Source organism: Clytia hemisphaerica, unplaced genomic scaffold, assembly GCF_902728285.1.
Source record: "Clytia hemisphaerica strain Z4C2 unplaced genomic scaffold, Clytia hemisphaerica genome assembly, whole genome shotgun sequence".
Taxonomy (NCBI): domain Eukaryota; kingdom Metazoa; phylum Cnidaria; class Hydrozoa; order Leptothecata; family Clytiidae; genus Clytia; species Clytia hemisphaerica.
Window position 1 is genome coordinate 43,546 of NW_027104076.1, and position 61,069 is coordinate 104,614.

At 36.3% G+C, this 61,069-nt stretch overlaps 2 protein-coding genes and 1 long non-coding RNA gene across 3 annotated transcripts; 1 reads left to right on the top strand and 2 right to left on the bottom strand.

The window, feature by feature from the left end:
- Window positions 1-1,310: 1,310 nt before the first annotated feature.
- LOC136812532 (integrase/recombinase xerD homolog) lies at window positions 1,311-1,814 on the top strand. The gene has a single exon (XM_067069060.1). The coding sequence runs from the start codon at window positions 1,311-1,313 to the stop codon at window positions 1,812-1,814; it is 504 nt and encodes a 167-aa protein (XP_066925161.1).
- A 12,231-nt stretch (window positions 1,815-14,045) lies between these two features.
- Window positions 14,046-18,958, bottom strand: LOC136812554 (uncharacterized). The gene is made up of 6 exons (XR_010847364.1): window positions 18,830-18,958; window positions 17,707-17,817; window positions 17,035-17,192; window positions 16,156-16,214; window positions 15,735-15,856; window positions 14,046-14,131 (listed from the first exon to the last, which is right to left on the bottom strand). It is a non-coding gene; the product is annotated as an uncharacterized lncRNA (long non-coding RNA).
- Window positions 18,959-54,069: 35,111 nt separating this feature from the next.
- On the bottom strand, window positions 54,070-57,972 carry LOC136812534 (uncharacterized). The gene is made up of 4 exons (XM_067069061.1): window positions 57,723-57,972; window positions 56,527-56,976; window positions 55,204-56,191; window positions 54,070-54,634 (listed from the first exon to the last, which is right to left on the bottom strand). Exons 1-4 carry the CDS (start codon window positions 57,970-57,972, stop codon window positions 54,070-54,072), a joined length of 2,253 nt encoding a protein of 750 aa, XP_066925162.1.
- Between the last annotated feature and the right edge of the window lie 3,097 nt (window positions 57,973-61,069).

Consider the following 61,069-nt stretch of genomic DNA (forward strand, 5'->3'; position numbering starts at 1 on the left):
GAGGCAAAAACAAAAACTTTTACCTATCTGCTAGGCATCTGTCTAGGATTGCTGGTAAGATTATTTCGATGAAAATTGTAATTGGAAACATAGCCCAACTAATGACCAGAAAAAATTTACAAAGAAATTGATAACAGAATTAATTGGGACTCGTGCGAATTTTTAACACCAATGGTCATTTCCGAATTGGAATTTTGGCATAAAAATTTAGATTGTCTAAACAAAAAATCTATTTTCGTCATTCAAAGTCCAGAAGTATTTTCATTTTCCGATGCCTCCAGCGTGGCTGCGGGGGATTTATTCTCAGAGATTCCGAAACAAACATTGCTCAGAAAAATTGGAGCGAGACAGAACAAAGTAAAAGCTCAACATGGAGGGAACTAACAGCCATCGAATTTTGTCTAAAATCATTTTCGCATTTTCTAAAATCGAAAACAGTTTTTTGAAACACTGACAATCAAGCTGCATCAATTATCGTTGAAAAAGGCAGCAGGATTAATGAGCTACATAGTATTGCATTAAACATATTTGAGGTTTCTTTGTCCAACCTAATTAATCGTAAAATCAACTGGATCCCTAGAGAAGAAAATATCAGAGCTGATTTTATTAGCAAAATAATTGATTACTATGACTGGTCAGTCTCTATGAAATTTTTTCAATACATTGATAGCCGTTGGGGTCCACATACAATAGATAGGTTTGCAAATTATTACAACACAAAAATCACAAGATTCAATTCGAGATTTTGCAATCCAAACTCAGAAGCAGTAGATGCATTCTCACAAAACTGGAAATCGGAAAATAACTGGCTTGTTCCTCCAATAAGTTTGATTTCAAAAACTATAAAACATTTAGAGTTTTTCAAGTGCAGCGCCTCCCTCATTATTCCGCTATGGAAAAGTGCACCGTTTTGGCCACTTCTTATCTCAAACAGATACCAATTTAAACCATTTATAAAAGAAAATTTAGTCTTCTCAAAACCCAATGGATTTTTAAAACTGGGACTGTATAAAAAATCTCTGCTAGGATCTGAAAAATTTAAATCAAAAATCATTGCTCTAAAAATAAGATTTTGAAATTGGCAGGCTCTTATAGCCCAGTGGCAGGCTCTTATAGCCCAGTAGCAGGCTCTTATAGCCCAGTAGCAGGCTCTTATAGCCCAATGGCAGGCTCTTATAGCCCAGTGGCAGGCTCTTATAGCCCAGTGGCAGGCTCTTATAGCCTAGTGGCAGGCTCTTATAGCCTAGTGGCAGGCTCTTATAGCCTAGTGGCAGGCTCTTATAGCCGAGTGGCAGGCTCTTATAGCCGAAATGGAAGGCTCTTATGGCCGAAATGGAAGGCTCTCAATACTCACCAAATCCCGTGCCGATGCTACAGTTAAGACGTACCGTAATGGTTTCGAACAATGGTCGAGGTGGACACAAAACTACGAAGAAGTAAAAGCAATACCAGCTGACCCGTTATACGTGGCAATATATTTGACATGTTTGATACAACAAAATGACTCTTATAATAAAATCAAAAACTCATTTTACGCAATCAGTTGGTTCCACAAAATATGCAATCATGAAGATCCATGTAAAAACAACATTGTCAAATGCCTTCTGGAAGCAGCAAAACGTATTCTATCGAGACCCAAAATCAAGAAGCTGCCACTCTCACCCTACCATTTGATTCAGATCGTGCGTAAGAATGACGATACAGACTGCGTAAAACAACTTCGACTGGTAACTATGTTTTTAATCGGTTTCTCGGGATTTTTGAGGTACCAAGAACTTGCAAACATTCGAAAAGGAGACATCAGTTTTTTATAAACATTTTATGAGAATTTTCATTGAGAAAAGCAAATGTGATCAATATCGTACAGGAAAATGGGTATTTATTGCTAGAACTGATAACATAACATGTCCATTTCGCTCTCTCAAAAGATACATCAGAAAAATTAAGGCTTCCGAGTCAGAGTTTATCTTTCGTGGTTTGACATACTTGCTTAAAAAGAAAAACACGCCAATCTATTACTCTTCAGCTCGGGATATAATCTTAAATGCTATCGAAAGTATAGGAGTGAACAAAAGGTTTTTCGGAACCCACAGTCTCAGATCTGGGGGAGCAACGGCAGCAGCAAATTTTGGTGTTTCTGATAGACTTTTTAAACAACATGGGAGATGGAGTTCGGAAAAGGCTAAGGATGGTTATATACAAAGCAATTTGAGTGAATTATTATCTGTAACTAAGAACTTCGGAATTTGATTATTTCTGTCTACTACCCTATTACCCTTTCTTTATGATAGTGCTTTCGAAATACACGCGGCAATCCATATTGAATACTTTGATTCCCTAGTTTGATCAAAAAGAAAATAAGTTATATCCGTTTGAGCGAAGCGAATTAGGATATAAATGTATTTTCTTTTATGAATACACTAGGGAATAGTTACAAACATTTTAGCTAATTGGCTGCGTTTAGACCAGCCTGGCATTTGTAATTGCTTGCAGTATTCTTTTGAATTCTATTGTTCCGCGCAATTGTTCGGTTTGTCAAATGCCTAATGATGCCAGCGTGTTGGCATTTCGTTGGCATTTGAAATGCCATTTTGAGCAAAGGAATCCCCTTTTCTGGCATTTCAAATCAAACAAAGGAACCAAAACAAAGAGAAAAAATGACAATTTTGATTTTTTAAAGTATTTGCACGTTTTTTATTCAGTTCTTTCTATAGATTGTAAAATTTGTAAGATTTGCCATTGCCTAGCCCTACGGCAAAAAGTTTCAGTCTTAATGACTGCAGTTTTTGAGAAATTCCATGTTTTTCGTTGTTTGATCTGTCAAAGTTGAATTTGAGGGAATTACCTTTTCAGTAATGACTCTAAAAAGACGATTCCTTAAATGCCATGACAGAAAATACAATGGAAAAGCTATTAAAATCGAATCCCTCATGAGCAAATGCCAAATTACAAATGCCAGTTGGTCTAAACGCAGCCATTCTCTCTAACATTACTCCCGTATGAATAGAAGCTTTATGGCTAACAGATAATAATATATATTCTCCAAGGAACCTTAATAACTATATGATCTCACGATTTCTCAATACAGTAGTCCCATATGGATATAAGTTATATTGATTTATAGATATATATATATATAGTCTAGAAGTATAAAACCTTCAACTACTCAAAATGGAAACAAAAAGACAATACAAATACAACAAAAATCTAGAATGAACATTCACAGAAAATCAATCAGGTTGGAGTAGAAAAGGAAAATATGATGACATAGAAATCCGTCAATGTAAAACTAGTGATCTAAAATGACTTTAAGGAAGAAAGTAACTCAATATGAGTTAAGATGGAAAGAAGTAACTCAATATGAGTCAAAAAATATTTCAAAAAAACACATTATCTGTTCCTCAGTTTTCGACCTACACAGGATTTCGGCCATTTGTGAAAATATCCTCCTATATGATGGAAATAGGGTTGTGTAGGTAGGCCAAGCAGTGTTAGCTAGACACCACCACAGATAAAAAGATGTAAAAAGATGTGTTTAGTGAAAGTATGAAACGCGCGCAAATATAAAATAAACTAAAACTTAAACTCCACGGAACCAGCCGAAGAAACTAAAATAACAATGAAAAAAAGAAGTGTACTTTCTACTAGACAAAGTTGCCACACCTTTGACACGTTTCTGCCACAACGTTGTAGAAAGCATACTAGATGGGAAGGAACTGGGATTGGATCGCCACTATCCAACCCTGTGGCTCTCACACACATTTTACAGTTCAAAGAAAAAGATGGAAAGAGTGGGAAAAGAATGAGAATTTAAAAAAGTCGGACTATAACCCGGTTCGAAGCCCCGTACACCGTGACCGCTCACCGCAAGAGCTGGCGAACGAGTGAATCTTGAGAGAGTTGAAATCTTGAAAATTCTGAAAAATGACGAACTATAACCCGTCGAAGACTGCAATCTAACTTTGCGTTTTCAGCACCTTGACATCGCATTCTTTGTATAAAAACTTTGGCTTTAACTTTCAAGTCCTCGAAAAGTAACGTAGAACGAGCAATCCTGAGAAGTTCACCAACAAAATATATATAATTCCCAGAGGTACCTTAACAGCTATTTTTCATCGTATCAAATCAGTGAACCGTATCCTCATACAAGATAAATGACCAACAAAAAATTAGATTATCAGTGCGTGTATTAGTTCACTGACACACCCTAATCTCTAGTCTTAAACGAAAGTAGCTTCTGATAATCAGCAAAATATTTAACATGTTATATTTTTCTTCAGTTGAAACACTTGTACTATTTGAATAGGAATATTTAACAGGGCGTTAGCAAACTTACGGTTTTCCCCTGTCAAAATAGCTCAAAATGAGAACTGAGGTTTTTCATCCGGGGTGAAGACGGTCTATTAGCAAAAAGATCTATTCAGCTAACGACGCCTGTAGGATTGTAAAATTTTACAGACATTTGATTTCTCTTTCATCGCGTCGAATGGGGTTTCCTAATTTTGACGTTCGAATCATAAACGTCAAAAAGACGGGGGTAAAATTGGCGCAAAATAGAACGCGCGCGAAAAAACAATGCAATGACTTCTTCTCTGAGATAACAAAAATCGCAACACCAATTTGGCGCGATGTATATCAGGAAAGGTTTTGCTTCCAATATACTAGTTATTTGTATACTCTATTATTTCTAGTCACTTATAATTACTCGTGTTCAGTGCTTTCGAAATACACGGCAATCCATATTGAATACTTTGATTCCCTAGTTTGTTCAAAAAGAAAATAAGTTATATCCGTTTGAGCGAAGCGAATTAGGATATAATTGGAGACGTTCGGAAATTCAACATTACAATTCCAAGAAAAGCATCCAGTCATACTCGGAACAGACAGTGTATTTAAGGAGAAAACGCACCATTTTCACGAATTTAGGAGTGACAAAAATCAAACTTATTTTATACTATTAATTCTTGCATCAAAATGAAAAAGTTTTAAGACTTAAATTTGGCTGAAACGTAAGAACAACATTTAAACCTTTAAAATCGGTTCTCATAAAAAGGCGTGTATTACAACAATATAAAATATGCTAATTTTCTTTAAGGCTGCAATGTACAAAAGGGCAGAAAGGGGTTAGGAAATACATTTTCCCCGCAGTAAATTTCATTATTATTTATTTATATATGCGTGCGGTCTATAAAAGCTTTAAACTTAAAACGAAAAACAATTTCATTCACTGCGAGAGTAGAAGTCGTGGAGAAAAGATGAACAACTCCACTAGTGAAATTTCTATGTTCACCACTATCAGCACAGGCATCAATGATGACTTTATTAAACTTTGCATCGTTATCTTTGTTATAACACTGTTTCTCCATTTCATTGTCCAACTTTGCATCTGGAAGGCCCATTTATTGCGACATAATAATTACTATCTAATCTCAGTATTGTCATTAGCTGATACATTGGCCATACTATTAACAATTTTAAAATGTGCTGTAATGCTGTCTGGCGGTCGAATTCAAATGAACCTGATTCTCAACATGTTATTTTCGTTATCAACACACATCTTTTATTCCATCTCCTTATTGATCACCACTCTAATTGCGTTGGACCGTTGGATAGCTATGAAGTTTGCACTGACCTATCATACAATTGTCACCAGAAAGAAAATTAATTACACCATTGGTATCACTACCATGGCCTTGATTTTCATCTGTATTGCTTTGCTATTCGGTTCGCAACGAAGGATTTTCTTAGTGAACGGGAAAAAGGTTATTATAGTAACCAGTCAAAATGTTTTGGTCTTATTAAACGTGTTAAGGATGTGTACATGTGCGCTTGTCATCTTGTTTGGATATAAGACACTTGAAATTCGCCGCGAAAATGAACGCAATCTTCGAAGCAGGAATAACTCTTTTGGTATTGAAGCAGAGAGGATAAATGTTATACATAACCTATTAAGCAGCTTCAAAGACGTTTTAAAATTGAACATTTGGACTTGTATTTTTCTTTGTCCATTAACAATCGGCTCCCTTATTCAAGCTTTCTATCCTAGCCCACCATCTTGGTCGCTAATGGCGATAGGATTGGCTAATCTATGTTATCTTGTTTCTAACCCCATCATTTATTTAAGTTGTTTCAGTAAAATACGAGAATATCTGCTTCAATTTATGTGCTGGAAGAATGAAATTGACAACGCTGGCGACCAACATACGGAACAAGTAAATCAGAGAGACTCCTCGGTTTAGTATCTTTTTGACCAGAATTGAAACCAAAGACATTATATATTAAATATATAGACTTATTGTTGAAAGTCCCAAGCGAATAACAATTTTCTGTATACGAAAAGAAAAATTCTCGAATGTTATCGTAATTTTAAGTAACTTTCTTTTCTTTCTTCTTTCCCCGTCGTTTGTGGACACTTTAACAGCAGAAAAATTAACTAAATAGCATTTTTTATGAAAAATAATTTTTAGAGTTCTTACCAGGCAGATAATGTAAAGGGAAAAAAATCATCTATTCGATGAGATGCTCTCTCCTTGAAAGAACCAGTTATTCCAATATTTTCCACAATATTTTTGAACTTTTGAACCGACATTGCTGTTGAACCCACTATAGTGGTGTTTTTGCAACTAAAAAATAAGGATTTCAAAATCTTCTATAATACACCCATGTGTAATAAACCCAATTGGAAATCTGACCATAATTTCACCCTTGGTGAAAAGAAATACGCTACAACTAAACTGGCACTGAAAATTGACTTTGATTTCTTTATTCAAAGTTCAATGTAAAATTTTCACTCCAAAACCACCCCCACTTAACTTTTTGAGATTGAAATAATAGAATTTCCATCTCCATCAGCATTTTGACACTTTCGATGTGAGGAAAAGTCCAAGCAGGCCTGCAAAACCAAAAGCCAACTTAAGGCTTGATCAATAAGACTTGCAAAGTATACCCGGCCGAACAACTGTAAGAGTGGGGAGGCTGAAGGCTCGATTAATTAGATAAAATTCGATAGGAATTTGAGAAAAAAATCTCATTTGCGCAAAAGTGGGGAGGCTGGAGTCTGAAGTATAATATAAAGATTTTCAGTTCAATTCAATACAGCCCAATAAATACAATTTTAGAACCTCTTGAGCAAGCTATGAAAATAAATGCCTTTAAAACTACAAAAATATATCTATAATATAAAATCATAGTAGAACGTGTGAACTGCACTGGGCTCAACTTCAGATATTTTGTTATTCGAAAGCCCAATTGTAACATTTCAAATATTTAGTATTAGGTAGCAAATATTATAACTTTGTCCGTTTTGTCAATGGGCTTTTCCAGAAAAAAAATCTTGCACCCCCTGTTGAGGAGGTCCATTTCCGTTCCAAGGGGGTAAGGTTTGAAATGCAGTGGAATTCCATAAGGGTAGACGAAAATCCGTCAAAAATAAGCGGAATTCCAAGTGGGTAATGTTTGAAAATTTGTAAAAATTCGGAATTCCAGAGGGGTATGATCCTAAAATTGCCTGGAATTCCAAAGGGGTAGGTCACAAAAGGTTGGACCTCCTCAACAGGGGGTGTACGGTTTTTTCTGGAAAAGCCCAATTTTTGAAGTTTCCAGGCAGCCCCAAGTTTTAGCCTCGCTTTGGCGAAAAACTCGTCCCCAGGCCCCAAAAATCAAAATTTTTGTAAAATGAAAAAACACCCCTAGATATTCACCCAAGGAACAAGTGTGCAAAATCTCAGCCAAATCAACAATTTTTGAAGTCACCAGGCTGCCCCAAAGTTTTCGGACGGACATACAGACATACAGACATTGTCAGATTCTAGTTCAACTGAAGTTGAGGATTGTAAGTTAGATCTTGATATTTCTTGATGTTTTGCTCGAATTTTCTTGAGCACTTTGTGATCTATTTATTTCACTGTACCTATATCATGTCGAGTCTGGAATCTTGGTATTACAGTATTTGTTTCAGCAAATGAAAAGTCCATTATTAAAATAGATTTAAATCTGTTTTGAATTGATACTACGATATGGAAAATTTTGAAAGGTCATCTAGTTTATACTGTTCACCAACAGATTCTTCACCGGTTAAACAGTCGGGCGGTTCGCGAACTGCTTTAATTCGAGACTGCTTAGAGGGACTGTTGTTGTTAAAACAAGACGACTCAGAGTCGAAAATTTCGCAAAGTATTTGATTATTCACAGATGAAATAATCATATTAAAAACAAATTGCTATTAGATAAAAAAACTGTTTCAAGGCTCGAAACTCAAATCCATTGTACAGTCAGTATTCAATCAAAGTTGATACACATTTTAAAGTAAGATTTTAATAAATAATCAATGGATTGGATATCGTTTGATTTCGATAATTGATAGACAATCGATAATCAAGATTTTACGGTAAGCTCGACAGCCAGTCAATTCAAATCAATTGTAATTGTGATCGATTTTCCATCGATTTATTATAAAGATGTTCGATTGATCACAATTGACAGCCAATCGAGTCCAATCGATTAAAAAACTAATCTATTATCAGTTAGAATAGTCTCGATTATCGAAATCGATTGAAATCCAATCAATCGGTTGGTTATAAATTAGTCATCGATTATTGACATTGAGTCTGGAAAATGACAATTAACACATCGCACCTACCTAGTTAACAAAAGGTAACTTCTATCACTTATCAGCTTATAGATTGACACCCCCTGCTATGAATTCTTCTGTGAAATACTAAGTAAACGATAATCTTTCTTACAACACAACCTAAATCAAATATCAACAAATAATTCTACCTGTAAAAATGAAGATCATACCTGTCTGTTGTTGTGTTTGTCTGTATTTGTTGTTGTGTGTAGTGATGTTCAAGAGCAACTCGTTAATTGAAGATTCCCATCACTTTATTGGTGCATATTTACTAACTACACAAACATATAATACTATGCTAAAAGAAATATAAGCCTCTTTAAGTACTCTAAAAACACCAAAAACATGATAAAAATACAAATATCCAGAGCAAGTCTGACAGCATGATATAATCCGCCATTTAAAAAAAACGAGCAATGTTTACGAATGCTTGGTTCCACCTACCTAGCACTTGCGGACTGGAATCATTAAATTTTATCTTAGCGAGCGAGTCCATATTTGAGAATCTTTGAGAATGTTCTAGAAGTTTCAACTACGTTTTCTAAATTTTTCATTACACCTTTGAATTATGCAATGTAATGCAGCTTTTATATTTTTAGCACTTTTTAGGGTAATCATCCGAATAATGAGAAAAATAAGAGCATTTCAACATACATGTGAACTTTTCTTACTCTGTTTTTATCTCATGAAATACACGTTTTTTTATAAGAACATCCAAAAGTTTTAAAGTCTTCAAATGTTTTTATAATTTTTTGGATTTTAAGCTTCTTCTTCTTCTTCTTCTTATTTTCACCATTATGAAATGGTCCTTATACCTATAAGATAATTAAGGTATGTCATCAGTTTAAAACTATTTTGGCCAATAATGCTCCAAACTTTCTTTTCGTCTAAAAACGGAATTAAAATCCCAATTAGTTCCCAAGATAATTAGCATTTAAAATTTAGAAGAAATTTGAACTTGTAATTGGCTGTTTGCATAAGACAAAGAGAAACGATAGAATTTCTTTTCGCACCTTTTGAAAATCAATGTCTCCGCAATTATTAATCAAACAGCCAATTATCTCTCTCAAAATTTCAAATCACTGTAGAAAAAAATCAGATTTTGCCACACTATGGTAACTTCAAAAGACTTAAAGAAACCCATAGCTTTGAGCTACCGACTTCATTATTTTTTTAATGTAAAACCATATCTTAGGATTTTCCTTCTCATAGCCTCGGTATTTTTTAATTTGCAAATTAGCAGAAAAAAGAGAAAATTATAGTAATTTTCCGGATTTTTTTATGTTTTGAATAAGTCGGGAACCGACCAATTAGAAAAAAAATCCTAAGATTCTTCTGATTCTCTGAATCATATAAAAAAAGATTTATCTCGATAGCTAAAAGCTATGGGTGAATTCATCCCTTTTGATTGTAACTAGGTCAAACTTGGGTCATTTTATAATTACTCAAAATTTGGTCTTTTTAATAATTATTCTTATTCAGTATAAGATAATATGATTTTAATGAACACAATAATTTAGGAAATTTTATGGACTTTCAGAAAATATATACTTTTATTTCTTAAAAATTTCTTTTTTGAAAGTTATTAACAAAAGAAGAGAAGGTGTCAATAAGGTTATAACATAATTTAAAAGTAAATAAATATAGAATATCTGAAAAAATATTTTAACATGTGTGAAATTACGGGACTAGCTGGAGTTTTTACAAGATAGAGAAATGCTGAACTTTGCAGTATGGCGCGCCGAATTACTTTTTATTACCAACTTTTTTTTCGGCACCAACTATTTTTTTCAACACCAATTTTTTTTTTTCGACACCAACTTTTTTTTTTCGACACCAACTTTTTTCCCCGATACTAACTCTTGTCTCGATTACCTTCTAACGTTGATTACTCAAAGTGTAAAAAGGCCTTTACGTTTATATAGCGGGCATCCGATCACAGATTTCTGTAAAGCCCGAAGGGCTAGATGGAGTGCTTTAAGCTTTTCCAAGGAAACAAAAATGAACATCGGAAAAAATATTTCTGCTACTGTTTCCGAAAATCTGCAAAACTTCCGATTGGTCAAGCGCTGAAATTCTATTATAATGTCACGTGACTTATTCGACACACTTTTCAGCAAAAGCACGCCATCTAGCTAGCACTTCGGCTTTGGGCTTTACTACATCATTGCCGATCATCCATTCTGCTCTAAAAAGGCGGCGTGATTGGGCGTGATGACCATTGAGTTTCAAGCCCGAAGGGCTAGAGGCGAATCTTTAACCCTTCTCAGGTAAGAGAGAAGTTGAAGCTACTTATTTCCCAGCTACTTATTTTCCAAAAGCGCATAGAACGCACCGCAATCATGGCGATGGATTGTATCTAGTGATTCTTTTGTTTTGGAGGACTACATTTTGTGAAATCTAGCGATAGGAAAAAACAACAGAAAAAAAAAACAGAAAGTTCACAAACCAAATTTGAAGTAAAACACAAAGTACTTAACTATAAGGAATGACTTCAAGTTCAACCAAAACAAACTTCCAGACTTCGTCCTAGTCAGTATTCGTGCTGGTGTTTCAGCTTTTTATTTTTTCAATTCCATCTGGAAAAGTTTCACATGGCGGGCAATTTGTTAAAGCCCCAGACACACATTATATTAATCAGGTTGGATGGACGAGACAATAACCAAAAAGGTTGACTTCGTAAGAAAGAAGTTTCGTATCCGGGTCTCGAAAAAAAGTTGGTATCGGAAAAAAAGTTGTTGTCGGAAAAATTCGGCGCGCCATATTGCAGAACACCATTTATATTTTTTCTCCTTATTATAGCGTTTAAAATTTAAAAAAATCCCCAAACCCGAGGCCCAAAGTCCCCAAAAGAATTTACACCAACCTAAAGTCCCAAGATGATGAGGTCCCGAAGTCCCAAATTGAAATATATCACATTTGTGAGAAAAAAAATTACACAAACCTTAAGTCCCGAAAGTCTCGAATTGAAATATATCAAAATTCTATCACAAAAAAAATTACACCAACCTAAAGTTCCGAGATCCCCAAGTCCCGAATTGAAATATATCCAATTTCTGAGAAAAAAATTACACCAACCTAAAGTCCCGAGGTCCCAAAGTCCCGAATTGAAGTATGTCAAAATTGAATTTTCTTTTCAGATAGAATATTGAGATTAAAAATATCTCAACTTATTCTGTGTTTGCGTTCTGTGAAATACACATGAAAAATCATGGCCGACGTTGTAAAAACTCCAGCTCATCCGGAAATTACATTTGTACATACATTGATTTTAAAATTAGAGTTGCAAAAACACACGTAGGTTTTTTCTATTTTCGGGGTCTAAAACAGCACTCCCACATGTATGGGTATTTTGAATTTCGGGGTGTAAAAATCGAGGAAATTTTTACATATCCCTACAGAGTGGTATTAACGGTAGCAGAAGATAAGAATGAAAACACGTAGGTTTTTTCTATTTTCGGGGTCTAAAACAGCACTCCCACATGTATGGGTATTTTGAATTTCGGGGTATTAACGGTAGCAGAAGATAAGAATGAAAACACGACTGCTCATATGAGGGGGCTCATAAAATGAAAGGGCTGACTCTACACATATGCAAAATAATAATTCACACTCACAATCATGGACAAAAAGGTCTGTAAGAAATTCCCTACAGAGGACACTTGCTAGCAGTACTTGTGATTTTTGAACTTCCAAAGACTTCAGATTGACTGAAAATAGGTGAATTTCAGCCACACAGGTTGTGGATGCACCGGAGAACTCTGAAAAGTTGTTTATAATTGATTAATCCATCTCAAAATACGATGGGATTTCATTTCGAAATAGTTGAAGAGCAAAACTCATTGAAGCTTCAATCTTCATACTTCAATCTGAGACAAAAAAAAAGCCTGGAGATTTTGCAAAAATGTCGAGTGGATTTGACTTCTGGACACGTCACCTAAACTCTCCAAATCCAATAAAAACGACATTGGCTCTGGTAAAACGGGATTTCGGAGCTTAATTTGAAATTGTTCTTGCATTTTTGAAAAGTCTACAACCTTTTGTCTGTGATTGCATATTTTACCCCTTTTCCTCTGCATAGTGTCCAGAAAAAAATACGTCTCAGAATGATTGCCAGATCATTTCTATAATTAGCAAAGTGTTATAGTTTCTTTTCGTCATGTACAATATTTTAAACATTATTATTATTACAAATCACATAATGGTTTTTTTTATGAGAATAAACTATATGCGAACATAAGGCTTCGATGGCCAAAATTTTAAGAACAAGTTAGGAACATTTTAAGGCTCTGCGGACTCTGAAACACCCGATTTCTTAAGAAAATAGTCATAAATTCTCATAAAGTGAAAATAAGAACATGATACGAACATTTTTAGGCTTAAAATCCAAAAAGTTAAGAGAATCCAAAGGCTTGAAATTTTTTGGATATTCTTGTAAAAAAAACGTGTAATGCAACATTAAAACACGAAATGCGAAAAACTACAAAGATACAAAAGATTTGATACTATGAACATCATTTTCTCGAACATCATTTCGTAATGGAAAAAAGTACAGTTGAGATACACGTTTTTTTTCATTAGAACACCTAAAATTTGGCTGAGCCTGGATGTGCTTATTTTTTTTGAAATTTTCAGCCTAAAATGTTCCTAAATGCGTTCTTAATTTTTCAGACTACTCTAAATCGACAATATCATGCAAAATAAAGAGCACTTAAAATTGGTAAAATTTGGACAATATTTGACTCGATTTTAGAAAATCCATCCCTAAGTTCAGTTAAAACTGCTTGAAAAGAGGAAACAATTGTAGTTTCTTGTATTTTTTTCCAAACTGAGGCTGGGCATGTTCTTACGATGTTCTTAATTTTTTGACGAATTTCAGCCTCAATGTTCTTATAAACTGGGTTCTAATAAAAAAACGTGCAATGTGATGTAAACAATCACACCCCTCCCCTGTGTCACAGGACCCCACTGGAATTGAAACCCAAAACCACAAAACCATCTCCAAAACCATCCCCACCGGATTCGTTAACCTTGAAATAATAGAATTTCTATCCTCAATAGTTCCACATGGGCTGTGAGACAGGGAGGTACAATTTTGTTCTACTGATAAAAGTACACCCCTGCCTAGTGACCCGGTGAAGTTTTGAAATCCACCAGGATGGCTATAAATAAATTAATTTCATTGGGTTTGAATTCAAGATCTCAAAAACTCACTCATTCTTTTTTCAATTTTCACGCATTCAAGCAACCGAAAAAGCCAATCCACGTATTCACACTAACCGCTGGGGCCAAGAATTATTCGCTGAAAATTTCTATTTTGGTCTGCAGCTCTAACACACGCTAGCTGAGAAAGATAGGTAGCTCAGCTTTGTAATTTCATGTGAAAACAAAGCATCATACTACATCTTACTAACCTGTTTCCCACAATTCCGTGGCAGGGTTTCGCAATGAATCAATGCCACGTTGTGAGGCACAAACAGCTTTAGATATGTTATAGCCGATCTAATGATAAAAATAAGAACAGAAACTAATAGACGAGTACATGTTTTTTTCTATAAGCATAACCTTTATAAGCATATACAGACTCAGTTTTTGGTACCTAACAACAATCTTGAAAAATAACAAAGTTTTCGACATACTATAAATTTTAACATTTGTAGTCAATAACCATTACAAAAACAGAAAGGCTGTGTAGTCCAGCAAGACTGCTCGTTTGTCCCACCTTAAGATACGGGCCGAAAATGATCGGATGAATAATGAAATGAAACCTGAAGTCGGTTCAAGATAAGTGTGTCTCCTTGACATTTCTCATAACATATATCGCAATTAAGAATCAAAAGCTCCTCATAAAACGTACAGTCAACTCTCTCTAATAGACCTTATCGGAGTTTTTGATTTTTCTAAAAAAGCGATGCATTGTGGGATTGTTTCGAGTGTATTACAATAGAATTCCCTCGAAGAATTCCTAAGAGATTTCTATTGTAATACACTCGAAACAATCCCACAATGCATCGCTTTTTTAGAAAAATCAAAAACTCCGATAAGGTCTATTAGAGAGAGTTGACTGTAGATATTTTTGAGCTCGCCGATCTTTCAGCTTCCCAATGGTGTAAAAATACATGCCATGATTGTTGTATTCAAAGGCTAATTTCTTAATCTTCGTTTTTCTTCACCTTAGCTTAGACAAACACTAATGCAGAATAATGTGCTTTTGAATATCTTTCCAAAGGTATTAAATTCATAACAATTTATAAAGACTTCCTTGAAAACAGTGAGTTAGCGGACAATTCCTGCATTAATAACACGCATGCGTAATTTGTCACTTTATTAAACCACATGTAGTTGATTCCCGTCATAAACAAAGAGGAATGAATATGTAGGGGTGCTACATTCACTTTCGGTCGGGGTTGTGGAGGGCAAAATTTGTCGTTCTTTATGAAATTTAGCGTTCTTTTTTGTAATGCAGCATTTGTTAGATAAACCCCCTCAAAGGTATAAACATAAAAAGAAAAATGAATTCACACTTGTCCTGAACAGACTTCAGAAGAACATTTTGCATTTCATTTATCGTATTACTTCGAATAAAATGCCCTGGGCGTTAGTTAGTTTTTTGGATTTTAGGAGGGGTGTTTAAAAGAAGGGGGCGTTCATTAAATAGTCTCTAACCGAGGTCACTTTAATAAAGTGAATGGGAACCTTATTTTGCCTTTTCGTCGTCTTTCAGTTCAAATATGTCATTTTTAAGATGTAAAAAACGGGTCAAAATTAATTTGAATACTGAAAGACTATAATACTTAATTTTTCCTCGATATGATTCTCCCTTACAGCTACTTGTTTCAAATGAACGTCCCTCCTAGAGGGGAGGCGTTTATACGAAGGGGGCGTTTATTTGAGGGGGCGTTTATTTGAAGTAATACGGTATACCACAAACAATAGCGAGGTTAAGCAAGTGTTTATTTAGACCGTTCAATGCGATATCGTAGGCTTGTACATAAGACTTCACTTGCATGGTTTGCTTTGGCAAGTTATGTACAAGCCTTTGATAGCGCACTTTACGGTCAAAATAAACCCGTGCTTAACCTCGTTAATAGGAATCCATATATACCTGTTGAAACTCAATGATGTTGAGATCGAAATTAGCGCAAGTGTCCACTAGGAATTGATTTTCCCGATTGTTTAAGAGGTAAGCCACAATGGAAAGGTAGACGTGAGGTTGAGGTGGCGGGTCTGATAAAGAGGAAAATTTTCAACTTGTGTTATCTGTTTAGGTTACAATTTCAATGGCATTCAAAGAAATAATTCATAAAAATTGTTAACTTTTCTGCGAGACTTTTACTCGCCCAGCTGGCACACAACGTTTTTGCAACGTTCATCTAAAACGTTATATTGACTTTGTGAACATAAGATAAACGTTGAAAGAACGTTGTGGGGGGAGCTTTCTAATTCTGCCATAATTCTGAGCATAATCCACTCCACCGCCAACAGTGAACCCCATTGTCATAACAGTATGATTAGGGATATTTTACTTTGATTACTATGCTGTATGCAAGCTTTTGATCGTCGCATCGTCTCTGATGTATTAGCTCTATGGATGAAAATTCAGGGAAATACATACGAAATATTCACGAGGATAACAGGCTTTCTTTCTCTTTAGCTGTCTATCCGAAGGTAGGAAAGGATCACCCCTTTCTCTAGATTTCTCCACTTACCTTAAAGTGTCTTTTGACTGCTGAACTTCAAGCAGAGAGGAATCAAGTACCGAAGTGGTTTGAAACCAAAAAATTGAGCACGGTAATTGGATGGTCTAGCTTCGTGCTACGGCCGCTTCGATTATATAAAGATCAATTAGCCATTCCAAAATTGATAGCACAGTTCATTTCGAAATGATTGGAAAACCGTGAAAGCCATTACCTTTCTTTTGTTGTGTAATTAATTAACGTGAAAGAGAAATTAACGCAGATGAGGATGGAATCGCTTTAGATTCGGTGCGTTGTGCTTTTGAAGGTCTATAAAGTCAAACTTTTCGCTATGTGGACAATCCAAAACAAACGCTCTCAAAAAGTGGAGATACATCTTTTAAACAGAGTATTGTTTTTGACGATAGATAAAAAAACAAAGTAAGCGCGTCTCTGATGCTGATAAAGCAGAATTAACAAACTCTTTCTTTCACCTTTACTTCATTTTTTATCTAAGAAAAAGTCTAGAGAATGTAAACCCTTTAATTATCAGGGTCTTCTTCAGTGAATTTTAATTTGGTCCAAAAAAGAAGGCACATCCTCTTATCTTAACAAATCTCCCCGATACTTCTAGAAAATTAGAAGAAATACAATCCTCGCCAACTCTTCCCTTTAACGCCTCGTTGTAGAAAAAGCCGTCTGTTATAAGAAAGCAAATAGATCCTTTACTTATCAGGGTCTTATTCAGCAAATTTCAATTCGGTCCACAAGAGTTCATGATGCATGGTATTTTCACCCTAGATGTTGAGCAACCAGGACTCGCTCGTACCGTATGACGTCAGAATCTTGAGACACGTGTTTAAAATGTTCAAAGCTCTCGTGAATTGCTGCAATACGAGAAAGAGAGCGAGGTAAGATGCCTAAGGCGCTAGCTCCAGACTGTCTTAAAGTCTTAGATAACTAAGCTATCCGTGTAAAACATTGACACTATCAAGTTATGAATAGGTTTTCAATCGATAATCGATTTCAATTATTTTTACTCGCTAAACAAAGCGTAACTTTAGGTCTTAAAACTTAGAGGATTTGCTGTTCACACACCATTGCATCGGCCAAAATGTCCTATGAAAGCGACCCCTTACTTCTTGCACTCAAAGAAAAGTTAAAATATTAGATGGGGAAAAGTCTCCCTACGTGACTAAATTGTGCCTAGACGAAGTATTCTTCTACTACCTAAATTTTCGACATCTCCCATAAGATACAGGTCTCATAGTATCAGCCGGAATGACTTATAAAACGCTGAGACCTATTATTGAAAACTTAAAGGTAAATAGCAACAGCTCGAAGTGGGCTGAACAGTTATTACAATTAATGAAAAAAAAATGACAAGAAAGAAATGTTCACCTTTTGAGAAGTAAGTTGTTTAGATTTTGCGATGAAAATATGCACTGTGTCCCTCATCAAGGAATCATGGATTTCGTTGAAAATCTCTTTGTAATACTTCATCTCGAATGCCTAAAAGTAATTGACTTGAAATTGAAAGTAATCAACAAACAAAGAAATGGAATTCGCCGTTTTCTTCAAAAGAAAACTTGAATAATGACCTTGAAGTCAAACATAATGGCTGCGTTTAGACCAACTGGCATTTGTAATTTGGCATTTGCTCATGAGGGATTCGATTTTAATAGCTTTTCCATTGTATTTTCTGTCATGGCATTTAAGGAATCGTCTTTTTAGAGTCATTACTGAAAAGGTGATTCCCTCAAGTTCAACTTTGACATATCAAACAATGGAAAGCATGGAATTTCTCAAAAACTGCAGTCATTAAGACTGAAACTTTTTGCCGTAGGGCTAGGCTATGGCAAATCTTGCAAATTTTACAATCTATAGAAAGAACTGAATAAAAAACGTGCAAATACTTTAAAAAATCAAAAATGTCATTTTTTCTCTTTGTTTTGGTTCCTTTGTTTGATTTGAAATGCCAGAAAAGGGGATTCCTTTGCTCAAAATGGCATTTCAAATGCCAACGAAATGCCAACACGCTGGCATCTTTAGGCATTTGACAAACCGAACAATTGCGTGGAACAATAGAATTCAAAAGAATATTGCAAGCAATTACAAATGCCAGGCTGGTCTAAACGCAGCCAGTATAGAGAAGAACAGTAAGAAAAATAGAACAATAGTATGATACATCTATCAATAGGCTTTTTCATAAATTATTTTAAGTGCAACGACTGCCTCGTTTTGAAACTAATAACAAGGTGATTAAATCCTTTGAGTGTTCAAGTGTTACTTGTATAAAGAGTTAACTTCTTATGAACTCCTCTGGGAATAAATTACCATAGCAATATTTTTAAAAATGAGATAAGCGTTGGTCGTGACGTAATTTATGAAAAGTCTGTCGAATTCATTTATTTGAGCATTTTAATGCAGCAGCTTCAGATATAATTCAGTTTCTGTCATTTTAGGAGCTCAACTCCCTTCCATAAATCTTTAGGTGTAAAAGCTAAAGATGTATTAAACTAACCACGGCGTGACTTTGTTCAGGCGGAATTTCATGTAATTCGAACAAGATATCTTTGAGAGTTTCAGGTTCGAAGCACGTGATCAGTTGCGCTTTTAATTTGCACAGTTTGCTGACTCGCTCGTCGTTGTCGATGTCTGAAACGAAAGTGAAAGTGACCATCTCAGATACAACCTCTATTCGAGTGTCTCCTTGACTTGAACAAGTTTTAGGTTCTTTCAGTTAACAATGCCTTATAAACGTTACTTCATAAGTTGAAATTTCATTAACTCCAACAAATTTGCGTTTCCCGTGCGTATTCCAGCTTAGAGACTCCACCGAACCTCTTCTACACTAGCCTGAATATCCAGCCAGTTAACTATTTTCTATCACAATGCTTCTTATTTACAGTCTAGTTTACCAGAATTGCTTTCACCCAAGTTCAGAACGCAATGCATTCGTACTTTGCCAGCTAAATGATTGCGCTCATCTACAAATCTATTATCCCTTTGTTTACCAATATCTAGATACATCACGTAATTATCACGAAAAAATCTCAATTAAAATAGCAATAAAGTTATATTATAGTTATTAAAATAGGAAAATCCCAGTTTCTTTCCCAACGAAAGGCTAAATCTCTGCCAAAAGTCCCGACGATAAAGGTTATTCCTCCGCGCCATCCCTAGACTGTGCATATCCCCTCTGATATATTTTGACCATAGGGGATGCTCATCGTGTATAAAAAAACCACAACCCAAAAACTAAATAAACCTCGGAGATATACGGAGGTAAACCCTCTAAAGTTTTAAGAAACATACCCCTACTGAAATGACCTCCTGTTGAATCTTCCATTTCATAATCCAATTGTTGATTGAAAGAAGTCTGTATCTTCTCTCTCTTTATCTTCGGCTCCAGTAACTGGAAATGGACGAACAACTATTCAAATGTCTTACTTACCTTACCCTGAAATGTTCCACCTTGGAAAGCAGGAGATTAGACAAAATCTAAGAAGTCTACACGCAATAGTTGTTAGCCGACGAGCCGGTGAATACTTGAACAGAAAATTTTGAAACAGAAATCTTTTTGTTTTTCAGTACATTTTTGGAACCTACAAATGATTTCAAATACCACCTCGTTTGATAAGTCTTTGAAGCAAAATTCAAACAACTTGTTAGTAAATGTATTAAAACGAGATATGATTTACCAAAACATCTGGGAAAAGCTTAGGTACTTACTTAACTTTTCATTGTTCGAGAAGAGTGAATTGAAAAATTGACTTTCTTTCAGCCTTTCTTTATTTTCTTCTGAAAATTCCTCCATATATATCCTAATGTTAAACGAAAATTGAATTGTAATTCAAGAGTCAGCTCCGGTTAGCAGTCTGTACAACTACGAATATACTCTATAACAAGAACACGCGCGGGGAGCACAAATTTGTTCGAGTTAAGGAAATTTCGATTTATGGAGTAAGGCTTATAAGGTATTTTTTAACTGAAGGAACCACTTAACTTAAGACATTCGAGTTATATAGGTTTGAGTTTTAAAAGTGTTCAAATTACTGGGCTATCCGCATGCTACTAATATATAGACTAGATCGATCTATCTGAGTCGATTGATAGATATAACTCAAATTTAAAGTCACCCTCCCGCGAGGGTGAGGGTTCACGCAATTGCGAGCTTCATGCATTCAAAATCTTTTCCGAAATTCATGCAAATCCGATTGTTACAAAAATCGGAGAATCGCATTCGCGCAAACGTCGAGAGGGTTCCATTATCTAGGCCAAAAATTCCTAGGGGTCCGAATAACACAAAGTGTTTCTATGGCAACCACGGTAAAACTTTATTGTTGACGTCAAATTACTAAAAATGTTTCCATAATCTGACGTCATTACGAAACAACCACACTCGGGTGCTCTTTAAATAATAGAGTTGACATCGAAAAGCATCGATCATTTTAAACGAGTCTCCGACCAGTACACAACTAGCGGAATAGTAACCACATCAACGTTATATCAACGAAAAATATTTGACATCACAAATAGTTTGAATCAACAACATAGTCTTAAGTAAGTTTCAGTACTGTATCTAAAAATAAAATATTTGACGTCAAAACATCTATAAATAAAATGATCTAATCTTTTTTTAATCACAAAAGAGCTATTTTTACACTCACAAAATTAACGCAGACGGCAGGCAGGAGTATATTCTCAACTTCAGTTGAGCTATAATCTGAGAATGTCTGTATGTATGTATGTATGTATGTCCGTCCGAAAACTTTAGGGCAGGCTGGACACTTCAAAAAAGGTCGGATTTGGCTGAAATTTGGCACACTTGTTCCTTGGGTGAATATCTGGGGGTGTTTTTCATTTTTTGAAAATTTGAATTTTTGGGGCCTGGGGACGAGTTTTTCGCCAAAACGAGGCTGGCAGCCTGGACACTTCAAAAAAGGTCGGATTTGGCTGAAATTTGGCACACTTGTTCCTTGGGTGAATATCTGGGGGTGTTTTTTTCATTTTTTGAAAATTTTGATTTTTGGGGCCTGGGGACGAGTTTTTCACCAAAACGAGGCTGGCAGCCTGGAGACTTTAAAAACGGTCCGATTTGGCTGAAATTTGACACACTTGTTCCTGGGAACGAGTTTTTTGCCAAAACGAGGCTAAAGCTTTGGAGCAGTCTACAGGCCTCCAAAATGATCGGATTTGGTTGAAATTTGGCACACTTGTTCATTGGGTGAATATCTGGGGTTCTACAATTGGACCTATGAATGATTTGAAGCCACTGAAGTTGAGCCCAGTGCGTTGCGCACGTTCGACTATTCTTTAAACTTTTGTTTCAATCTTTAATCTTTATAATCACACAGTGAAGGTAAGTGTTTGTCATTTTTCTTAGTTTGAAATAAGTTTTGCGACTTTTGATGTTCTCCAATCTATTCCAATTAGAACCTAGTTTAAAAAAAGGCTTTTCGGACCTTGGGTCTCGGTACTAAACCTTATATTTTGACACCTGTTCTTTTCGCTTCTTTGAAAACTCCAGCATTTTGGGACTAAGTCTTTGACTTTCTAGCGATTCCACAATTTGTAAACTTGTTATACGAGACTCCAGGGTTTCGGTACCTGGTCTTTGGCACTCCAGCTTTGATACTTAGTATTTTACACTCCTGTGTTTTAGTTTGCTTTTTCGGACTTCAGTGTTTTCGTATTTGTTCTTTGAGACTATATTATTTTAGTACTTAGTCTTTGCTTTGGGACTCAAGAGTTTTGGAACTTGGTCTTTGACACAATCATTTGGAATTTGCTCTGGTCTTTGGCTTTCCGGTGTTTAAGTAATTGGTCTTTAGCTTTCCGGTGTTTAAGTACTTGGTCTTTGGCACTACAGGGTTTCGGTACTTGGTCTTTGGGATATTAGGGTTTTAGAACTTGGTCTTTGGGACTCCAGGGTTTCCGTACTTGGTCTTTGGGACTCAAGGGTTTCGGTACTTGGTCTTTGGGACTCCAGGGTTTCGGTACTTGGTCTTTGGGACACAAGGGTTTAAGTACTTGGTCTTTGACTTTCCGGTGTTTAAGTACTTGGTCTTTGGGACTCAAGAGTTTTAGTACTTGGTCTTCGGGACTCAAGGGGGGGGGGGGTTTCAGGGGTTTTAAATACCGTCATACCGACAAAGTTTTGAGTCAAATACCGTAATACCGTCGGTGAAGGAAGCCTAATACCGATACCGATATTATATTTATGTTTTTTTTCGAAAATAATGAATTTTCAGTTATCATATCTATTGTGTAGTAACAAAATAGAAACTGTACAAACAAGTCTTGTACTTTATGAGGCCCCCCAGTAAACCCTCAATTTAGGTATTCACGAACAAATTTTTGCCAATTCACGTATTCACGCGCGAAAAAAAAACCATTTTCACGTCCACGCACCACCGCTTTTACATCTTTGGTTAAACGACTGTGACCTTATTGGGTTATAAATTTAACCTTTCTATGGCTTCTTTTAAACAGATTGATCTATTCTTATACCAAGCACTTTCGCCAATATGTAAAGTTTTTTGCTAGTTGGCCCAGAGCTTTAGCGTACTGGGCCTTTAAAGAGAGTCGTGTTCGTGTGTAACGCTAAGCTATTAGCCGCATTCCGTCATAAAGTAAAAAACCATCCAGGCTGTTTGGCTATAATGGAGAGGCTTGAACAGATAAATAAAACAATAATTGAGATATGCAGCTTCGCGCTATATTTTTTGTTCGGGAAAGACTATCAGTTTGGCTTAGAACTTAGATTTTCGTTCAGACCGCAATGTTCGTTATTTGTAATCAAATCAGCCTATGCCCAGGCTAGCTCTCAACAACCTGGTTGGATTTTGCGAAACTTTCTTTTAAAATCTTATCGAGAAAGAAGAAGGATGCTTTTAAATACAATTTCTGTTTAATTTCTTTTTGTCATTCAACCGTGTTGTGGCAACATTTCTCCTGCTTCCAAGTGCCATGAACAATAAGGATTAATTTTTGAAAGGTATGTTGCTTTTTTCTGGTCGTCAAAATAGATTTACCTCACTCGCAGACAAACATAAAAAGACTCAAAAAGTGAGGAACTAAAAAACTTTGTTTACATGCATCAACTTTACAGGCACATGTTCAACTTTTCGCGCTTAGACCTTTTTATTTAAACTTTGTCATCTTTACCCCTGCGGACGACATTTTCGTAAAAATTAGGGCCTTGGTTTGGAATTTCCTTCCCAGACCCCCGCGCTCAATACAATAGGATCTATCATCGGGACAGCTTGCTGACAGATCAAGATGTGATTGATGGATTACTTATCGATTCGGATAGGAGATTGATCAAAGATTGATACTCAAGATTTTATAAGCTTATGATTAATTATCGATTATGCATTCGATTTATCATCAATAATATTTTTCGATCATATTGATTTTATCCATTCTTTCTAATGATCGAGCTCTATCAATTTACAATCGATATACTTGATTGAACTAATACTAGCTCGATAAATAATCAGCAAAGGATCAATAAGACTTTTTTATGGCTGAATCCTCTATCAATCTCCTAGGCGGCAATCACAAAATATCTTCATTTCGCGTCCTCGTCTGGATTTAAAAAGTGAGTCTGTCGGTCGGTCGGTAGTAAAATATTTCGGGTTTTCTTAAAATTGGTCTGTGAGGCGGTAAAAGGTAAAAGGGCGTTAACTGAGGCGGCAGGAGGCCCAATCGCGTGTATGTTTTGCGTGGTTTCAGATCATGAGATTTAAACACTGTGACCTTTGACACTAATGGCACACGTGTAATGATAAACAAAGTTAAAATGCTGCGAATGCGCTAAAAAGCGCTCACAAAAATCGACAAAAATAAAATTTTTGAGCAAAGGAAACGTCATCAAAACAAAAAGTCCGAAAAATTTAACGACTCTCCGACTCAATTTCACTCAATTTTCAGGAGTGGGTCGGGCGATGCGAAATGAAGATATTTGTGATTGCCGCCCTATCCGGATCGATAAGTAATCCATCAATCACATATCGCTCTGTCATCAAGCCATCCCGATGGTCGATAGGATTGATCACATAGGTCGGGTCATTTTTCAGAAAATGTCTTAGAAATCCCAAGTTTTTCAAAAATCATTTTGACTTAAATTCTGTGTTGCCCCCCTCCCATTTAAAGATTGGAATGGCAGGCATTTGCATACGCTTTGGAACAGGGGGCAGGGGTACCAAATTTTCGATATTTTCAGTGCACAAATACAATGTGGACAGCCCCAATAGTGGTTTAAATTTTCTTATCTATCGCGTGGATACAAAATAGGAGATGCATAAGATTTTTTTATATTGTTGCTGTAAAATCAAAAGGTCTACAGTATTACTGGAATTTTATTGGTTTGATTGTCATTTGACTGGCTAGCTCAAAACGCAGGTCACAATTTCTCTCAAAAGAAAGTGTTAATAGAGCAACAGTACTCTGAGGCCAGAAAGATTACATCATTTAACCCAGAATTCCCTCTCACCAAACCATTTTCCAAAAGTGACCCAGGAGGGGGAGTGGGTTTGAGTCTTCCCTTAAAATTTAAGAATCTTTGTTTTAATCCCGGATGCGTCAAAAAAAGCAGTGGCACAAAACAATTCAGGAGAAGTTTTAACTTTGGCGAAAACTGAGTTGGGTGTAATCAGTGAAAAAATGACCACCCTGGAGAGGGTTTATTTTCAGACAGATACTAATAATCTTTTTTTTTCTTTACAGTGTCCTGGTCAGTTCAATCAACCTTAAAGGCATAGGCAACAGAAGGTCAATACTGGTACCCAATTTTAGGTGAGTTCTCTGTCAGTTTCACAGATTGGGCTCTTCCAGAAAAAATCCGTTCATGGGGGGTGGAGGATGAATTGTCCAGGGGTATTGAAAAAATACCAAAAAATTGCAATGTCCAGGGGGTAAATTCCAATGTCCAGGGGTAATTTTTTGTGTCCACGGGGTTGATTTGATGTTTGTCTAGGGGTTTAACCCGTGTCCAGGGGGTTAAAAATCAAAATGTCCAGGGGTAATTCATGAAAAAAATAATATATCCTCCACCCCCCATGAACGGATTTTTTCTGGAAGAGCCCATTGAAGTGGAAGAAAATGCTTGAGTGATTCTAAATAATCACACTTTTTCCAAAAACATATTTGACCTTTAATATGAGCGTACTGAGGCCACTTTTTTTCCTTTACTCTTCAAGCCCTACCAGTTGGTCATATTAGATATGAGAATTTCAGACCTTCAAATTTTCGTTTGTAAAGGGGACCCTTGATGACCATTTCAGCCCGGGGACCCCCGTGAGGCCCAAACTGGGCCTGTTTGGCCCGTCAACCCTGTGGATTTCTACGTATCAGTGGGAATAAAAAACACTAAGAGAATTTTTCTATTGAAAAGTGTTGGGACAGCGAGTCATGGCCTGGTCTATTTCCCCAAGATTAGTCAGTCATAGTCTGAACCCCTTCAAAAGAGACTTTAAAGTGCAAAAGAGGGGGGGGGAGGTCTGGGAGAAAAAGCTTCATAGAAAGGAGATGCAACAAATATTTATGTTATATAATTAATGAAACTCCTTGGCAGTGATAAAATTAAGTAATTTTTCTTTGTAGGGGGCTCAATTGCATAGAATCACATCAACAGATCAATGTTGTTTAATTTTAAAACACCCCTTTTAATTGAAGATCGTGAGATGTATACATTTAATATATTGATTTTTTTCTGTTTTAGGTATCATTGCGTCATCATCAGGTGGAGTGCAACAATAGTTATAAGTCAGCGAACTTGCATCTATTCAGCTTTCACGGATTTACTTTGAAAACTCAGCTAATCTGGAATCTATTCAGTTTATACGGATTTACTCGGCAAACTCGTTTAACTCTGTTACACTGATTTATTCGGAAAACTCGGCCAAACTTGAATCTACTCGGCTTATATTGATATACTCGGCATCTACTCGGTTTAACTCGGCTCAGATTTATATAGCGAATTCGACCCATCTTACAGCTTACTCAACCAATTCGAATTCCTTGAGTTTGCTCGGTTTAAAAGAAATAAATACATTAATATTGTTATTTAACCCTCATTTCTTGTACCTGTTCCCTTCTAAATTTTTTCAAAGCATGATTTTTGCGGTCCCACCGTGCAAAATTTGTGCGAGTAAGGACTTAAACCCGGCCTTCGGAAGCAAAAACAAACTAGATATGTTTTTAGACTCTGGGCCTTCATGCCCTTGGGCCTCTTGTTTTGTGACCTTATTCTCGATTTCGTCGACTTTTTAAGGCCTCTTTTACAGCTATTCGAGCTTTCCTAAAGCAATATTTTAGGTCTGCCGCGCCAAAGTTACTTGCTTGTTACGGGAGGCAAACGCAAAATTAAGCCTTTCCCCCAATAATTTCTTCCACCCGTAAGATGTCTATAAAATCGAGGAATGGGCCAATCATGGTCTGCGAAGCTGTAGACTTCAACACAGGCTTCAGAGAGGTGGTGCTGTGGTGCAACTAGAGGACGCGAATTCTAAAGTTTAACCCCCCCCCCCTATCGGAGGGAAAAAATAAATGGAAAATAAGAATGCGAGCGAAGCCAGTGCGAAAATTTTTCGACAATTTTCGCTCACCTTTGTTATTGAAAAACGGCCTTATTACGCTCTTGTTAGTTTGGTCACACAATTTTTGATTTTATTTAACACTAACCATTTGTTGGCAAAAATATGGTACGGCGAGCGACGTACCTGCCGTACCTGGTGCGGCGTTCCAAGAGTTTCGCCCAAGAAAAATTTTAAATTCTAGAATGCCTAGATTGCCTGAAAACGCATCATGTGCATCATGATGTGAATTATGTTTTAATCGTTCGATGCTGCTCAAGATGTTTTTAGAACTACCTACTTTTACTAATTATTGAAGGAGTAAATACCGCCTTTACTGTCTCTAAGTTACTGCAGTATCAGTGTATTGTATTGTATTAGCAATGTAAGTGAATACGGAGAGACGACCATATCATTTAGTGCTAACGGAGAAAATTTTATCTAGACTCATTTTTTGGATGCAGTATTTGCATCACAAAAGTTGTCATTGAAAAAATGCGCCGCAGAAAAATAACAAAAATATTTGTTTAAATATTGTAAAATTTAGCTTATTTAGAATAACCTGCTCACCATGAGAATAAGTCAATAGGACATGCAAGATTGTGCGAGCGAAGCGAGAAAGAAAATTTTAATCGTTTTTTTCTCGTAATACCAATTTACCGGGGGTAAAAAGGCCCAATACCGTCATACCGTAAAAGTGAACCCCCCCCCCTTATAAAGGAGACACACGAGCAAGTAACCCATCACGGCGTAGAATCAACACTGGTCCATTTACGAACTAATTATTGGATTGTCAGAGGAAGGAAGACAGTCAAAAATTTACTATATAAGTGTACCTTATGCAAACGTTATCAAGGAAAGACAGATATCACCACCAGCTAGTCCTGACTTGCCAGATTTTCGTTTAAGTTTTAATGCTTTCAATGCCACAGGATTGGACTACGCTGGACCCTTGTATGTACGAAGTGAAGATAATAAAGAGACTCAGAAGGTCTACATTCTACTCCTAACATGTGCCGGAACTCGTGCTATCCATCTAGAGGTTTGTCCAGACATGAAAAATTCTGCTTTCATTCGTGCTTTTAAAAGATTTTCGTCACGCCGAGGTGTACCTTGTATGGTTATTCACGACAATTTCAAAACTTTCAAATCGAAAGAAGTTAAACTTTTTTTCAGCCAACAGGACATTGAACAACAATTTATTTTACCTTCTTCCCCCTGGTGGGGTGGCATGTACGAGCGTCTTGTGCGCAGCGTGAAAATATCTTTAAAGAAAACATTAGGTAAGAATTAGACACTAGAAGAATTGCAGACGATCTTATGTCAGATTGAGGTGTTTATTAACAGCAGACCACTATGTTACGTAAACGAAGATGACATCGACGAGACTATCACACCAAACCATTTAATTTTTGGGAAGAATATCTTTCACAAGCAACACAGTAATGCTGAAGTTTTGTTTTTAGAAAATAATGACGACTGTACAAAGAGAATGAGACACATAAAAATCATTCTGTCACATTTCCAAAATTCAAAAAAGATTTGAGAAAGTGGTCGTGCTAGTATTTTTGAAATCATTTTTAGATATTTCTATCCAACCAGAAGCTCTCTGGTAGGCTTTTATACTCTGCATGGCAAGTCCGATTGCCGTTTCCAGTTTAACTCAGTCGATTTGAGGATGTTTTATGCTTGGGTAATGCGAAGCCTTTTTTTCTCTCATCGAGCCTTTGAAATATTTTATTTGCAAAAAACTCATAGACTAGGTCAGATTGAAAATCTTTCATTGTTTACGATTTGAAGTTTCAAAATCGAGATTTTCTCCATCGTTAGATTATTTTTAGCCTCAAGAGATAGCTTGATGCGTCAATGCATCAGAAACCTATTTGTAAGGACAAGACATTTCATTCCCAAAACATCTTACGTGAGCTCTACATTTGTTTAAAATTTCCCAGATTCTATAAGTTTTCTTAAAATTTCCAAGGAATGTTAAATGAAAATCGTATAATACTAGTTTTATTTCATAATTGGGGACTGAAAGTGCCTTAAAACGGTTTTCATACCTTGTAAATGGGTTTTTGTCAAGCTTTTCTACCATTTTTTGTCCAAGTCTACCATTTTAAATCACGTAACGTTGGAAACACTCTAAAATAGAAAGGAAAAAAAATTGACGGAATTTTTTTAATTTTTTCAAAATTGACGTCAAAGGGGCAAATTGTTTCGCTGCTATTTTTCACATCTTTTAGTGGGGTCGTTTAGCATAATTTACAGGAAAAAAATAATATATAGCTGAAACTTTCTCCAGACCTTCTCTATAGGATGCTTATGCCTCAGGAAAAAAATCCCCTAGAATCCCACTGGTGGAACATTCCCTTTTTGGGCAATTTCTTTTTTCCCCAGGCAAAACCCTAAGGGCGAAATGTTTTGAAAATTTCAAACTCATTCTCAAAAAACTATACAGAAGACTTTCAAACGGGTATAGCCGATTTCATTACCTAACTCGAGATATTTCATATGCAAGGTCCACTTTTCGCCACATTTTGGTCTAAAATTGACCAAAAATTGCATCTTCTACGTGAATTATCTCGAGTTAGGTAATGAAATCGGCTATACCCGTCTAAAAGTCTTCTATATAGTTTTTTGAGAGCTTTCGAATGGTATACATGATGTTGTCTCAAAAAGAGTTTGAAATTTTCAAAAATTTTTGACCTTAGGGTTTTGCCTGGGGAAAAAAGAAATTGCCCAAAAAAGGGATGTTCCACCAGTTGGATTTTAGTGGATTTTTTCCTGAGGCATAAGCATCCTATAGAGAAGGTCTGGAGAAAGTTTCAGCTATATATTATTTTTTTCCTACAAACAGCCTGTACTTTTGTAACACGACCACACTATTTGCCCCAAGCGCCACCAGGTTCTAAATTGTTTCTACAAAATGTGTCTAAAAGTGGCAAAAGTGCTTATATTTTTTGCCACCTAATTCCAAATGATCGTTAGTGTCCTTTGTGTTAAAAGTGGTAAATTCTCAATCTCCACTAAGGAAAAAACAAATTTTTTTTGTTTCGCGCAGTTTGTGTGAAAAGTGGTAAACAAAATGGCAGCTTTCGAATGCATAAATTTGATTTTAATTTTGCATTAATTATCCGTCGCTATGTAACTAGAGAATAAATTTATTCAAAGATGGCAGAAGGCATAATTTATGTTGTACCGATTGAAAATGTAATATAAAGACATAGAATAAGGCTCTGTTGCCGTCGGAATTTTTGCCCCCGCAGGAGCGCAGCGACGAGGAGGCACTCATAGCTTCACGCATAGATATTGGACTGGAATCTCGAAATTTTGTTGTTTGTTGTCGCGCAAGCATCCCCGTAGTTAGTCTCTTCCGTAAAATATTCGGTTTTTTTCCGGGACGGTTGTATAAATATTTTCATATTACGTTATTATATGCTATTACCATTATTACATATTACATGTTATTAGTTTTGATTTACCACTGAAAAGCTGAAGCGAGTGTTATAAATGCAAATTATAACAGGTGTATGATATAACACAAATTACAATATTACTTGTGCGAATCAAAACAAACAAAATGGCAGACTGGTTATAATGATGAGCTGATTCATTGACTGGAAAAAGTGTTTGGTATGTCAAATTTAGTTTCTTGTCTTTGAAACTGAATACTAACTACTGTAATTTAGTCAGAAGTTCACTTCAGCAATGATTTGAATTCTTTTTCCAGAATCTTTAAAGAAATTTGCTCAAGTTTTCAAATGTACAGTTGATATTTTTGTTCAAACTCTAATTTATTTTTGTCTGTTATTTTATTAATAACTACCTTTATTGTTTATAGGGCTTCTTGAGCTTTAAATACCATCATATGGTCGTAACTTGAGAAAGTCCTTCTTAACTTAGTAAAACAAGATACCAGCAAAGTACAAAAAAGTTGAATGATGTACGCATAATAATGTAAAGTTGAATCCAAACGTGGTTGAATGAATGTTGAATGTCAATCAATGTAAACAAACTTTTTCTTTCATGGTCTTCAAAATAATTTACCTCACTTAGAGTGTTTTTACTGTCTTTTCAGTGTGGTAAATCTATTTCAAAAACCTGAAAAAAGTTTGTTAACTTGTTTAACTTTACATGCGCACTTTCAACTTTTTCATGCAGTTGTGATAGCCTAAATAACTTACGCTCCAGTGGTTTGGTGAAATAGCTCCAATTCTGGCTTTCCAAGTTAGGAGAGACCTTCCCGAAGGCATTTAACAGTGGTTAGACTAGGTATACAGGCAGTCATACAGAAACACCATAAAGTGAAAGTATATAGCTAGCTATAAACTCAAAAAGTCTAGCTTCCTGAAGGCACGTCTCTTCATTGTCTGCGCTGCAATCATCTTAATGGATTCAATCCTTTCAGCTTGGAGAAAAGATTGCATCATGAAAAAGTACTATGCATTTAATTGAAAAGAAATTTAGGCGCATTTTACCTTTTCTCGACTGTACGTCTGAATGAAGCACAATGGCATTCCTTTATTTTTCTTTTGACCAACAACATAAAAGATTTTGCTTGAGAAGTGCAATCACAGCGTACGCAAGTGGAGCCCGGGCCTTAACTAGGATTGGTTTCTATTTCACCCAATTTAAGATGGCGCAGAACTTTTTGATAAATTTTATACGCAGTATTCTTGACTATTGTTTATTAGGCAAAGTAGCAACAGAGAAATGTTGAAATATAGCAGCCAATGAAAAAAAACAAGCTATTTCTGATTGGTTGCCTTTTTGATTTATTCAGTCACCGCTATATATTTTGCCTACAATCTAAGATGTCTGCGGCATTATCAGAAAAGGTCTATTGTGAATAATAATGACATATATTGTTGTAAGAAAGAAACTGGGAGATAAAAAACAAACAAGATGTGAAAACCAGTAAGCTAATGATACTATAATTTTTGAAATATATTTTTGAGAAGCTTTTTCTTAAATTTTATCAAATTATCAAGCTGTATTATATATTATATTGTAAATGAATTCTTCAAATATAGACCTTTTTTTAAAGAGGCAGCCATGTTGAATAATTATGTACTCCAGCATAAAAACAATGATACAGCCATGCATAATTATTGTATCTTGCATATTTCAAAAATTATGCATGGCTGTATCATTGTTTTTATGCTGGAGTACATAATTATTCAACATGGCTGCCTCTTTAAAAAAAGGTCTATTGTGTTAATGGAATATAATGTTTTTTTCAAGCATATGCCTCAATCAATTAATTAATCAATCATTCAATAATTAAATCAATCAATTATTCCTGATTATTTTTATACTTTAATCTTTAAAGCATTAAAAGCTTTAAGTGCATGACATGATCTCTTCTGCGTGGGCATTTAGTGAAAGCTATGACTAGTTTACCTAGAAGGACCACTGTTTCGGGCCCGTATTAGAAGGAACGTGGTCTCGTTTTTACACATTGCCTGACACAAGTTAGCTGAAGGAGCCACTTTTCACACTTTTTAAAAATGTTTCAACATGATAGAGGCAGAAGTGGGAACAAGAAGGGCAAAAGTGGCAAAAGTGTAAGCGAAACAATTTGCCCCAAATAAAAATTTGCACTTGTAAAAAATTAGAAATGGAAAAAAAAGTCTGAAGTTGAAGACGTGCTCTGGAAAACTGGTCAAAAATGAACTTGTTGCTAAAATTTTCAGCATTTTATTTGTAAGTCAACATTCTTTTCTTTTGAATTCGCATTAACCAAGCATTGCAGATTCTAGATTTGGATGGAATTAACCTTGACCGGTGGATACGCATGCGTAGAGAGTAAAAAGCTGTTTAAAAAACTAAGGAAAACGCTGGTGCTTGCATCAGAACTAAACGAGGATACTTCAGGAAATTCAAAAAATGATTGAATATTTGATTGGTGGTCGTGCTTAATCAACATTCTTGCATAAGCCTTATATTAGGATAGACATGAACTAGTGGTCGTGCTAGTATTTTTGAAATCAATTTTAGATATTTTGATCCAACCAGAAGCTCTCTGGTAGGCTTTTATACTCTGCATGGCAAGTCCGATTGCCGTTTCCAGTTTAACTCCGTCGATTAGACTTGGTCGGATTGAAAATTTTTCATTTTTTACGATTTGAAGTTTCAAAATCGAGATTTTCTCCATCGTTAGATTATTTTTAGCCTCAAGACATAGCTTTGTGCGTCAATGCATCAGAAACCTATTTGTAAGGACAAGACATTTCATTCCCAAAACATCTTACGTGAGCTCTACATTTGTTTAAAATATTCCAGATTCTCTAAGTCTTCTCAAAATTTCCTAGGAATGTTGAATGAAAATCGTATAATACTAGTTTTATTTCATAATTGGGGACTGAAAGTGCCTTAAAACGGTTTTCATACCTTGTAAATGGGTTTTTGTCAAGCTTTTCTACTATTTTTTGTCCAAGTCTACCATTTTAAATCACGTAACGTTGGAAACACTCTAAAATAGAAAAGAAAAAAAACTGACGGAATTTTTTTAATTTTTTCAAAAATTGACGTCAAATAAAAAATTTGAACTTGTAGAAAATTAGAAATGGAAAAAAGTCTGAAGTTGAAGACGTGCTCTGGGCCCGGTTGTTCAGAAGTGGATTAACGGTCGATAAGTTTAATTTTCGACTAAATCTCGATTAGCGCCGATTAACACAGAACCGTCGGTTGTTCGAAAAAAATTGGGCTTAAATCTGGATTAAATCCCGATTAAATTGGCCACATTTTAATCCTGCTCTGACCCAGGATTAACGAAGATTAAGAAGCTTTTTCTTACAAATAAGTGAAGTCACTGCATTGAAGAAAGAAAGTCGACTGAAAACATAAACTGCTTCCTGCGACTGAGGTCCGTGCCAAGTTTCCTACCTTTTCCTACCATCAAAATAGGAATCGGCGCGAAGACCGTAATGCGCATGCTCAGCTGAGACATGAAAACCGTGTATTCGAACGAAAAAAGATTTTCGAATGTTTTGAAAACATTCATTTTTTTACGATTTGAAGTTTCAAAATCGAGATTTGCTCCATCTCCATAACGCGGCAGTATCCCACACAAAATTATCTCCATAATTGGATCTCAGACTTAGTTTTTGAACGCAATTTTATAGATGGTTATGTTAATATAAAGTTAATAACAAATTTGGAAAGTCGTTCTCGGTAAAACTCTCGGAAAAACGACACATTCTCGATAAACACTCCCTAAGATAAATGCTGGCAGCAGCATCCCACCTATTATCTCTATAATATGATCTCAGACTTAGTTTTAAATTTTTTTTTTATCAATAAACACATCCTTAAGACAAATTACAGATGGAAACTCGGCGAAAATAAGAACGAAATATAACACACGTTTCCAGGCTATTTTGGCACGTGGTGTTATATGGTATATAGGCATATGGTGCTATGGGGTATATAGGTATATAGGTATATGTACCTCACGAAATCCGTGCCAACGGCAGATTTCGTCCAACGGTTTTGCTCGTGCAGCTAGCAGCGAATTTTGTGGAATAAAAATAAAGAAATATAACACACGTGTTCAGGCTATTTTGGCATGTGGTGCTATATGGTATATAGGTATATAGGTATATCTACCCCACGAAATCCGTGCCAACGGCAGATTTCGTCCAACGGTTTTGCTCGTGCAGCCAGCAGCAAATTCCGTGGGGAAAAAAGAACGAAATATAACACACGTGTTCAGGCTATTTAGGCAGGTGGTGCTATGGGGTATATAGGCATATGGTGCTATGGGTATATATGTATATGTACCCCACGAAATCCGTGCCAACGGCAGATTTCGTCCAACGATTTTGCTCGTGCAGCCAGCAGCAAATTTTGTGGAATAGAAAAAGAACGAAATATAACACACGTGTCCAGGCTATTTTGGCACGTTGTGCTATGGGGTATATAGGCATATGGTGCTATGGGTATATATGTATATGCACCCCACGAAATTCGTGCCAACGGCAGATTTTGTCTAACGATTTTGCTCGTGCAGCCAGCAGCAAATTTTGTGGAATAAAAAAGAACGAAATATAACACACGTGTTCAGGCTATTTTGGCACGTGGTGCTATGGGGTATATAGGCATATGGTGCTATGGGTATATATGTATATGTACCCCACGAAATCCGTGCCAACGGCAGATTTCGTCCAACGATTTTGCTCGTGCAGCCAGCAGCAAATTTTGTGGAATAAAAAAGAACGAAATATAACACACGTGTTCAGGCTATTTTGGCAAGTGGTGCTATATTGTATATAGGCATATGGTGCTATGGGTATATATGTATATGTACCCCACGAAATCCGTGCCAACGGCAGATTTCGTCCAACGATTTTGCTCGTGCAGCCAGCAGCAAATTTTGTGGAATAAAAAAAGAACGAAATATAACACACGTGTCCAGGCTATTTTGGCACGTGGTGCTATGGGGTATATAGGCATATGGTGCTATAGGTATATATGTATATGCACCCCACGAAATCCGTGTCAACGGCAGATTTTGTCTAACGATTTTGCTCGTGCAGCCAGCAGCAAATTTTGTGGAATAAAATAGAACGAAATATAACACACGTGTCCAGGCTATTTTGGCACGTGGTGCTATATTGTATATAGGCATATGGTGCTATGGGTATATATGTATATGTACCCCACGAAATCCGTGCCAACGGCACATTTCGACCAACGATTTTGCTCGTGCAGCCAGCAGCAAATTATGTGGAATAAAAAAGAACGAAATATAACACACGTGTTGAGGCTATTTTGGCACGTGGTGCTATGGGGTATATAGGCATATGGTGCTATGGGGTATATAGGTATATATGTACCCCACGAAATCCGTGCCAACGGCAGATTTCGTCCAACTGTTTTGCTCGTGCAGCCAGCAGCAAATTTCGTGGAAAAAAAACGAAATATAACACACGTGTCGAGGCTATTTAGGCAGGTGGTGCTATGGGGTATATAGGCATATGGTGCTATGGGTATATATGTATATGTACCCGATGAAATCCGTGCCAACGGCAGATTTCGTTCAACGGTTTTGCTCGTGCAGCCAGCAGCAAATTTCGTGGAAAAAAAACGAAATATAACACACGTGTCCAGGCTATTTAGGCACGTGGTGCTATGGGGTATATAGGCATATGGTGCTATGGGTATATATGTATATGTACCCCACGAAATCCGTGCCAACGGCAAATTTCGTCCAACGGTTTTGCTCGTGCAGCCAGCAACAAATTTCGTGGAAAAAAATGAAAGAACGTGTCTTGCTTTGCAGCTCCATTATGCCGTTTGTCACAACAGTTTTCCATTATTATTATCAAGCTCTATAATACCGGAAAACATAGATTTTTAATTAAAAGGCTCATTATTTTTTGTAATTGTCATAAAATACACTTTTTGTTTCTTATATCAAGCATAATTAAAATCTTTTCAACACAAGTAAAATATTTTTTACCTATGTGATGATTAAAATCGAAGGCTGTCAATTAGACACGTGTGTTTGTTTTTGATTTGCTCCTCTCATCTTGACACCTTTTTGAAGTTTGAACTTTTTTTGACGTTAAACAGTAATTATCATGAATTTGAACACGTGTGGAATAGTATTGTGACCAGCTAATAGGACAACTGGTATAATACTCTCTCGTGACTTCTCAACCGACACGCTTTTTTTATAAGAAAGGCGTTTTCCCAATTCATATTTCTTGAATTCAGACAGGATATGTTCTTAAGACGGTCTTGTTTTTTGCCACCGAGCGGAGCGTAGGTGGCTTAATAGTTTCGCGATGGGTGAGAGGCGGGTTAAAATTTTTCGCTGTTTTTGTTTTTGTTTTTGTCGTCTTTCAGTTTCCGTATGTTTCACATTCCGTAGTTTATCCGAGCAATACTTTTGGGGCGCAAATTATGGCGTGGGTGTTTGGCTGCGGGCGTACTACGGCCAATATTCTAAAGGTGGACTCACTCACAAAGATAAAAAACAGCGCTTTTCTTAATAATCAAAATCACAGATATCTGTAAAGCCCGAAGGGCTAGATTTGCAGCTTTTATCAAAAAGTGAAGCTCATCTTTGGAAGGATTTCCTACCAGAGTCACGTGACTAAAATATGCAATTTCACCGGTTTGAGAGATGTGAAATAGCGTTTATCGGCTACGTTTTTTGATCTCGCGCTCCGAAAACAATTAAAATGCTAGATCCTATCCATCGGCACGAAATTTAAAAAGTCAAATTTTAGCTTCACTTTTTTTTGCTGGAGAAAGCTTAAAGTTGCAAATCTAGCCCTTCGGGCTTAGATATCTGTGATCAAAATACGCTACTGTAAGAAGTGTAACCAAGCGTTTGTAAACATATTCATCGTGAGAACTTTTTAATGGCTGCTTCAATGCACCACATGCTGGACATGCTTTTTAACTTTTGAAATTTGCTGCTGCTGTATAGATTTTTATTATGTTTTCTGGTCTTTAGTAGAGTATTTAAAGAGGTTTATTATTCGTTTACTACTAAGTATTTTATGTTTGTGTAGTTAGTGAATGCACCAATAAATTGATGATGCTCAGTAATTAGTACAAAAAGAGTTAATTTTCCACAACATCAACAACAACACTATAATAGCAACACATAGCCCTCTTATTCACTAAAACTACAAAAAACACAGGTGTGATCTTTTTTTTCCTTTTTTCACCAGATAGTTATGTGTTAAATGTTAACCAGTTGTGACAAACAGTCAGTTTTAGAAAGCATTTCCACGTATTTCCTAAATCATGTCAATTGAAATTCAGCAATCATTTTTTTGCCAGTAGTCAAACTGTTGAACTATTCAACAAAATCAAACTGTTCGATTAAAATTTTTTGATTGGTTTGATTATATAAGTTTGATGACGACAGTTTTTTATCCGATGAAGTTTGATTGGTATTCAATGAGTTTGGTTTAAGAAAAAGTTCCAGCTTTTCCTCCCCGATCCCGATGCCAGCCCAGGCGATGTCAACCGAACCCTATCAAATCCAATTTTCCTTATCGAACCATCAAATTTCATCGAACAAAATCAAACGGTTAGGTGTTTGATTACCGAACCTGATCGAACAGTAATCGAACTTTACCGGAAAATCTTCAGTTTGATTAAAGTTTGATTACTTTATATTTATATCGCAGTTCGATCAGGTTCAATCCATGTTTTTGTAGCTAAAATGGTTCCAGTTATTGCTAGCGCAACAGCTCTAGCCTAAACGATCCCTCACTACAATCATTGGATTAGGAGGGTGAGGTATCACACTTTCTTTATTCTGAAAATTAAAAAAAAGGCTCTTTAAAGCTTTTTAGCGTGGGCGTCTGCTAATAAGCCGTCGGAAATGGGCAACAAGGCAATAAATCAAGCTTCAATATGGAACTTCACTGATTTTGATACACCTTTTGCTAATCAGGGTTTTCATTTTGAATCACTAAAAACTCTATTGGTACCGTTGTTTTGTATAAGATTCCCATTTCTGCACCAAGATTCTTGATACTTTTCTGGAATCTTTCCCCTATATACACTTTACGAGATAACCAGCAAGAAATTGGGGAGGGTTCATTTAATGGGATGCAGTTTAAAGCAGTTATAAAAAAGTCATTGTTGTGATTTGTACTTATTTAGATTTATTGCATATAGAAAAACCGCTTAGCCCATCATTTTTATATTTGGATGGATTGTTTATATTGTCATTTTTAAAACTAACCCATCCGCATCATTTTTATTTATTTAGATAGATTCTTTACATTGTCATTTTTAGAAAAAAAGAAAATCTTCACAGCTATTTCTTCATGTACCCAGCCGAAATATTGTCTTCTATAATTGCCACTTTTAAAGAAAGTTAATCTCCCATTACAGAGCTTTTTTTTCATCATAAAATCGACTTCCCTAAAGTAAAAATAAGAGAAAGTAAAAAATAAAAGGATAAAAATAAGTAAATAAATAAATAATAGTAATAATATTTAAACATATTATTTGAAAGGTGGCAGTTAGTGTAAGCTATACAAAGATTTGAGCCTAACGAAATATTCTTATAAACAGGGTTCTGGCAATAAAAAAGCTGTACCCGATTTTCGAAAATTATAAAATGTAAACTTATAAAGTATGCATTTAAAAAAAGCGGGTCAACAACTTCAAAGTGCTTTAATTTTTTTAAGTTTTTCATTATTTAGAATAATTTTTATACCGTTAGATAAGATTTTAATTTTTATTTCAAAAAATATATGGCATTTACAATAAAATTCAAGATTTTAAGTTATTGATATGTTGTTAATGTTTCAAGAAAAACATATCAAAACGGATTTGGCTACTGTTGCGATTTTAGTTTTTTTTTAATTTCCAGAAGAGTTTTTAAGTTACGATTTTATACCATTGTGACGCCTGTGAAATTGTGAATCTCCTAAAGTAAAAAAAATTAACATTGCGTTGATATTTAAAAACAGTTAAATATTAGCAAGTCTCGTCAAAAAATTATAAGAAAATATTCCTAGAAAAAATTGCTCACTTTATGAAAGGTTTTAATTGATGATTACTAAATGAAAGTGACCTTTTTCAGACACCTCGATTTTCATAGTTGTGTAACACAAATTTAGAATTAGAAAAAATCCATCACGACAATTACCATAAAAGGCATGAAAAGATTTGAAATTTCTCGTTCGTTTTCGGCTTGTTGTCGTATGTCGTTTGATTGACATTTGTTTTAACACTTCTATTTTCGTTAGTTGTAATTTTTGATTGACAGCTTCATTTTATGGAGATAAAGGAAGATAAATGTTTACGAGCTGTGCAGCTGGCTGCCAGGGGATAAATGTCATAGTACTGGACAAGAAGAGATAACTTGATGCTTCACTGCATCAGAAACCTATTTGTAAAGACAAGACATTTCATTCCCAAAACATCTTACGTGAGCTCTACCTTTGTCGAAAATTTTCCAGATTCTATAAGTTTTCTTAAAATTTCCAAGGAATGTTGAATGAAAATCGTATAATACTAGTTTTATTTCATAGTTGGGGACTGAAAGTGCCTGAAACGGTTTTCATATCTTGCAAATGGGTTTTGGTCAAGCTTTCATACGATTTTTAGTCCAAGTCTACGATTTTAAATCACGTGACGTTGTTGGAAACACTCTAAAATAGAAAAAAAAAAGTGACAGAATTTTTTTAATTTTTTCAAAAATTGACGTCAAATAAAAAATTTGCACTTGTAAAAAATTAGAAATGGAAAAAAAAGTCTGAAGTTGAAGACGTGCTCTGGAAAACTCGTCAAAAATGTACTTGTTGCTAAAATTTTCAGCATTTAATTTGTAAGTCAACGTTCTTTTCTTTTCAATTCGCATTACCCAAGCATAGTAGATTCTAGATTTGGGTGGAATTAACCTTGACCGGTGGATACAAATGCGTAAAGAGTAAAAAGCTGGTTAAAAACTAAGGAAAGCGCTGGTGCCTGAACCAGAACTAGACGAGGATAGTTCAGGAAAATCGAAAAATGATTGAATGTTTGATTGGTGGTCGTGCTTAATCAACATTCTTGCATAAGCCTTATATTAGGATACACAGGAACTAGTGGTCGTGCTAGTATTTTTGAAATCATTTTTAGATATCTTGATCCAACCAGAAGCTCGCTGGTAGGCTTTTATACTCTGCATGGCAAGTCCGATTGCCGTTTCCACTTTGACTCCGTCGATTTGAGGATGTTTTATGCTTGAGAAATGCAAAGCTTTTTTCTCTCATCGAGCCTTTGAAATACTTTATTTGCAAAAAGAGACTTGTTCGGATTGAAATTTTTTCATTTTTTACGATTTGAAGTTTCAAAATCGAGATTTTCTCCATCGTTAGATTATTTTTAGCCTCAAGAGATAGCTTGATGAGTCAATGCATCAGAAACCTATTTGTAAGGACAAGACATTTCATTCCCAAAACATCTTACGTGAGCTCTACATTTGTTTAAAATTTTCCAGATTCTATAAGTTTTCTTAAAATTTACAAGGAATGTTGAATGAAAATCGTATAATACTAGTTTTATTTCATAATTAGGGACTGAAAGTGCCTTAAAACAGTTTTCATACCTTGTAAATGGGTTTTTGTCAAGCTTTTATACCATTTTTTGTCCAAGTCTACCATTTAAATCACGTAACGTTGGAAACACTCTAGATATCGAGTCTAACCCGGGGCCGAGAGAGAAAGATAACACCTTATCAATTTCACATTGGAATCTAAACAGCGTTTGGGTTAATAAATTTTCAAAGATTGCTCAAATCACTGCCTTTCTGAGTGCTCACAAGTTTGATATCTTCTGCGTCGGTGAGTCGTTTCTCGATTCCTCTATCGAGAGTGATGATTCGAGGTTGGAGATAGAAAATTATGAGCTACTCAGATGTGATCACCCATCTAACTCAAAAATAGGTGGTGTTTGTCTTTATTATAGAAGGGGTCTTTCTGTTGAGAGAAGACCTGAGTTGTCTTCTCTTGACGAGTGCCTTGTTTGTGAAGTTAATTCTGGTTCGAAAAAACTTCTTCTTTGTCTTCTCTACCGTACTCCTAGTCAAAATGCAGACGAATTTTCTGCATTCAAACAAAAATGGGAGGAAACAATCAAAAACATTTATGACGTTTCTCCCACTCTATCTATTTTTCTTGGTGATTTCAACGCAAGAAATTCAGTTTGGTGGACTGGTGATATCACAAATTCTCAAGGAGAGGACATTAACGACTTAGCCACGCAGTATGGGTTACATCAACTGATTGACGAGCCAACTCACTTGAAGCCTGGGTGCTCTCCATCCTGTATAGATCTTATTTTTTCATCTTCGCGAACACCTATTTTAGAATCTGGGGTTTTACCTTCCCTCAATTTCCGTTGTCACCACCAGATACCTTTTGTTAGAATAAATTATCAAATTAAATTCCCTCCAGCTTATAAACGCAAGATTTGGGACTTCTCTCGCGCTGACCAAAGGGGAATCATGCTTGCTCTGAATGCCATTGATTGGGACACTACCTTCCTGGGGCTCAATGTTGAAGATCGCGTCACCCTTCTCTCTGAATATATCCTTAACATCTTTTCTAACTTTGTCCCAAACAAAATTATAACAATCAGGGATAAAGATGCGTTATGGATGACTCCTGAGATAAAGCAAATGCTTCTGGACAAGGCTAAAATATATCGTCGATGGAGAAAGTGGCAAAATCCCTTAGATCGCCAGGCACTCGATGATATGGTTGTCGAGTGCAGATTAGCCATTAATACTGCCAAGGACAACTATTTTTCTCGTCTTGGCAATTCTTTGAATGATCCAAACATCGGAAGTAAGAAATACTGGTCTACCCTTAAGCAGTTCCTGAGCATACGAAAAAAACCTAAAATTCCACCCATTCGCGACGAAAGAAACGTCCTTGTGAGCGATGTTTCTGAGAAGGCCGATATTTTTAACTCTTTTTTTGCAAACCAATGTTCTTTGATCGAAACTGGCAGCGTGCTGCCACCTGAACAATTTTTCACTGACTGCAGGCTAAATAACCTTGAATTTGACGAAGAAAAAATCGCGTCAATTATTAATTCTTTAAACGTAAACAAGGCCCATGGGTGGGATAATGTTTCTACTCGTATGATCAGGATCTGTGGTGATTCTCTAGTAAAACCTTTGTTTAGTATATTCAATCTTTCCATCAATTCTGGCATTTTCCCATCACAGTGGAAGAAAGGCAATGTGGTTCCTGTCTATAAAAAGGGAGACAGGAGCATAGCTAAAAATTACAGACCAGTTTCTCTTCTTCCAGTGTTTGGAAAAAATTTGAAAAGTGTATCTATGATGCACTTTACAGATATTTTGAAACAAATAATCTATTTTCTCCATGTCAGTCTGGATTTCGGGAGGGTGACTCTTGCATTTCTCAGTTGTTGTCCATAACGCATGATATTTTTACAGGGTTGACGTGAACCCTTCTTTAGATACCAGGGGTGTGTTTTTAGATATTTCAAAGGCATTCGACCGGGTTTGGCATGATGGCTTGATTTTCAAACTCAAATCATATGGGGTAACCGGACTCTGCTTTCCTTAATACGTAACTTTCTTGATGATAGGCATCAGAGAGTTGTGTTGAATGGGAAAACGTCTGAGTGGAAGAAGATCAATGCTGGGGTACCTCAGGGCTCGATTCTTGGTCCTTTATTCTTCTTAATTTACATTAATGATCTCCCATTAAACCTTGAGTCAAAACCAAAATCTTTGCTGACGACACCTCCTTATTCTCCCTTGTGATGGACCAGCTCTTGAGCCTTGGGGTACTAAACAGAGATCTTGCCAGGATAAGTGAGTGGGCTCGTCAATGGAAGATGTCTTTCAACCCAGACCCTTCTAAACAAGCTGTGGAAGTCTATTTTACCTGCAGAATCACTCCTGCTAATGCTCCAGTAATCTCCTTCAATAACACTAACATCGCTGTCAGTGAGCACCAGAAACATCTAGGTCTTATCTTAGATTCAAAACTTTCTTTCGATTACCATCTTGAGGAGAAGATAAAAAAGGCCAATAAAGGTATTGGCCTTATTAACAGACTTCGCAAACATGTGCCTAGAAGATCTCTTCTTACCATCTATAAATCTTACATTAGACCTCATCTTGACTACGGTGATATCATATATGACCGCCCAGGAAATGCCTCTTTTGTGCAGAAGCTTGAATCCATTCAATATAATGCCTGCTTAGCTATCACAGGTTGCTTTCGTGGAACGTCTCAGGAGAGAATATACTCTGAACTTGGCCTTGAAAGCCTTGCTGACAGACGCTTTGCCAGAAGAATGATATTTTTCTATAAAATCATAAATAACCAAGCTCCGTCTTACTTACGTAACTATCTGCCAGCAAGGCTTACAGAGCCAGTTAACATAAGAACAAGAAATCCTATTTATCCTCTTAATATACGAACTGAGCGTTTTCGTAATACTTTTTTTCCTTACTGCATATCACAGTGGAATGTCCTGGGCGCGAATATAAGAGATCTACCTTCTGTTAAGACCTTTAAGAATGCAATTTTAAAATTTTTGAGACCCAAACAATCTCGTGTTTTTGATGTTTCTGACAATCAAGGTGTAGTCTTTCTAAATCGACTTCGGGTAGGGTTCAGTCATCTGAACGAGCACAAATTTAAGCATGGTTTTCGTGATACTTTAGACCCTTTTTGTGGTTATCGAACTAACTCAGTTGAAAATACTCAGCACTTTTTTCTGCACTGCTCTATATATTCCCTTGCGAGACAATCTCTATTCGACAAACTACAAGACTTAGGTATTATTTTCCTCCCACTGAACCCTTCTTATTTTTGTCGGTTTTTATTATACGGTGATGAAAGCTTGAATTTAATTTTAAATCAAACTATAATTTTTTCTGTCGTTGAATATATCCATGAATCTGGAAGGTTCAGTGGTGCGTTATTTTAGTCTACTACAACCATAGCTCTCCCCACGTCACACCTTGTTTTACTTTTTCCTTTCTTCATAGCCTTGCCTCTGGCGATATAACTTAAGTTTCTAGCGGAGGGAGGGACTATATTAATGTTTAGTAGTATTTTGTATTATATGTTCGTAATGTACCCTGTGTTTATGTTTCAATAAAGAAAAAAAAAAAAAAAAAAAAAAAAAAAAAAAAAACTCTAAAATAGAAAAGAAAAAAAAGTGACGGAATTTTTTTAATTTTTTCAAAAGTTGACGTCAAATAAAAAATTTGCACTTGTAAACAATAAGAAATGGAAAAAAATTCTGAAAATGAAGACATGCTCTTGAAAACCGGTCAAAAATGTATTTGTTGCTAAAATTTTCAGCATTTTATTTGTAAGTCAACGTTCTTTTCTTTTGAATTTGCATTACCCAAGCATAGTAGATTCTAGATTTGGATGGAATCAACCTTGACCGGTGGATACGCATGCGTTAAGAGTAAAAAGCTGGTTAAAAACTAAGGTAAACGCTGGTGCTTGCACCAAAACTAGACGAGGATAGTTCAGGAAAATCGAAAAATGCTTGAATGTTTGATTGGCGGTCGTGCTTAATCAACATTCTTGCATAAACCTTATATTAGGATAGACAGGAACTAGTGGTCGTGCTGGTATTTTTGAAATTTTCTTTAGATATTTCGATCCAACCAGAAGCTCTCTGGTAGGCTTTTATACTCTGCATGGCAAGTCCGATTGCCGATTCCAGTTTAACTCGGTCAATTTCAGGATGTTTTATGCTTGAGCAATGAGAAGCCTTTTTTTCTCTCATCGAGCCTTTGAAAAATTTTATTTGCAAAAAACGCATAAACACTTGGTCGGATTTATATTTTACATTTTTTACGATTTGAAGTTTCAAAATGGAGATTTTCTCCATCGCTAGATTGTTTCTAGCCTCAAGAGATAACTTGATGCATCAATGCATCAGAAACCTATTTGTAAGGACAAGACATTTCATTCCCAAAATATCTTACGTGAGCTCTACATTTGTCGAAAATTTTCCAAATTCTTTAAGTTTTCTTAGAATTTCCAAGGAATGTTGAATGAAAATCGTATAATACTAGTATTATTTCATAATTGGGAACTGAAAGTGCCTTTAAACGGTTTTCATACCTTGTAAACGGGTTTTTGTCAAGCTTTTCTACCAAGTTTAGTCCAAGTCTACCATTTTAAATCACGTAATGTTGGAAACACTCTAAAATAGAAAATAAAAAAAAGTGACGGAATTGTGGATTTAGAGTAAAATGCCTGTAAATCGGAGTTTAACTTTATTCGATCCGCTAACGCCCTACGACCGCGGTGTCTTATTTGGCCCGTTCGGTAAAATATTTCAGTGGGCCATCTTTGGCAATTTGAAAGGATAGTCCTTCAACCTCCGGCTTGGTGATAGAAAGACTGAATTTAAATTGCAGTGCTAAAAATTCGTAAATATCTTCGGATATCTTCTTAATCATAAATCATGGTTACAAGTGCAGCTATTAAACGAAAATGCGACGAACTAAACATCAAGTATACTGCTAAAACAAAAATTTCGTTGTTGAAGAGAAAATTAATCAACCATGGGATTGATGTAGAAAAGTTGGAAGAGAGCTCTTCTTCTACAGCATCTAGTGTGTCGACAGAAGCAATCGTTGAGGAGGTTTTAAAAAGAATTACTCAAGCGAGAAGCCCGTCCACGAGTGAAAGTAACGTACGACCAAAATCTACAAAAACAAAATCAAAACAAAGCAAAAACAAACGTAAGAACAGAGATGTGAGTGAATCGGAGAGAAGCGGTGATGAAACAAATAGCAGTGAGGAGGAACAATCGAGTTCGGACGATGAAATTCAACAGCCGAAAAGAAAGAAGAGCAAGAGGAACACATCTGGTAAGAGAAAACTCTCCTTAAGGGCTCTGACCATAGTGAATTTTTCATAATTGATGTGTTTAAAATGTGTTTTCTGACTAATGTAACCAACAAAACTATACCGGGTAAGAAAAATATTAAAGCGGATCTGATTTCTCGTTTCCAGCTATAACGCTTCAGGCAGCTGTACCCAAATATGGAGAAGGATCCTATCGTAGTAACACCCGCGGTGAAGAGCTACATAGTATCGTAGATGAGCTTACATCGACGGCGTTATCTGTTGGTTCAAAGTAGACATACAGCCAAGGTGTAAAAGCATTCACACGTTTCCAGAAATATATCAATGCAAAGAATTGAACTATTGTAAATTTTGCGGAATATTTTTCTAAAAAGATGTGTCAAAAGTTATGACTGTTTTTTTAAGCAAAATCCAGATGAAAAATTGATGAAAAACCACTATTTTCAAGATTTCGAGACAAAGAAGCATTTACAAAAATTTTCCGCAAAAATTTTTATTATTGGGTAAAAGATACACCATCTACTGCGAAAAAATTTTCAAAATGTTTTTTCTTCGCCGAAACTAAGCTCTTCAAAGTTGAAATACTCTTCCTCGAAAAAGTCTTCATTTTCTTCTTCATCATTTTTTTCCAATGCAATTTTTGTATTTTCAGATTCAGGAGTAGTTTGTGTTACAAAAAATGTATAACATGTCATAACTTTTGACACATCTTTTTAGAAAAATATTCCGCAAAATTTACAATAGTTCAATTCTTTGCGGACAGTTTGAAAAAAGTTCGAAACAAAAAGGTTAATTACCCATTAAAACTTAGCACTTTTTATAAAAGAAGGTGATGCAACATATTATTACCGTCTTTTTAAAGTTAATAACGTCATTTTTGCAATTAAGTTCTCAATTACTCTTAAGGGGTTTGATTAAAAAGCTATAAAGGCAATTCTTTGTTAAAAGTGTTAAAAAATCTAAAACATAACTTTTATGCTCAGATACTAAAATCAATTTTCTGACTATGGTCAGAGCCCTTAAGTTATTGTGTGGCTCCATCAGTGAAAAACAAACTTCTTGCTGGAAAATTTGTTCCCTTATACAAACTTTTGCCTGGTTTTGACGTCCAGGGCCAAGAATCTGCAAGTATAATGAGTGACAGTGGTGTGATCCATTTGAATCTTGGCGATGGAAATAAGGAGAGACGTCTAGGAAAGCAAAAACTTGATTTACCTCAGATGTTTTGGCTCTTTTGAAGTTTAAGGAACTCATATAAGAGGGTTTTCCCTCGAGAGCTACAGATATCGATATGTATATAGCTAACATTGTTACAATTGCTAACAAGTATAGCGGTTTGGCTTAATGGTATTACCACCTTATGTTTTGGATAAGGCAGCTGAGCTATCAGGGAGGGGGGAGGAAGTAAACTGGTGCGTTTTAGACACGGAGGTGTTGCATGCGGCGGTAGCGAACAACTCTCTTGCCAACTTTTGTGAGAACTGTCAGTCTTGGTGCCATCATTCGTCCAAGTGTCCATTTGACTTGATGTCAGGATCAGGTGGGGTTGTGGTCGGTAAGTACATATGCTTCTTCTTGCACGTCAGATAGGGACAGGGCGAGAGCTTTTTACAAGGGTAAGGAGATTTGCAACAAGTATAATTTTTCTGTCTGCACTGTATCCACTTGTCCTCATCTTCATATGTGTAGATTTTGCAACAAGAACGGCCATTCGGTCAAGAAGTGGACTGAGGTGCCTTCTAAGTTTTGACTGAAATCATTGGTAAGTACTCCTGTAGATATCGAAAGTTTAGAAGAGGAGCTGGCCAGTCATCCTAACGAGACTTTGTTGAGTTTTTATCAGAAGGATTCAGAAAAGGCTTTGGTATTGGCTATTTAAATTTTGGTCCAGAAAGGGAGAGAATTTCTCGAAACCTTAGATCTGCAGATAATCACCAAGATGTAGTTGATAAGTATCTTAATGACGAGTTGGAAAAAGGTAGAATTGTAGGGCCTTTTGACGCACCTCCGTTCGAAAACTTTCAGTGTCAGCCACTAAGCATTGTTCCGAAGAAGGTACCAGGTAAGTTTCGAGCAATAATGGACCTCTCGTATCCAGAAGATTCCTCCATCAATGACTTTATTGACAAGGATGAGTATTCCCTTAGATATGTTACTGTAGACAGTGCGATCGAATTTATCCAGGTGCTAGGAAGAGGTTGTTATTTGAGCTAAGTGGATATAGAAGGGGTATTCAGGATAGTACCAGTTTCGCCAAATAATTTTACACACTTAGGTATTTACTGGAAGGATAAGTATTATTACGACACAAGGCTGACCATGGGAGGAAGATCAAGTCCTGGAATCTTTGACAAGTTATCGGAAGCTTTGGAATGGGCAGCAGTAAATAATTATGGGCTAGAATATACCTACTACCTTTTAGATGACTTCTAGTTGCTGATGCTCCTAGTAAAAAAGGCCAGGCTCTGAAAAGTTTACTACAGCTGTTTGAAAGGATAAACATACCCATTGCCAAACACAAAGTAGAGGGACCAAGTCATAAGTTAGAATTTTTGGGAATTACTTTAGATTCCGTTAAACTAGAAGCCTCGTTATCTTCTGAGAAAGTGAGGAAATTAGAAGCAGATATTCAGGAATTTCTCAAGAGAAAGAAATGCACAAAACGAGAACTTCTTAGTCTTATAGGCTCTTTGAGCTTTACCTGTAAAGTGGTTGCGCCAGGACGTATATTTTTTACACAGGTTGATAACCTTAAGTTGCTGTACGGTTAGTAAATTAAGTTACAAAATATACGTAAATGAGTCAGCATGAGAAAATCTGAAGATATGGCTAGAATTTTTAAAGCATTGGAATGGTAAGAAGTTTTTTTCTAGATAAAGGTGTAAGTTTAGCATGGGATATGGAATTTTATACAGACGATTCTAGTACAGTCGGCTATGGTGGATGTTTTAAGAGACAATGGTTTGGAGGGCGTTGGGAGAATAGCGATATTATGCCCTCAATGGCAGCAGGGGAGCTTTATCCTATAGTCTCAGCAGCTATTTTTTGGGGTTCAGAATGGACTGGCAAGCGTATTAAAGTCTTTTGTGATAACGAAGCAACGGTAGCTGGGATAAACAGAGGCTATTCAAGTGACAAAGTTATTGCAAAGATGCTGAGGAAGTTAACACTAGAATGCATGACAAAGAACTTTTGTATAAAGGCAACGCACATACCGGGTAAGAAAAATATTAAAGCGGATCTGATTTCTCGTTTCCAGCTATAACGCTTCAGGCAGCTGTACCCAAATATGGAGAAGGATCCTATCGTAGTAACACCCGCGGTGAAGAGCTACATAGTATCGTAGATGAGCTTACATCGAAGGCGTTATCTGTTGGTTCAAAGTAGACATACAGCCAAGGTGTAAAAGCATTCACACGTTTCCAGAAATATATCAATGGAGATACCGGAAAAGTCTTTCGCCCTGATCTCAATAGTCTAATGATGTTTGTTGCTTACCTTGCGTATACTTGTAAACTTTCTTATAGGTGTATTTGTACATATGTTTACAGCGTTCGTCATTGGTCGTTACAGATGGGTGGTTCGGATCCAACTCATTCCAGAAGTTATCGCAGGGCAGGTGCTTTCAGCTTAAACAATTGTTTGCAGCGTTAAGTGAGCGAACAAGGTTAAGCGCAGGGTCAAAAAGACATTAAAGCAAAAGCAGATCTTAAAAATTGTTCGCAAGCTAAACGCTACTAAGCTTCTTGAGAGGGATTGCAAAGTAATGCTCAAAGCAGCAATACTTTTAGCTTTTTTTGGATTTTTCCGCTGCAGTGAGTATACACTTACAGTCACAAACCGTGACGCCTGCTTGCGCCGCAAAGATATTAAGTTAAAACGTGATCATGTGAAAGTTACCCTCCAAAAACTAAAACGAACCAGTTTAGTCCCTCCACTGTCAGGATTTACGGCAATGAAACAGAATCTTGTCCACTTGCAGCAGTCAAAGAGTACCTTAAATCTTATCGTCATAAGCGGTCATCACCCTTGTTCTTCTTAAGGAACAAGCCACTCACCTATTCATCTTTTAATACCCTGTTAAAGCAGCTATTAGTATCAGTTGGTCTTAAGGCTTCTGACTATTCTTCACACTCACTGAGGGCAGGGGCAGCTACTACTGCAGCAAACCGTGGTGTCCCATCTTGGCTGGTTCAAAGATTAGGTAGATGGCACTCTGACTGTTATAAAATATGTTAGAAACCCTAATGGTTGTATTAAAAAAGCTCAGCTGTCAATGTCGAAGTAAGGGACTTTTTATTTTTATTTTTTTTTTATTATCTTATTATTGTTTATCTCAAATAGTTTGTCTAACAGAAAATGTATAACATACCATAGTTTTATTGGTTACATCAGTCAGAAAACACATTTTAAACACGACAATTATGAAAAATTCACTATGGTCAGAGACCTTAAGGTACAAGTTGCCTTAGTTGAAAGTTGAGTAAGGAAGTTATGGGAGCCCACAGCATATTTGTCCTGAAATAAAGGGTCCCTTGCGCGCGGGGTGAGTCCACCAAGACCTCCTCCATCACCGGGTCTGTGGTTAGGAAGGGCTGGCCGTGAGCGCGGGGTGAGTCCACCGAGACCTCCTCCATCACCAGGTCTGTGGTTGGGTAGGGCTGGCTCTCCGTGAGCGCGGGGTGAGTCCACCGAGACCTCCTGCATCACAGGGTCCGTGGTTGGGAAGGCCTGGCTTTCCGTGAGCGCGGGGTGAGTCTACCGAGACCACCTCCATCACCGGTTCCTTGGTTGGGCAGGGGGCATTGTGGTTTAGGGCACTAAACGTGACATCTTTATCACAGTGTCAGGACCCTCCTATACTGGGACTCCACTTTCCGGTACCCGACCAATGCCATCGTAGGGTTATCAGTGTAGAAGGCAAGTTTCCGGCTAGTTCCAGACAGTAGCTCGTTAGAGCTTTATTCCCTCATAGGAGATAGGACCTAGTGTATTGATATTATTACTATTATTGGTGTATCATATTCCACATATATCAGGTTTTAGGATAGTAGGATACGGTTAGGAAAGAATTTATCATTTGATAGAATTTAAAATATTCATCCTAAATTTTGTTTGCGACAACTGCCTGCAGCCAATTTATTAGTCTATTCGTTTTGGAGGTACCTTCGGTTGGGACAATTTTCCCCAAAACTATAGAGGTAGCCAAATATATCAAATATATTATCTGCCAAGCATATCTACCTGCACTTCCTTTGTCTTCCAGTACTTTATTCGATCCGCTAACGCCCTACACCCGCGGTGTCTTATTTGGCCCGTTCGGTAAAATATTTCAGTGGGCCATCTTTGGCAATTTGAAAAAGATAGTCCTTCAACCTCCGGCTTAGTGATAGAAAGACTGAATTTAAATTCCACCCTCCCACCCTACAACAGTTTTGTCCTTGAGGTCGAGGCTGCGGGCGAATCTAGAGATGAATATATGCATACTTCTTGTAAGGGGACAATTTTCCCCAAAACTATAGAGTTAGCCAAATAAATCAAATATATTACCTGCCAAACATATCTACCTGCACTTCCTTTGTCTTCCAGTATATTCAGAGTACGGTCCGAAGTATAACTTAAATTTTACAATTTTTCAAAAATTGACGTCAAATAAAAAATGTGCACTTGTAGAAAATTAGAAATGGAAAAAAAGTCTGAAGTTGAAGACGTGCTCTGGAAAACTGGTCAAAAATGTGCTTGTTGGTAAAATTTTAAACATTATATTTGTAAGTCAACGTTCTTTTCTTTTCAATACGCATTACCCAAGTATTGTAGATTCTAAATTTGGATGGAATTAAACTTGACCGGTGGATACTCATGCGTAAAGAGTAAAACGCTGTTTAAAAACTAAGGAAAATGCTGGTGCTTGCTCAAGAACTAGACGAGGATTGTTCAGGAAAATCGAAAAATGCTTGAATGTTTGATTAGTGGTCGTGCTTACAGCACCTGACCCCGAGAATGTAGGTGAAATTTGAATCAGACCTGAGAGATGTAGATTTGCATTTAAAAAAATATTGAATGTTTTAGACGAAATTTTGAACTCCTAAAATCCTTTCCCAGGGGTTTGTTTCATTACTTTTGATAGATAATTTTTTTGGTCCTTGAAGTTGACTCCCATTTTCGTTATAACCCCCAGAATGTAGATTTGGTTTTATGGCTTTAAATCTAGTAATAGTAAAATGTTGATAATTTTCGATTGAATTAATTATAACAGGAAATTTTAGAAATATTTTATGCCAAAACAATATTCTAAAGAGCTTTTGTTATTCTGAAAATTGGATTTTTTCGCTTTTTACCCCCCAGAATGTAGGTGAAAAGATTCGGTTGCTGAGAGCGAAATTTCAGTATTCATCGGAAACTTTTGTTCTCTAAGTGAAATTCATACTTTCGAAATATACTCTGACAAAAAATTTACAAAGATATTAATTTTATCGTGCTACAAATCATGAAAAGTAAAAGAAAGGACGAAAAGAAGAGACAAGAAAGTTGTTTTTATTTTGTAGGTTGAAGATTCTGTGTTAAAATATGTGAATAATGTAACAACACCCCTGCCTCACAGCCCCGTTGGAACTTTTTCCACGTCGGGTCAAAAACTTTCTACTAAATTCCCAATGGGGATAGAAATTCTATTGTTCCAAACTTTTCTGATTGGGCTGGGGTCCCAGCGGGTCTGGGACACGTCGTAAAAGCTTAAAATACCAACATTAATCATCTCTCAGGTAATACTTTCATGTTATGAAAGTAAAACAAAAAAGTTTTATATAATTTGACAGACTTTTTATGTCGGGTTATGAAGGCTCCCAAATTGTAGGTCAACTAAACCCAAAAGGTAGGTCAAACATTTTCGTTAAAATATCTAACTTAGAACAATAAATATTGAAATGGACTATTTTTCACATTTCCTTAGTTCATTAGGAATAAGAAAATACCCTATCATCATAACTTAATTCCAATAGATTTCGATTTAGAGAGGATTTATTTAAAAAATGTCTCAATTCGAGTAGTATCTAATCAACTTCGATTCAGATTTTGGCCTGAAAAAATCAATTCAAGTTAAAATTTTATGTCTAGAAATAATCAGTAATATGTAACAGTATGCTCTGAAACAACTTTTTATGAAGTTGAACTATCGTTAGGGCTGCCATGCTAAAAAATGAGAAACCTACATTCTCGGGGTTTACTACATTCTCGGGGTCAGGTGCTGTAATCAACATTCTTGCAGGAGCCTTATAATAGGACAGACAGGAACTAGTGGTCGTGCTAGTATTTTTGAAATCATTTTTAGATAATTTGATCCAACCAGAAGCTCTCTGGTAGGCTTTTATACTCTGCATGGCAAGTCCGATTGCCGTTTCCAGTTTAACTCGGTCGATTTCAGGATGTTTTATGCTTGGGCAATGTGAAGCCTTTTTTCTCTCGTCGAGCCTTTGAAATATTTTATTTGCAAAAAAACGCATAAAGACTTGGTCGGATTCAAAATTTTTCATTTTTTACGATTTTAAGTTTCTAAGTCGAGATTTTCTACATCGTTAGGTTATTTCTAGCCTCAAGAGATAACTTGATGCGTCAATGCATCATAAACCTATTTGTAAGGACAAAACATTTCATTCCCAAAACACCTTACGTGAGCTCTACATTTGTTTAAAATTTTCCAGATTCTATAAGTTTTTTCCCAAAATTTCCAAGGAATATATATATAAATTTTACCAAATACTATTCCTAGTAATATAGGGGAGTGCTACACACTCCAATCATCATAATAAATTATCAACCAGAAATCATTTCCTTGCAAGTGCCCGGTTGCACAACTCATCCAAAGACAGTCCACTCGAATCAACTACTTGATCAAGAAGAGTTTTACAAGACCTTCCTCTTTTTGTGTACTTATCACAATTGAAGGCAAGCAATTTAACGGATCGATATACGGGCATTCGAATAACGTGTTGGACATAATTTTGTTGTTGCTTACGAATAAAAGTCGACAAATCTGAAGTCCCACAAAGGTTATGTAGTTCTTCATTGGTGATACAATATCGATAACCTCCTCGAACCATACGTCGTAGAAATCCACGATAGGTAGCGTCAAGTCGATCTATTTGGTTGGTGTTAGTGTTCCAATTTTGACACGCACATGTCAGCGTGCTTCGTACAAAACTGTTCAGAAATTTTATACGCGTTTTAAGATTTATCCTCATATTTTGGAGCAAGTTGCCCATATCAGTGAATTTACTGATCGCTAACTGTATTCGATGGTTGATCTCTGGATCTCCTGTGTTAGGTTGATCGAAACGGATATATGTGCCAAGATAGATAAAATTCTCAACATTTTTTATAACAGTGTTCCTTAAGTTGAGAATTGACTTTGGGTATTCACCTTCTGATTGGTTTAGGATCACGGATTCAGTTTTTTGCGCGTTTATGTTCAGTCCGAATTTCGTGAATGTTTCGTTCAAGAGATTCGCCGATTTTCGAAGATCAGATTCAGTGAGAAGGAATAGAATGAGATCGTCTGCATATCCATTCCAGGGTAGTGACTTAGTACTAAGTCTTAGTACTTAGTATATTGATTTTTCCGTCTCATTTCCATTCTTTCGTCGCGACTGACAGATCTGGGATTAATTCGATAGGAGTGTTCATAAACATTGATGTTGTCATTTTTGCATTTATTAACAAATGTACGCATTACATGATCCATATATAAATTGAAGAGGAGGGGGCTTTCGGGACCCCCTTGTCGCACACCAGAGGTAAAAGTTTTATCTGCTTCGGGGAATATCAAAGAAGTTTTATCGTAGAGTTTTTCTAGTATTCTGATAGCGGTGGGGCATTCGTTATTGGGAAATCGAGATGTTATCGATTGAAACAGCCAAGATCGAGGAATGTGGTCATAAGCTGCAGTAAGGTCTACAAACAAGAGGAATAGTGGTTGCTTTTTCCTATCTGTGATTTGTTGAATTTGTTTTAAAATAAAAATGCCGTCAGTAGTTCCTCTATTTTGTCGGAAGCCGTTTTGTTCATCGGTGAGCTGAGCATCATACCAGGGACGGAGGCGTTCAAGGATGATATTAACCAATAACTTGCATATTGTAGAACCGATGCTCAAACCACGATATTTCGATGGGTCATTTTTTGAGCCCTTCTTTTTCCATAAAGTTTTGAGACGTGTGTTGCCCCACGATTCTGGAATGTCTAAATTATTCCATACGTTGAGTGTGATTTGATGTAAAATGCGATGTGCAGCTGGTTCATCACATAATTTGATCAGTTCGGTATCAATGTCATTATTGGCTTTCTTATTTTTAAGTAGCTTGATGTGTTTTCGAATTTCGTCAATCGAAGGCGGGTTGTCTTCGATAGGGGTTTTTCCTGATATCTCTTGTAGCTCGCGTATGAAAGTAGGTAAGTCAGTACTCAATTCACTGGGTTCAACTAACTCTGACGGATCAACAGGATTAAAGTGGGATTTGAAGTGTTCCAAGAGTTTTTGAGGCTGACAACTGCTTGGAATGGCTTTCAGAGTTGTTCCCTGCTCTTTAGCTCGATGGAACAGTCGTTCTAGGTTTCTGTTGACGGCCAATTGACTGAGTTTTTCCGCCTCCTGCTCCAGGTATTTATTTTTGAGGTGTCTGCATCGAAGTCGTATTTTCTTTCTAGCAGCTTTGATTGCCTTTTGGTCTGAGTTACGTATCATAAGTCGATTCTTCAGTTCGTATAGCTCCCGAAGTTTATCGTCATTATGCCATGGTTGGTATAGTTTAGTGTTTCTTATTGTAGGAATATTTTCCGATGCGGCTTCGTTAATAGATTTCAGTAGGTTATTGTTGAGTGCTGTATTGTCACTCTGTAAATCGATTGTATCAAGACTTTCGGTTGCGGCATTTTTGAATTTGTGAAGAATTTCTTGATCGTAAAGGGAAGTATAGTCAAGGCGTTTAGTTTGGGTTTTCTTTTTCCTTTTTTCATATCGTGCTATCTTAGTGCGACCGTAGTACAGTGGTAGAGCATCCGGCTACGGTTCGCAAGGTTGTGGGTTCAACCCCCAGCCGGGTCATACCAAAGATTCCCAAAATGGTACTTGATGCCTCTCTGCTTGATGCTCAGCAACTAAGAGAAGGATCAAGGGTAAGTGGAGAAATCCAGGGAGAAAGAGTGGCGCCCTCCCCTACCTTCGGGTAGATAGCTATCGAAAGAGGAGCCTTCGGGTCGCCTCCGACTGCGGTCGCAGACTTACTTACTTATCTTAGTGCAGGGTGTTGTTAGTGACGCAATAACCAATCGGTGATCACTATCAAAGTCGTAACTATTGTACACTCTACAGTTTGTTATAAATTGTCTGATCCAGCTACAGCACAGGATGAAATCATAGCTCTTTTTGGTAACACCGTCTGGTGAGTGCCAGGTAACTCTACGACACTCTTTATGGGTAAACCAAGTATTCATAACCGATAGTTTTTGTGTATTAAACAGTTCATGGAATCTTTCACCATTATTATTGGCAATAAGATCGTTGACAATCATGCGTTCTCTTAGCGACGAATTGTACCAGGAGGCTGAAGTGGTGGCATTGAAATCGCCGATACAAATTATCTTTCTGTTATTGTCTGTATTTAGTTGCTTCCTCAAGCTAGCATAGAAGATGTCTTTACATGGAGTTGTGCTTTCTTCCGTTGGTGCATAACAGTTAACTATTCTCGTTGAGCAGCCGTATATATTAATATCTGCTAAGTTGTTGTTCCATTCAGACCTTAGTTTTCTGGGGATAACTGATGCTAGTATTGAGCTTATACTGCGGTCATTTGGTTATGACCAGTCGTTTTTGGGAGAACGCCCTTCTTTGGACTGCTTGGTATGACCTACGGGCATGCCTACAGCACAGTTGTGTGCTCTACTAGTATCAGGTGTTTCCATGTTTTGTTCCGTAATTTCTTTTTGTTTTGCTTTTTGTCCTGAATAAACCAGAAGGGGACACGAGTATTTAATTTTCCGTTTTAATTTCCACTGCGTTTACTGTGCTAATTCGAAACCTTTTTCGTTAAATTTTTAGTTTTATTGTTTTCGACGATTATCCCCCACGGGGTTGTTTTCATCAATTTTATTGTACTGTTTTAACGTTGTAAATATTATCGCTATGCACCTATTTTTATTAAATATTTTTAACATTTTCTTTGTTTTATTCCCTATAGAATTTTTTCCTTTGTTCATTAGAATTTTTTATTTCTCGCTTTTTTTTCTTTTTTTTTTACGCATCACTGATTTTTGTAGCATTTAAAAATGTGTTAACGCTTGTGCAGTATCATACCTGATGAAGTTCTGAAAATAGAACGAAATATCGTAAAAAACAAACTGTGTTGATTTTACATTTTTGTTCACTTAATATCTGCTACAATAAGTCTCGCATTTATATATTTAATATCCTCGATAGCTATATTACGATCGACTTTTATCGCAATCCCGACTCCATGAATTCGTTTTGTGGCGTATCCAGACCAGTAGACTTCGTATTTTTCGTTTAGTTCATTAAGTTCTATTAATGCCAAGCCGTTTTTACGGCGGACTTCTTGAAGTCCGCATATGGACAGATTAGCTTTTCTGATCTCCTTGAAAACTTTCTCGAGTTTCTCGTCTTCTCTGGCTGTGCGTACATTGATTGTACCGAGTTTCCAGTTGTGGAAATGTTTCATGTAGATAACTAATGTGATGATGTTCGACCAGGTGATTGGGGCGTGCCAGGTCAATGCTCTCGTCCCAAGACAAACAAAATCAGCTCATTCCATTTGTCATGAGTATTAGTCCATGGGTGTTGTCATCAGTTGTTATTATTATCTGAAAGACAAAGTGCCTTGCTCCAACTTTCCTGAGGTATCCGGCTTTTAATGGCCGGGTTTGCCCCAGTTTATGTGGAGATTGCACCCATAGACTTATTCGCTAATTCTTAATGGAGTGAATTTTTTTATCTGTTGAATGAAAATGGTATAATACTAGTTTTATTTCATAGTTGGGAACTGAAAGTGCCTTAAACAGTTTTCATACCTTGTAAATGGGTTTTTGTCAAGTTTTTCTACCATTTTTTGTCCAAGTCTACCATTTTAAATCAAGTAACGTCGGAAACACTCTAAGATAGAAAATAAAAAAACGTGACGGAATTTTTTCAATTTTTCAAAAAATTGACGTCAAATAAAAAATGTGCACTTGTAGAAAATTAAAAATGGAAAAAGTCAAAAATGTACTTGTTGCTAAAATTTCCAACATAATATTGGGTCAACGTTCTTTTCTTTTGAATTTGCATTACCCAAGCATAGTAGATTCTAGATTTGGATGGAATGAACCTTGACCGGTGGATACGCATGCGTTAAGAGTAAAAAGCTGTTTAAAAACTAAGGAAAACGCTGGTGCTTGCACCAGAACTAGACGAGGATAGTTCAGGAAAATCGAAAAATGCTTGAATGTTTGATTGGTGGTCGTGCTTAATCAACATTCTTGCATAAGCCATATAATAGGATAGACAAGAACTAGTGGTCGTGCTAGTATTTTTGAAATCTTCTTTAGATATTTCAATCCAATCAGAAGCTCTCTGGTAGGCTTTTATACTCTGCATGGCAAGTCCGATTGCCGTTTCCACTTTTAACTCCGTCCATTTCAGGATGTTTTATGCTTGGGCAATGTGAAGCCTTTTTTCTCTTGTCGAGCGTTTGAAATATTTTATTTGCAAAAAAACGCATAAAGACTTGGTCGGATTCAAAATTTTTCATTTTTAGGATTTTAAGTTTCTAAATCGAGATTTTCTCCATCGTTAGGCTATTTCTAGCCTCAAGAGATAACTTGAAGCGTCAATGCATCAGAAACATATTTGTATAAGGACAAGACATTTCGTTCCCAAAATATCTTACGTGAGCTCTACATTTGTTTAAAATTTTCCAGATTCTATAAGTTTTTTCTCAAAATTTCCAAGGAAGGTTGAATGAAAATCGTATAATACTAGTTTTATTTCATAGTTGGGAACTGAAAGTGCCTTAAACAGTTTTCATACCTTGTAAATGGGTTTTTGTCAAGCTTTTCTACCATTTTTTGTCCAAGTCTACCATTTTAAATCACGTGACGTTGGAAACACTATAAGATAGAAAATAAGAAAAAGTGACGGAATTTTTTCAATTTTTCAAAAAATTGACGTCAAATAAAAAATGTGCACTTGTAGAAAAGTAGAAATGGAAAAAAGTCTGAAGTTGAAGACATGCTCTTGAAAACTGGTCAAAAATGCACTTGTTACTAAAATTTTCAACATAATATTGGGAAGTCAACGTTCTTTTCTTTTGAATTTGCATTACCCAAGCATAGTAGATTCTAGCTTTGGATGGAATGAATTTTGACCGGTGGATACGCATGCGTTAAGAGTAAAAAGCTGTTTAAAATCTAAGGAAAACGCTGGTGCTTGCACCAGAACTAGACGAGGATAGTTCAGGAAAATCGAAAAATGATTGAATGTTTGATTGGTGGTTGTGCTTAATCAACATTCTTGCATAAGCCATATAATAGGATAGACAAGATCTGGTGGTCGTGCTAGTATTTTTGAAATTTTCTTTAGATATTTCAATCCAACCAGAAGCTTTCTGGTAGAATTTTATACTCTGCATGGCAAGTCCGATTGCCGTTTCCACTTTAACTCGGTTGATTTCAGGATGTTTTATGCTTGGGTAATGTGAAGCTTTTTTCTCTTATGGAGCCTTTGAAATATTTTATTTCCAGAAATCGCATAGACTTGGTCGGATTGAAATTTTTTCATTTTTTACGATTTTAAGTTTCTAAATCGAGATTTTCTCCATCGTTAGGTTATTTCTAGCCTAAAGAGATAACTTGATGCGTCAATGCATCATAAACCTATTTGTAAGAACAAAACATTTCATTCCCAAAACACCTTACGTGAGCTCTACATTTGTTTAAAATATTCCAGATTCTATAAGTTTTCTTAAAATTTCCAAGGAAGGTTGAATGAAAATCGTATAATACTAGTATTATTTCATAATTGGGAACTGAAAGTGCCTTAAACAGTTTTCATACCTTGTAAATGGATTTTTGTCAAGCTTTGTACCATTTTTAGTTCCTTAGTTTTTAATCTTTCAGCCAATTCGATTGACTTCCAAATTTGCCATACTCACTAACTTTGCCAAATCTACAATTTCAATGTCAAAAGATCACAGCTTCATGGCAAATTTGTACATCGCTACGCCGCAATTGTGATTTCCATTTTGTGATGCTTAGTCAGCAGTTTTCTGTCGGCGTTTGTAAAGCGAACGATTTTTTAACCAATCAAATTGCCGATCGGCATTGTTTTGCTTTAGCATTGGAAGGTCTTCTATTTTTCAAAATCTTTGGCAAAAGTGGCAAAATTGGAGCGAAGAGAACACAGGTCTCGCGGAAACAGTGTTTTGTATGGAGACGTATGGAGGTAAGTTCCAAATATGCCAAGAATGCCATATTCACCACATCTTTTTTATTTGGCATTTATGGCACTCAAATTTTGCCACATTTGCCAAATTTTTGTCAATCGAATGCAAAATAATTGGCAATCAGGCAAAAATGGCATATTTTGAAGTCAATCGAATTGGCTGTTTGATTGGTGGTCGTGCTTAATCAACATTCTTGCAGGAGCCTTATAATAGGACAGACAGGAACTAGTGGTCGTGCTAGTATTTTTGAAACCATTTTTAGATATTTTGATCCAACCAGAAGCTCTCTGGTAGGCTTTTATACTCTGCATGGCAAGTCCAATTGCTTTTTCCAGTT

Bases quoted from the DNA above. Each gene is read 5' to 3' on its own strand.
- LOC136812532 (XM_067069060.1), top strand. From the start codon at position 1,311: ATGGAAGGCTCTTATGGCCGAAATGGAAGGCTCTCAATACTCACCAAA.
- LOC136812534 (XM_067069061.1), bottom strand. From the start codon at position 57,972: ATGAAACATTTCCACAACTGGAAACTCGGTACAATCAATGTACGCACA. The intron at 56,977-57,722 runs GTAATATAGCTA...CAACGAGAATAG, and splicing joins GATTGCGATAAAAGTCGATC to TTAACTGTTATGCACCAACG. The intron at 54,635-55,203 runs GTTTGTAGACCT...TCTCAACTTAAG, and splicing joins AAGCAACCACTATTCCTCTT to GAACACTGTTATAAAAAATG.